General features: G+C 39.1%; 2 protein-coding genes across 5 annotated transcripts in view; one reads left to right on the top strand and one right to left on the bottom strand.

Moving 5' to 3' along the window:
* The first annotated feature begins 14,376 nt into the window (after positions 1-14,376).
* b3gat2 (beta-1,3-glucuronyltransferase 2 (glucuronosyltransferase S)) lies at positions 14,377-59,965 on the top strand. The gene is made up of 4 exons (XM_040139635.1): positions 14,377-14,907; positions 37,546-37,690; positions 49,515-49,663; positions 59,879-59,965. Exons 1-4 carry the CDS (start codon positions 14,377-14,379, stop codon positions 59,963-59,965), a joined length of 912 nt encoding a protein of 303 aa, XP_039995569.1.
* Positions 59,966-61,708: 1,743 nt separating this feature from the next.
* Positions 61,709-72,089, bottom strand: part of smap1 (small ArfGAP 1) — a 117,674-nt gene continuing 107,293 nt past the window's right edge. For 3 of the 4 annotated variants that reach the window (XM_040139655.1, XM_040139656.1, XM_040139658.1), the window contains 4 exons: positions 70,130-70,353; positions 65,147-65,289; positions 62,460-62,516; positions 61,709-62,316 (listed from right to left, as the gene is read on the bottom strand). In XM_040139655.1, coding sequence (XP_039995589.1) covers positions 62,486-62,516; positions 65,147-65,289; positions 70,130-70,353 — 398 coding nt within the window. In that variant the 3' untranslated portion in view covers positions 61,709-62,316; positions 62,460-62,485. The remainder of the gene's footprint in view (positions 62,317-62,459; positions 62,517-65,146; positions 65,290-70,129; positions 70,354-72,089) is intronic. The other variant, XM_040139657.1, reaches the window with a different exon arrangement.

The raw sequence follows: 72,089 nt of genomic DNA, 5'->3' as shown, positions 1-72,089 counted from the left end.
TGGTGCTGCAGTGCTGCTGTTTGTCTTGCTGGCAGAGATAAAACCTGGGGATTCACCCAGAGAGGGGACTAAGTCGTTGCCAGCACGGGGGACTCCTGTGACATTGCTGCCCGCTGTGTGCAGCTACCTCGGACAGGGCTGCTGTTATCTAAGGAGGAAGTTTAGAGAGGGACTGAGGCTGTAACATCAACCCTCGATATAGAACGCTAGCAACTTTGACATTATCCTAACTGCCCCATTCTTTTTACATTATTCCAAGCAATCTGAAAGCCAGTATTTGTCCACTAATGGCGTATGAGACATCAGGACATCAGACAAGGTGTTTACACAGGTGTTCAGCAGATCACATTAGTTCTGGGTCAAAAAGATCAAACAGCACACTCATTCTCCAGACTCCACAGTCTGCAAGTGTGCGTACTGTTTCAAATAAACCAGCCTCCCACTCTGGGTGGACAGCAGCTCTTCTACAGCCCAGCTAGTTGCGTTGTTCATCCGCCCACGCATCCACAGGCAAAACACATGTAAGCTTATGCAACTCGAAAAACGGCTTCTGTCATACATTAACCTATGGGCACACCCTGTGACACATGCATCATTTGTTTCAAGAGCTATTGTAAATTCCATTCTATCTTCTAATCAAGAAGAAAATCTAGTTGTAGTCCTTTTAGTTAAAGGAGAGAGACTGACACTGTAGAATACAGTGTTAAAGTAAATCACACACTGATTAAACTAAATGTCCCCTTGAGAGTGTCTCAGGGATGAGGACAAATGCAGAGAAGGTGATAATTTAAGGGTCTTAATTATGGAACCCCAAAGTGTTCATTATTCAATAAATAAAAAAAAACATAAATGTATCAATAAATAGTGTAAATATCAACTAACAAGAAGAAATTATTAAAACTCAAGTCATTATGATGAAATGTCAGTTTCTTATTGTAACAGTGTCAGTTTCATTGGATATTTTATTTCACTGGGAATCATTTTTTTTTTCATTTTAGAAATACTCTTATTCAAAAGTTTTGATTTCAACACACTTTTATTACCTGTGAAGTTGACATATTTTATTTCTTAGTTTTTCATGACAGTTGTGTTGTCAACACCTTCTCTCCTTTAAGTCAATCACACACACCCTTTCTTTTTTAAGATAAGAAGTTCAAGTTCAAGAAGTTTAAGATAAGAAGCTTCTATAAACAAACACAGTACATAGAACCAATAATTATACACCTATAGATTTTAGAAATTATTTTAAAAATGTTCTCCCTCTTACTGGCTGAGCCAATTTTTCGAGCTTTAATTATAGAAAGCCGCAGATCTGATGCCAAATCTGGGCTAGCCTCCATTCCATTAGCTTCCATAACTCAACGCAAACTCTCATTCAGCATTTATTTTATTGGTCTTTGTGAAAAACACAAAACATGTATCTTGGGACTTCTTTCCATAACCTAAGACAAATTGCCAACCATCAGAGCACAGGCTACGAAACGTTCTTGTGCACAGATAACAATCTGAGGACGTGGTTTATAAACCATGCGCACGGATTTGTAAACCAAGAGTACAGATGTACCCACGGCTTTTTTTTTTTCAGCTGACCGTAAGGGGGCTCTATAAATTAGCACCTGTTAGCTAAGGCAACCGCAACGTCAAAATAATTCTGTATCAACCCCAAAGTGTTCATTATTCAATAAATAAAAAAAGACATAAATGTATCAATAAATAGTGTAAATATCAACTAACAAGAAGAAATTATTAAAACTCAAGTCATTATGATGAAATGTCAGTTTCTTATTGTAACAGTGTCAGTTTCATTGGATATTTTATTTCACTGGGAATCATTTTTTTTTCATTTTAGAAATACTCTTATTCAAAAGTTTTGATTTCAACACACTTTTATTACCTGTGAAGTTGACATATTTTATTTCTTAGTTTTTCATGACAGTTGTGTTGTCAACACCTTCTCTCCTTTAAGTCAATCACACACACCCTTTCTTTTTTAAGATAAGAAGTTCAAGTTCAAGAAGTTTAAGATAAGAAGCTTCTATAAACAAACACAGTACATAGAACCAATAATTATACACCTATAGCTTTTAGAAATTATTTTAAAAATGTTCTCCCTCTTACTGGCTGAGCCAATTTTTCGAGCTTTAATTATAGAAAGCCGCAGATCTGATGCCAAATCTGGGCTAGCCTCCATTCCATTAGCTTCCATAACTCAACGCAAACTCTCATTCAGCATTTATTTTATTGGTCTTTGTGAAAAACACAAAACATGTTTCTTGGGACTTCTTTCCATAATCTAAGACAAATTGCCAACCATCAGAGCACAGGCTACGAAACGTTCTTGTGCACAGATAACAATCTGAGGACGTGGTTTATAAACCATGCGCACGGATTTGTAAACCAAGAGTACAGATGTACCCACGGCTTTTTTTTTTTTCAGCTGACCGTAAGGGGGCTCTATAAATTAGCACCTGTTAGCTAAGGCAACCGCAACGTCAAAATAATTCTGTATCAACTCTCTAGCTGCCACTGTGAATAAACACAGTACACAGACACAGAAACTAACATCTCCTTTTATTTATTCATCCTAACAAGGCTGCACAAGCTACAAGGACAAAGTTGCTAATTAGCTAGGTGGGTTTGTGAGCATGGTTTGCAAATCTGTGAGCACGGATTACAAACTCTACAATAGTAAATCTCTTCTCTACAAATCCGAGAGCACAGTTCGTAGAGTAGAGATGTACACATGGCTCTTTTTTTTTTCTAAGCTGACCCCAGAGGGGCTCCGCACTAACTGGCTATTGCCGGTAGCATTTACTGTATATTGAACACTTTGGGACTCCATACTTAAATTAAGGTATTAAATTAAATAAACTGAACTTTGGGCAAGGAAATAATAATACAAATAAAAATTACAAATACTATATACTCAAGGTCCATTTTCAGGTCCTTGATTTTTCCTTTTTTAACTGTATCACATAGTCCTCATTAGTGGATGGGCTTGGCTCAGTTGTCATGGAGGTGAATCTGTTAACATGTGAGTTCAGTAGCTGTTTTGATTTCATCCATATCACTTTGAGGACTTCTCGTCAGTGTTAGTTTCAAAGTTAAAGCTGTTCTAATCAGTATTTTTATTATTAACAAGGGATCAAATGACTATGAGGAATGTGAAAAGGTTTGTTTTATGCAACTATAGAATTGTATCACTCAACTCTGCAGTGCCCCTCAGCTCTGCTGAGCATTTCAGCTCATTGTTTTGATATTACAGCCAATAAAACCTTATTGTTTTGGTTCAATGTACGTAACAAAATACGTATATATGTTAGTATGGAGTGTAAATGGCAGCCTCTCCTTGATGAAATAGGTTAAATAAGTAAGCATGAGTTGTTCTTATTGTAAAATTACATTTTCATGGTCCAGATCATACTGTACTTTTACATAGGTTTAACTCGTAACTATTTGACGCTGACGACCACAGGATTGATGTCTTTGGGACTACAGTGTAAGTAGCGAAAGAGAAAGCTTGAGAGTTTGCTCTAGTGGAAAACACCTGAACCATTATCATGATGCAGAAATCACAATCTGATTGTCACAATCTGAGAGTGGTGCGTGAAGTCATTTAGGATTAACAAATAAGCAATCAGCGAAGATTACAGCTCATGAAAAAAAATCACTCTGCTTCGGCAAATTACGATATGTAGCTGATCTCAAGTCAGCTGTGTGTGTGAAGCACTGCTGAAAAACTGTGTCCCTCCCAATGAATAATGGTTTTAAAATCTTTCAACATCCATTTGAGATTCACTTCTAACTCTTTGATGTCGCACCCAAACACATTTTGTCGAAATTTAACTTCTATTTTCTAATACCCTGGAGCTTTTAAGTAGCAGTGCACTAGCAGCTAATCACTCGCCGGCAGTCTGGCTCATGGCTAATGACTAAGCTAAGTGTCAGTGCAACAGATGCAGCTGCTGTCTATAATGACCTGTTTACACACACTAAAGGCTACAGGCATGAATGTTGCCCATGATAAATCCTAAATCCACAATGGCTAGAAAATAATCTGGTGGCAAATGAACCCCAGCCAAAAGCCCAAAAATCAACCTAATAATCGATCAAGTACCACAAGTAAAAAGACTAAGGGTTCCAGTTTAAAAATAACAATCACAGCAGTTTTTAAAAAGTAGCAAGGTGATGAAACTGATCATTTATATTTCCCATGCCAATCATCACATAGTGTGCAGCTGAAACAGAAGGTACTGATGGTGCTTGACAAATTTTTCAATATTTTTGCAAATGGAAGAAAACAACCTTTTGGTTTCATATTTGAATTAGACTATAGATCTGGTGACGTTTTTCAGCTCAGGCAGAATGTCAGTCGTCAGAGTGAAGGTGGCTGTAAGCTCTCAGTGCTCTGGTAGACAGTGAAACATACGATGTAATGTAATGTATGCAGCGGTGTGCACTGACTTTTTCAGGGCTAGAAAACCAAAAAGGGGAACCAGATGACTGTCTGGAGGAATTCCACTTCCTCTCTAATATCTTCTTAGGTAAACACAGTATCATTTATAGCCTTCTTCTTGGCCAGGTACATTTCAAAAGGGAACTTTTGCAATAAGTAGCCACCACCATGGCCAAAAGTTTTAGAGAATGTGGAGACTGTCCTCCCAAGAAAAAAACACAGCATCAGTTATTTCAGCAAATGCCCAAAAACATCAACGCCAAAAACCAAATGTTTTTTATTATTATTATTACTATATTATTACCATGGCGATGAAGGTCCCCTCACCATAACAAAGTAGTAATGTAATTTTAACCAGCACCCTGATGTTTTCCTAAACCTAACCAAGTTGTTTTTGTGTCTAAACCAGGTTTGTGTCTGTCTCAGTCAGTCATGATTGTTGCTGCTTTGTTTGTGTCAAAAAGGCTTGCTTCTCTTTGCCCTAATTCGTATTTTCTGGCACGAATAATGGACGAAACTATTATGCAGTCTCTTCAGTTATTGAGTCATTTAGTGTGACTCAATAACTGACACAAGTAATGATTACTTAAGACTTGACCTGGAAAGAACAAAAAAGACGTGGAACTTGACATTGACGTTAACACCATTGATTCAGACCTTAACTCAGACTTTAGCCATCGGACCTGGAATGACTTGTTATCCAACCAAATTATTCTTATATTATGAAACAATGTACAATGAATAAACTATTCCTTTTGCATACAACAGATAAACTTTGAATCTAACCCACAGCAGACAAGGATATCGCACAAGCAATAGAGTAATGTGTTCGACAGTAACTACAAATTTTAGAAAGCATTCCCTATCACTTTAAATTTACCATACTAACTGTTTCCCTGTTTAACAATAAATCGCCATTAAATTTAGTGAAAGGTGTGTGATGACTTGTCTAGGACTCATATTGCAAAGTTTAGGACTTGGTATTGACTTGGGAGTGGACTCGGGACTTAATAGCCTACACTTACTTGTGACTTGCAAACCACTGACTTTGTCCCGCCTCTGCCATTACCTGATATAGTGGTGAGTGAGTAACCCAGCTTTAGGACTGTTTTTTTGATACTACCACTAGGAGTTGTTAAAGTCAGAAATGTTCAAATCCTATAAATTGGGGATTTAAATAATTTTGTTTTTTGGATCAACTAATAGTACCTACAGTGTATGTCAGTTCTATTATTTATAACAATACAACCACACAGCCCCATAACATACACAGTGTTTTTTTGTCTCGTATGCAAAAAAAAAAACCACAGCCAAATGCATCACACTGAATGTGTGACTAAAAAATTTTTTAAAATATTCCTGTATAACTCATCATTCACTTGTCAAACTCCAACATGTAATTAATATTGTATGTATTCACTTGTCTCTTGTCACGCTAAAGAGACTTTCCTGTCCTGTGTCGACAACACGCTGACAGAGTTATAGCCATCAAAGTCACTACAAAGTACAGCGCGAGATAGAACATCTTTTTCCGATTCCGGTCCTGTGTTAGACACACACACAAAAAGCTAGGAGTAGGATGTGTAGGATGGTACAGGGTGTATAGTGTTTCTCGATTTGTACTTCATGCACACTACTGTGTAGTCTGTGAGATAAAATCAAGAAGGGGTGAGATTTGGTCACCCTCATATGCATATGCAAGGCCTAGATACTGTATGTACACTATAAAGGCTCCTGACGCACATTCTGTCAATGTCAGTCACGCACACTGATGTCCTCACAGCTGCTGATGAAGTCTTTCAGCATGGGTATTAACTGACTGCTGTGTGTGTCTGTTTTCCCAACCTCTGCACTGTAATGTCTCCTCAGACTGCTCTGTTTTCTCAAACAAATCAGCTTAGATTGCTTCAGCGCTCTCAGAGAGCGAGAACAAGAAAGGGAGATTAATACCAAATGAAATAAGAAAAGAGAGGGAGTGAGGTGGATGGGAGGAGGGGGAAAAGACGAGCCAAAAAAGGCACAAGGAGGAGGAGGAAAAAAAGGGACAAAGAGAGAGAAAGAGAGACACTGGGAAGACAGAGAGAGAAAGTCTTTATTGCATTTTCATCCAGTCAGTCTGACTGGATGGAAGCACAAAAACACAGTTATTTGGAGATTTGATTTTAGAAGCAGAGAATAAATTCAGTACACTGCCAGCATCTGCCATTCTACAGAAGAAGCAATTTTACCCTTTGTGGCCTTTCTCACAGTCTAATATTGTTCATCTTTCACTCAAATGGGCAAAGGTATTATTATAACCAGAAACTCATCTATGTCAAACCCGTCAATGTATTTTGTTGAGTGACAATCATTAAAATCTACACTGATTCAGTGTGATGAAACCTCAAAAAAGGCTCAAAAGAGTCAACGTTATGACATAATTGAATTGCACTGTTAGAAACTGTTCTAGTTTGATTTTCATATATAGAACTATGTTCTAAATACTTCCGAAGCAGCTGATGAACTATAACACCAACAGTAGGTCAACAGATATTTTAATGAGGGTTCGATGTTTAGTAGTGTCCATGAAGCAGTGTGACAGATAACATATTAACTGTATCGGTAATAATAATCCTTGCTGCATCACACTGCTTCCCCCGTCTGTCTCCTATAACTCTGTCTTTTGTTTGTCTTCGTAGTCTCAATGGCATAAATGTGGCATGCGGATAATGGCGCACTCATGTTGTTGTGCTCAGTTTAGTTAAACACACTAAAGCTATTTTATATCAAGTGTTATAAGAAATATCTACTGTTTATTTTAATTCATTAAACAAAAACACTAATAGTTTGTACAGTAATTTACTAAACTACAAAACAAGTATGAATGGCACATTCATTACATTACATTTATTAACCAGCATTAAGTTTCAGTATTACTTCTCATTTTCTGTCTGTATGTTCTGTCTTACTGGTTCTTTCTTGAGACTGTTTACTGCACGGCTTCAGCACCTCAATGCGAAGGTGGGGTGGTTGAGCAACATTTTTGTCATTTCTAAGCTTTTTAAGCCTCAATAGTAAATAAAATGTAGCGATGTAGCATTTGAGTACACTAGCCTGCAACTTAGTGAGGCTCCCTACCATACATGTTACTTGATTTTGAAAGTAGCTTCACTACCTGACCGCTACTGGGAAATTGCATGTAGCACCTACAGTGCATCCCAACACTGATAATGGTGGTGTTATAGCTGCACAACTAGGCATGTTCTCTCTCACTGCCATTATCAGCTTGGCAAAAAAAATGTTAAAAGTGTTCCTGCCCCACAGAGATTACAGATGAACACATCATAGGCTGTAGCTCATGCCCTTTTTGTAATACATATGAGAATTGGATTTGGCATTAAAAAGGATCTCAATAAATACCTGGCAATGACTAAAATCAAATGGCTGCCACATGAATGTGAAAAAGTGCTCAGACTCCACACACCTGACAATACATGGAAAGTGTTATACACAAGTCATGTCACCTCGTCTAGCTGACACATTACCACATTTTAAATAATTTTGTTTTTTGGATCAACTAATAGTACCTACAGTGTATGTCAGTTCTATTATTTATAACAATACAACCACACAGCCCCATAACATACACAGTGTTTTTTTGTCTCGTATGCAAAAAAAAACTCATCATTCACTTGTCAAACTCCAACATGTAATTAATATTGTATGTATTCACTTGTCTCTTGTCACGCTAAAGAGACTTTCCTGTCCTGTGTCGACAACATGCTGACAGAGTTATAGCCATCAAAGTCACTACAAAGTACAGCGCGAGATAGAACATCTTTTTCCGATTCCGGTCCTGTGTTCATACTGTAACATTATTGTGATACAAGATAGATATTGCCTGAACTGCTGCAGCCTTTCTTGTACTGTAGAGTGACATTTGCTCATTCATGCGGAATAGGTGGCTACCAGAAGCTTTGCGGCAGTGACCGCTCGCCAGGCTTTTGGTGAACTGCTGCACCTGGCAAGCTAACCATTTGCTCAGTAGCAATAGCTCCTTGAACTCCTCTCTTTTTTCTTTCAACTGTTATGTTTGCTTTCCCCTAGTATTTCGTTCGCCATTGCACACCATTTTGTTCCATAAAAAAGTTATTAAAAGAGGGAAATAAAGCTCTCTGAGCTAACAAGCTTGCTAATTGTCAGTTAGCAAACTCATTATCTCTTTAAACTAGCTGGATCACTAATGGAACTTTAAGTTCACACAGTTTATTAACAAGAGTATTTGTACCATTGACTTCTACTATAGCTTCCTCCATTTTGAACTCTCCGTTTCTCCATCCGCTCAAAAGGTCACTGTTTGTGATTGATTAATGGTGCCAATTCATGTCAAAGTTCACCAAAGATGGATATTGTCCAAATTATTTCTGTCTCCTCCAGCAGATCCTCTGGTCGTGGCAATTTCTTTAAAATGAATTGACTTTACTGTGAAATTTTGCCATTTTTGGTGTGTCAAAGTCTTTAAAGGAAAACTATGTAGAATTACAAATTTGTTTTTCTTTTTTCGTAGCTCTGGCCATCATTTCTGTTGGTTAGCATATAATAGTGTAATTTTTGAGATCTCAGAAAGGATACTTATTGCTAAACACAGGTTCAACGGGGCAATAAATAAGAAGTCAGACAATCATACGTGATGTTAACAAGCCAAGAGTTTAGCCAGATATTCTGCCACTCTATTGGGAGGTAAAACTGTGAGTATACCTGTGTCGCAGCTAATAATCAAAACATGTTGCTTTGCTTTGCTTTGCATCTTTGTGAAATAAATCTTGATAGCCTTGCTTGTGTGATTTTTTTTTTTTTAAATTGTTTCCAAATTACACATATTTAAGTTTTTCCTGACTTTTCTCTTGAGTTATGCATACTCCCCCTGCAAAATGTCTTTATGCCCCCTAAGATTGTCCAGCCTAATAATTTGATTGAGTTATTTAGTCAGTTTGGCAATTCTATGTACCTGTAGAATCTGCAAATGATGCCAAGGAACAAACATAAGTTTGCTGCGGAAAAACAGGGTAAGATGATATATTTCTCCATTATTGTTTTATTATTTCATTAGATACAGTAAACACAGGGCCCGTTGTTTCTTGTAGTACACATGGTCCAATGTAAAGAAATTAAATATTAGAGTCAGTTATAGCACTTTTATGTATGACATTCGAAAGTGATTTTGATGCAAACCATTTATCTTTCAGTATTGGGAGCTAAGAATTTAGTCAAATACATTTTAAATCTAGTCTTATTGTTTTCTTCTGTATTTAAAAGAATGTAAGGAATCAGGAGTCTGACCAATTTAACATCTAACAGTTTTATACTCGTGACGTTTTAGTGCTGATACCATTAAATATCAAGCGGCATCTTTGACTTTTCATCCCAGTGCAGAATGTATCAAGTCACCTACCGAACTGCAAAAATGCTGGACAGAAACTTATTTCTATGCTAATGGTGTTGACAAATGTGTTGTGATCAGGTTGCCATTTTTGAATTGCACCCCCTGAATTGAATTGTACTGTGAATTATCATATAATTGCATTTTCAGCTATGATTTATATGCGCATCAGGGCCAGTGTACTCCAGTTAGTTGGTCATGGCATTTCTGTAGCAGGCCTGACTCCAAACACTACTGGACGTTTTTCCACCGGGAAAACATCAGTCTTTACCCTGCCCCCTTTCCTCCTCCCTCTTTCTGCTTTTTTTCTTCCATCATTCGTTTCTTTCTCTCTCATCCCATCTTACTTGTTTTCATTCATTCATTCTTTGCCTTTTTCTTCAGTTTCCCTGTGGGCGGTACTTTTACTCGCTCCTTTGTCCTTTCCGTCCTCCATCATCTAGCTCTGCTATATTTGAAGGGATGACAGTGAGGTACCCTCAGGGTTATACGGTAGTTCTGCCTCCTTTTAGCACTCATGCTCATACACACAGGCACATACATACACATGTGAACACTCACATCTTCCCTGTCATTGGTTTCTCTTCTTCCCAGCACTTGGCATTGACACATTCTCTCTCCATCTCTTTGTCTATATGCTTCAGTGTATCACCCAGCCTGCTTACAGTTATTAAATTGTATTGGTACTGCACTGTATGTGCCAAAGCCTATATCTACATGTTTCAATTTCACAATTTTTATACCAACTTCCCTATCACAAAGCAAAAGGGTAATTGATTAAAAAGAAAAGAAAAAAAAAAAAAAAAAAACATCCACACACTTTTCTCCATAAGGGTGTAATGATTGTGCATCTGTTTTGATATTTTTTCATTTACCAAACAGCTTAAAATGATTCAGTGTTTCTCCAAGAATTACATTCATAACGAGATGAAACGCCACTGAAAAGTCTCCATCGAAAATTAGGGTAAAAATTGTCATTTCAATGATACATAACACAGCCCTTTCACTGACATTCATAGCTCAACTGTATTTTAATTAGTTCCGGGTGAGGGCATCCCAAAGACAATGTGGTATTGACGAGTTGTTAAATAAATATATCAAATTGCATTGTATACCAATGTGAGAGGTTCGAGGATTCCTGTGGCTGTACAGTCCCTCAGTGTGCCTGAGTCTGATAGCAGTGTGGATTCTCCTCTGTAGACCTGGTTTTACGTCTCTCCATCCTCAAGCACCACTCTGCCACTAGCAGGCAAGGCCTCAGTCATCTTCGTCATTGTGCGTCACCGCACTGCCTTTCCCTCCATCTCCAGATCCAACCTTACACTGGTGACAGGCAGCTGACTCAAGTCTGCGTCAAGGGTAATTTTGCGGATAATCATCCAGGTTAACTTGACCAGCCTGTTTACTGGCAATGCTTTTAATACCTGCGAAGCAGAGAGCTGGACCAGGACTTGTGAATGTCTTGAATGGGTGAAAGAATGATTGACTGGATTTACCTGAAAATGAATTTGAATTTTTTTTTCTTTTTAACTGCATCTACTCTTATCAAACCCAGAAAAAGTGCTCAGATATTGCTGAGAAAAAAGTGGAGTTTAGCTGTACAAACATTTCTAAGAGCTGCTCTGGAGGCAGAAATGGAAAAACACTTGGCTGATAAACCTCCACAGCTTTTTCAGAGCACAGGACAGAGGCATAAGTTTGCAAACAGTCAGACATAAATTGCAAATGAATTTACAGCAAGTTTGAACTGCATTGATCCACATTTTCAATGTTAGGATAGAGTGTGTTGTACATTGTACAGATTGTAAAGCCCTTTAAGGCAGTTTTGTAATAGGGACAGAGTGAAGCATTTCAAAGCTACAGAACAGGATGCACTTAAAAATACTTGTTTGTGTGTGAGTGTTGGTGATTTCTTGTCGCCCCAGTTTTCCCAGTGTTACTGTTATTATTTTATTTGTTACATGTTCTTGTGCTGTGTTTTTTGGTGATCTAAAGACAATATTCTACATTTAATCAGCTAGCTCTTTCATCTTTTGCTTTGCATTGGGCTATATATATATATGCATATATCACCTGACAAAACTTTTGTTATTGTAACTTATCATTTAATTTAGAAAATCATTCCTTATCTGTGAGAATTAAAGACACTCACTAACGGAGATTAAAACAACAATAATGATGTTGAGACAGGTGACTGAAAACGCCGTTTGACAGGAGAATTAATGGTATGTACTTGTTAAAGAGGGAGGCGATGTGGAAAGATTTTTACAAAACTTGCTAGATAAGGAAAGGTGTCATGACCTGACTGACATGATGAAGGCAAACTTTTACAGCAGAATTTAAAGGAGCAATACGTATGATTTTTATTGTACTAAGAAAATGGTAGGATTTTATAGAGTTGTTGATCGATTCCAGTGACTTAACCTTTACATGACTGGGACATCTTACTCTAAACCTGCTCCATTCAGGCAAATTTAGAAAAAGAAGCACATCTCGTCTTAATACTAGTCATAGACAAGATGATCCAGCATTTACATTTCCCTTTCTTAGTACAAGTCCCTTCAGATGATTTTTTTGAAAATTAAAGAAAACCTCCTTCCTCTGTGTAAGTTACTAATAATATCCAAAGCAATTTTAGTCGAAATGATCACATTTAAAATGACATTTTTCTTGGCGTTTCATCTTATTTTTAAAATTGCTCATTGTGTATGAACAGATGGAAGAACACGCAATCAAGGCTGATAAAGCATGACAATTTAATATTGGAATAGAGCCTTTTAAACAGTTTGCTATCATCACATCAGTCTCTTAAAAGTGATTTATCATTAAGTAAGACCATTACTTGTTTTTCACCCAAATCTGTGAGCATGAGATGGATTAAGCCTTCAAAAGTCATTTTGTTTGAGGACAATGTAATACCCAGTAACTCTCAAAGTATCAAATACAGTGCTAAACAGTACTGTTTAATAAAGTACAACTCTCCCATCCTCCCTATACATCAGCGTTCCCAGGCCACTACCTAATCCGGACAATCAAAGGTGCTTTCATCCTGTGAAATTATGAGCTTGTTTGCCTGCAATTAGTTTGGTGTGAACCAACTCTATTAGTGTTGATCAGTGATTTCCTATTCCTCCCAACAGATCTTTTGATCCGTGTTGTGTGCATAATTAACCATCATTGATTAGCTTCTCGGCTCAAGACGAGAACGCCAGTAAGCCAGGAAGCTCCTGCACTTATCTGTTTCAAGGACCCTTAAATGGATCCATGGTAGACCAGTGAACTCTGTTTGATACAGTACTTTTCAGAACCCCATCCAAGGAGTCAGCTGTGGTTAGATATGACCTTGGTCAATCAGTCATATCTTTCTTTCGAAAAGAAAATTCTAATTGGTTAATTGCCTTAAAAATAGATGTTCCTCAAGCTGTGACCTGTGGAACTCATGTATACCGTATGAAGTCACCCAGAATAGCCCATACCGATTCCTTACCATTTCATCCTGACATATTTAAAAGGTATTGTTTTGAGGTGTTTATTGTCTTTAGTTTGGAACAACCTACACAGTATTAGGAAAGATAACAGTGGTGAGCGTGTGAAGCCTGTTTGCAGTAGGTCTCTTCCTGAAATTACATTTCTTCTAGTGTTACCATCATAGGGGACCCTTGGAACTCCCTCAAGGACCCCTTGCGATATCCACCTCCCTTAGTTCTCATGTCGAGTCCTCCTATTTTTTTACGTCATCATTTATTCTTGACAAACCCAACATGGGCAGCATGTTGGGCCCCATCTCTCTCTCCCTCTCTCTCTCCCTGTCTCTCTCTCTATTCGTGCCGCTATGCCTCTCTATCAGCTGGGTTTATTCTCAGCGGGCACCGATGCGGACAAAATAACAAGGCCTTTCTCCCTTTCCCCCTTTCTCTCTCCTCTCCGCCTCTCTCTTTCTTATCACTCTCTATACATCTCTCTCCCTCCCCAGGTTCTCTCTATCCAGCCTCCCATCCTCTGCTCTGCACCTGCTCCTCCCCTCCTGCCTTATTATCCTCAGACTCAGAGCAGCGCTCCGTCTTCGCCAAGTGATGCTCCTCGGCGGGGCGGCGCACATCACTGGGTTATCACCACCCGCTGCAAGGAGGACAGCTCCAGCTTGTTTTTCCACTCTTGAAACGCGCACTGGAGGATGGGTGAACGCGAGAATTTAACTGGGCTTGTGCTAGGGTGAGCTGGAGGAGGGTAGAACGACGAAGAAGCACTCAAGTCCCATCCGAGGGAAGAGAGAGAGAAGGGGGCGCTCGGGGAAACGGTCCCGTTGGGACGGGGGACGCAGCGGAGGGTTTTGTGCTTTACATAGTTTGAAATAGACTCAAGATACTAGTTTTTGCTGCTTAGCTGTGAGGAATAAAATCACTGGCTTTGAAAGACGGGGGTCTGGGGGTTGCGCTTGGTTGGCTCTCTGTTTGTGTTGGAGTGAGTGAAAGAGAGGGTGCAAGGTAACTTCAGCACCGCCATGAAATCACTGGTTTTCAGCCGCTTCTTCATTCTGCTGCCCTGGGTCCTCATCGTCATCATCGTGATCGATATTGACAGTAAGAGGACGATCCCCCCAGCAGCCGGTCAGAGCGGCCAGGCGCAATTGGCGGCCCAGACCGGCGCACCGGGGGTCGGCGACACCCAGAATCTGTCTGCCCTGCCTCTTATCTACGCCATCACTCCGACCTACAGCCGCCCGCTGCAGAAAGCGGAGCTGACCCGGCTGGCCCACGCCTTCCGCCAGGTGCCCCGGTTCCACTGGGTCGTCGTGGAGGACTCCACAGCGCACACGGAGCTGGTGACGCGCTTCCTGGCCCAGTGCGGCGTGCAGTACACGCACCTGAATTTCTACACTCCCCGCAGGTTCAAGCGGATCGGGATGCCTCGCGCCACCGAGCAGAGGAACGTTGCCCTCACCTGGCTCCGGCGGAATCGGACCAAGACGGAAGCCGCGGTGGTTTTTTTCGCAGATGACGACAACACGTACAGCCTGGAGCTGTTCGCAGAGGTAACATCTGGTTGTTTTCACCTGCCCTGTTCGGTCGGCGTTCCATCATATCACATGTTTTGTATGTCAAATGTTAAACTGTAAAGTAGCAGTCAGATAAATTAAAAAGTACTTGAAATTGTACTTGAATTGACCAAATCCCAGAAATATCCTGATTTTGTCCCACAGATTCAGATATTGATGTCATATAATAACAAAATAAGCTAATAGCGCTACGAGTTTTATAGCTTGCACTGTTTTGGAACCTTTATGCACAGCATCAGCACTATGGGCTTAAAGGGTCTCTTTCCCCCATTTCTAACTCTTTTTTTTTTTTACCGTGCTCTAACCATTATGCTGTACAGGAAAGGTAACTATTAGGCATTCCCCAAATGGGATCCTTTCAAAGGAACTGAAACACTGAAATTCCCCGGTTCTTCATATTGATGGGATCCCACTGGAACCCTACTAAGCACCCCGGGGAGGCTCCCAACCTTGCTTTGAGAACCTGTCGTGTATAAAAACCAATGTGTTCTAGTAGTCCATCTGGTAAAACAGGATTGCGGTATTGGGCGTTGAGTTAAGAGTAAAATGAGTGAGAGCCAAACAGTAAGAGGGAGTACTGACTGACAGAGAGAGCGACAACAGGGATGGAATTTTGGCCGTGTTGGTGCTGGTGCATCTCACCAGCATTGCTTTTGCAATTGCACTTACTGATCCACTTGCCAGCACAGAATTAATAAGCAGGAATGCGTGTGTCTGTGTGAGTGTAAGTCTATACCAGTGTGAGGTTGATTGTTAGGGGTTGATAGCAATGCAGGTCTTTTTGAATGAAATGAAATGATAGATTTTTATTTTTATATTTTCACTATTTTCACTGTTTTTGCCATTTTTATGCTCTTAAATTCTCATACTTATCTGAACGTAGAAGCCTCTGAAGTTGCATTTAGACTAATATTAGACACTGAAAGTCTTGTGATCTATAAATTCTGACAAAAACATATTGACTATCTGCAGTCTGCAAATCTGAGTTGGACAACAGGCTGGATGATATGCCAGTGTCGACCCAGTATATTGGCAAACGGATCGGTATATGGGTATCTCTTTTCACATCACTGTTACTGATCAGTTCTCATTCATATGAAAGCTACACTGCAGTCCTCCATTACATTGTGCTGTAGACATCCAGATAGTGAAGAGAGAAGTGCCAATAGCAGCCGCAGAGGCAACAAAACAATCCCCCCAGTCTTATACATTCACAAACACTCTCAAAGAATGCTTCTCTGATTGCTGATTGCTGCCTGTGATTGTTGCCATTCAAAGATTCCTGGCCCCAAATTATAACATTATAACAAAACATTTTTTAATAAATGGGCTGAGAACTCTGCATTGAATAATATAGTAATTTATATGATTGTAAAACTAAATTCAACTTCGGGGTGAGTGATTTCGTGATAGATAAGAAGACTGGCGGTCTTAAATGGGGGTATTTGATGATGAGCACATTTAAAAATGTTGTGCTCTCCTCTACCTGAGAATCTTATCAGCCCTCTGCACAGTAAAAAGTTAGCAAACATGTTGATTTGTGAAGGCTTTTTTCTTCTACTTTTGAAAGCAATCTCCACTTGCGATCTAAAAACTGTAAGAGGTAAGCCAAGAGGACATTTGCATTAAGCTTTATGCAGTTTCTTCTTTTCATCTGGTTCTCAGGCAGTGGGAGAACAAAGCCATATGACTGAGAAGTCTGGTTCATCAGGAGAGACATATAAGGGTTTTAGTGCTGCAAGTACTGATTATTGTTATGCTCACTTGATCGGAAAATTAATTTCTTAATCAATGAATTATTTGTTTTTATTTCTAAAATGTCAGAAAATAGCTGAAAATGCCCTCCACACTTTCCTAAAGCCCATTGTGAAGTCTTAAACTTGCTTGTTTTGTCCAGCCAACAGTCAAAAACCCAAGAGTAGTCTGTTTACAATGAAAAACAGTGAATTCTCACATTTGAGATGCTGGAAACAGATAATGATTTGCAGTTTTGCTTTATAAATGACTTAAATGATCAATCCGATACCAAAAAACTTGCAGAATCCTTTTCTTTCATTATACAAATTGATAAATCAGTTAAACCAATTTTAGCTCTAAAGGATTTAACACAAAAATGAACTGAAAACAAACCACAGTCTGGGTTGGGGCTATTGCCTAAAAACAACACAACATTATTTATGAGAAGTACTAAAATCCATGATGCGTGGCTGAAATTCCAGTTGTGCCAAAATGTGGTCAAAAATGACCAAATGTTTGTCCAATCATTCAAAATGCAGCAAAGTTAAATTTTCACATCGGTTTAGGCTAAAGAAATCCAACTTTAACTAGAATCGTATGCTAACCTTAGATTCGGTTTCCCTCCGTTACATTGGGTAAAACACCTCCCACAGCGAACCCAGTGTACTGGAGCTGAGTCTACTCTGACACAGAGTCTCAGTGTTCGATTCCTTCGGCTCAGTGTGAAGAGCAACTGTTTGATTTGTTGATAGCACACTGTCTTCTCTCTGTCCTCCTGCCTATTTCATTACCCAGCTCCTCTTTGGAGGTAATGGCCTGTCATAGAGAGATAATAGGCTGTCATAGGCAGTAATAACCTGCAGAAGCTGTCTGCAGGCTTCAGACTGGTGGCAGTAACTGTACTTGTAGTGGGGGGTAGCTTCATATTAGAAGCCCTTATGTCATTTCAGGAAATAAAGATGATTGAGGTAACATTCAAGTAGCTAAGTTATTATTATTTCACCTTGACCCCTTGGGAAGATATTTCTTACAGTAATCCATTGTGAGTTCCCCTCCCTGCTGGAGTTGTCCATAGTAAAACTGTACAGCTTATGTGAAACTGAGGGCCTTGATCAATAGTTATAAAAAAATAATAATATAGACATAGAATATCTGTGTAATTCAAACATCTGCTTGTGGAGATTATGCTTCTGTAAGCACAGCAGGGGCAAAAAATAGACTTCAAGCATTAAAATCAGGACCTACAGCACTGCAGGTCACATGCATTTTGGCAGCACTCAGAGCCTAATACACAATTACTGCAGTTGCACATGTGGAAGGAAGAAAAATAGACTTAATGAAAATGTAAAAATACTTGTCATGTCACAGCTTTACATGTGCTGTATAGCATGAGCAAAATGTAAGTCGTTATGCGACTTGTGAGGACAGCTGTACTGATTACAATAAAAAGGCATTTGTTCCATCAGACCGGAATAAGCTGAATAACTAAAAAAGCAGCTGAACCACCCCTGTAAAGACAAGTTATGGAACTCAAAGACTCAACATAAAGAGCAGACAATGTGCTAATTACGTCAGCCAAATCAAGTTTTTCTTGTTTGTCCTGGCCTATGTGTAGGCTGGTTGACGCTGATGCGTCGGGGTAACAAGTGTACATCTCTCTGACACGGCTCAGCAAGTAAGTGCTGTTTGTTTAAAAGCTATGGAATGAAAAATACAGTAGATTTTCATCGTATGATTATGCTTCTTAACTCAGCAGAGTAGAAGTAATTGTAACATGGAGAAGTGTAAACAGAGAGTCTTAGCCCACCTTCCCATTCACTTGAATGGAGCAAAAAGCAAGGTATTTCTGACCTCCAGTTGCCCAGTTAACAAATTAGGAACTCCAGCTGAAACAGAAATCATCTCCATTTTTGACTCTTAGTTGTTGATTACATGAGAGTAGCTGCCCAGGCTGTTTTGCTCCAAGAGTGAGCTACAAACTACTGCAGAGTAATGAGCAAAATGTGTTACAATCACCCCCTGCTTCCTCCCCTTATGAAAAAAACATTGGTACGTAGCAAATGTTTAACAAGCCTCCCTGTGTTCCCCTCCCTCTCGGGCAGCCGAGTTAGACTGAGAAATCAGGTGGAAAGGCATTTAGCATTAAGACAAGAATTAAGGGGAGTATTCTCCGTTTCCGCACATTAGTCAGATCTCAGTTTGGCATGGTTTATTATGCACACGACACATTATAGCTGAGTCACCTCCTAGCAGTCAATAGCAGTGTCAGAAAACGCAAGACTACTCATTTAATGCCCTCCGTGCAATGCTGCCATGATTGGCCCTTAACACACACTGCTTCCTGTTGGTTTCTGAAGGTGATTTTGCATTTTTGCCTTAAAGAGTCAATGTGCTGCCATCACGGGGAGCTCCTTCACACAAGGTCAGAGATGTTATAAGAGAGGAGACAAACCAGTTAAAGCATTTTGGATAGAAAAGTCCGTAGCACCAAAGATGGCGGTTGTGTGACACATATCCTGCCTCTTCCCCCCAAAAGCCAATCATCTGCTGTAAAACAGCTGAATGGGAAACAAATTCAGCTAGTCGTGTTGTTGCATTGATACAAGCAAAAACCTTGGTAGAGGTATAACCCATGGAAAAAGAAGCAGTTTAAACCTTATTTTGGGGCAAAAGTCACCAAACTTTTTAAGTGTTTTTTATCAGATTTGACTGGCTATTCTATACATGCAGTTTTAAAGTCTGGGTGACCATGGATATTGCAAATATGGCTCTCTCCCCATTCATTTAGATAGGGGTCTGATCTTTTTAGCCAGAAATGACTGCCCAGAGGCATTGCCAAGATGGCTGCCCAGTGGCGAGACTTGCCAATAAGAACAATGTCAACGTCGCTTTAACATGGTGTTTATGTAGTTTGAATGATACAGGTTTTTGTACCATCTTTAAATTGTACTATTTTCATTCAAAAAAATCTCTTTTTTCCAGAGATGTGTTCTTGTTAGGACAAACAAGCTCGTTAAACAGGATTTAACATCATCCGGACAGTAAAACTCAATTTAAGAGATTGTTATAGAGTAAGACATTCTCTAAGCCACAGTGAATGAGGCACCGTTGATGGCTTTTGGGTTATTCTAGTAAAGTATTTCAGCACAGTGAAAGGATTTCTCTGGTTGAGGGAAAATCAAGGTTGAACAATTAGATTTTACTTTGGCAGTCCAGTAACAAACAAGAATAGTTCAAAACCTTGTATAGGGGCTGGACCACGTATGGTCACTGTGCGAAAATTGAGGGTGTAGTTGTGGAACCTGGAAACGGATGTGGAACCACTGTAAAGTGTTACTTTCGATGGAAAGTAGCTAAAGCCAGTCGGGAAAAACCCAAACCTTCCGCCGGCAAACCAGTGGTGTAACTTCATCTCTGAATCCATCAGTCACGCAAATGTCGCAAATGTCGCGAATGCCGCGAATGCCTCTGTTGCAGTTCAGCCAAAAGGAATTTCCTGATTCTCAGTAATGCAGATTCGTGCTTGCTTCAGTTTATTCATAGTTCAAGGTAGAGTAAAACTTGTAAGAAACACATTTTTATTAGTACTTAATTAATAGTTTTAGGTTTATTACAACTTGGTTCTTAATCTTGTTTTAGTTATGCTTCCTCCCAGTCGTGTTGACATAACCAAGTTAATTTCTGAGATCTGGGAACACAGATACCTGGCTCTGTGCTGTTTGTCGTGATTGACAGACAAAGACATTGTGATGAAAAGTTGCATTATGAATTGAAATAGTCTTTGGGGAAAATGGTGTTATGAAATAAAAACAGACTTTAGAAAATGGAGAGTATGGAATGAAAACTGCTACAGTTAAATAAACTGGCCTTCAATGTGAAAAGAAGCAATGCGTTTAAAAAGGGGGATTATGTTACAGTTTCAGTTAAATTAAGTTATATATTTTGTCTGAATTTATTAATATGATTATATATTCAATAATGTGTAAACCTGAGTTATCATGTAAAATTACTCTTGGATGATCTAAGAGTATTCATCAGTAAGTCCATTATCGGGATCCTAACTCTATCTGTTTTGGGTCAGTTGCATAGTGGAGGAACCAGTTAAGAGTTAGTTGCATAACAGACAATTAATAAAATTAAGTAGTGCTTTTTTACCCTCTACATTCCTGAAAAGCTGACTCTGGGGATTGAGGGGTTTTCAGCTGACGGCAGCATGGCAGAGCTGTTTGATTCAGCTGCAGCAGCCTGTCAGACGTGCAAGCGTTTCGTCAGACCTTTTTTGAATAATTGAACTCCCCCAGCCCTGTGAGCTCCACAGCAGTCACAGCGACTATTTTAGGGAGCAGGTACTGTGGCAAATGCTCTTTGCTGAAGTGTGACTCAGGCACACCTCGCTCGCATGGTGCCATACCAGGTCTAGTGTTCATTTATTAGTTCTGATGTGGTGTGATGGCGTCTCAGATTGTGTGCTAGCAGTGGAAATTCACCGATCTTTTAAATTCTTTGATAATTTGTGTTGGAAATAAATTTGACTTTTTAATTATACTTTCATAGTGTTATTATTTCCTTCTTTTATATATTATACATCCAATTGGGGATTCAGCTGGTATTAGGGAATTACTTAACGGATGTTCTATTTTTAGAGGAAACGGTCCGTAGACACACACATTCAAATATTAAGGACATATTTGATCAAGTGTCCAAGCAGCAGACTCCATGCCCGCAGTGAATCGTGGGGAGATGAGGAGGTGGCACAATGAGAAACTGGTGGGATAAAGGAACCAGAGCGAAAAAAGCAATTCAATTTCCTCAAACCCCTATGAGCAATTATCATAATTACATAGTGTAGTGGGAAATGAGGGGGGGGGGGGTCAGTGAGGCAAAGCAGAAAGGGGACAAACTTTGCTGAGAGAAAATGTCCGTGTTCGGGTTGGTGGGAGGATAAAAATGGAGGAGAGAGGAAGGTGACGGAAAGGTTGAAGGCTTTTAAGGGCCAATGTAAATGTAAAAGGGGTGTTATGCACCAGCTCTCTGCTTATTTCTCTGCTTTTTTTCCCCTGAATTGGCAAGTTGACTGCACACCCTCCCTACGCTCTCTGCTCCCTCATCAAATCTCCTTTTTTCCCCTTGTTCACCACTGTGTGTAACAGTGGCTGGGACACATTTCTGTTAAACTGAAGCTGACATTAATTTAAGCTGTTTTATTGAAATAAAATAGACACATTCAGTCTTCAGGGCTTGTGACAGGCTTGCAGAGACCATGAGCTAAAACGTGTCCCCTAAACCTGTGTTCTCAGTCTATGGAGGACATTCGATATCATCTCAGAAATTTTTAAATCTGAAAACTTAACCTTTTTCCATTTTTTTTGGTGGGCAGATGAGAGAGGATGAAATCTTTTTTCCAACATGTAACTGGCCTTTCTGTCATGGAGTGATTATTGATGATGTTGTAGCAATAGTGGAGGTTTGTGATCTCCTTTTAGTTGGTGAATATTGTCTACGATTTCAACATATTGATTACTGGCTATTATCCATGACTTAGGGTGTGTGCAAACTTAAAAGGTGCGCTTAAAAATAACAGTTTAACATTTGGGGAAATGTATTTATTTGCTTTCTTTCCAAGAGTGAGATGACACAAGCTTTATGAATCTCATGTCTTTGCGTTAATATGGAGCTGGAGCAGTGTTTCCTGGATTCGGTTGCACCAGCTATTCATAAATCCTAGTTTCAAACTAGTGATTTACTGAATCAGTTTGTGCCATTAAAACTTCAGACATGTCTTCACTAGTAAAGACTATAGTAATGTGTAAATCAGTTGCTAGGAAACAACAATCCAATAGAAAGTAATCAGCTATGGAAGTCACTATAGTACCACAAACTAGAATAACTAACTAGTATAATTCTAGGCTCAAAAGATACTGTATAATTTTGGTATCAGTTTGTTTTATTTTTATTTTTTCTACATACATGGAGAAATATAATGCATGTGTTTCAGAGTTATTAGTATTCACACAGTTTACGAGGACTGAGAAATATCTGAACATGGTAAGTTAACCTCACTGATGTTATCTAATCATTTAGTCAAATTTCATTTTAAATGTTCAAGTTTTACATTATTAACCAACGAGTCACAGGTCAAAAATGTCGACCTGGCAGTTAGTGGGTGTAAATATTTAACTAATTTCTACGTAAGAACTAGTTTGTGAGATGCAACCTGTTTTTACCCTGTTTGACGTCCATAATAGTGGAATGGAATGGAACTGATGTCAAACCAGTCTAATAGTAATGATACATGTCAGTTATGTTTTAGGGAAAAATTACCCTGCATTTGTCATTAATGATCCAATCACGTCGTCCTTTAGTATGGTGGCATTTTTGTTACAAAAAAATACAAAAATGCCACCAGTAGTCCACAGTATGAGTTTACAACAAGGATTCATAGTGTGTCCTATAGCCTGCATAACAAATGCTGGCCTGTAGTAGTAGTACCCATTGCAGAACCTTGGTGAACCCATAGATGTACTATGAACTGCGGGATTTACACTAAGTTGCCAATTCATTGGGTACACCTAGCTAAAAATAATGTAGTGTAATATAACAACCTCCCAATAAATCCTGCCATCCTGGAGGTTATAATGTTCAGATTGTTGAAACTGTTTTAAAGAGGTGTTGATTCAGCATTATGATAATTGTCCGGCTTGCAGTTTGTGGTGCTGCTGAATTGTATAGGTTTATAATTAGGGATAGGCACAATTAGTCGACTAAACGATTAAACATTGCTACCCTCACCAGTCGGCACCAGAAATACTGGTCAAATACTGGTATTAACGTACAAAGCACGTTAACTGTTGCGTCTAAGATGTTATGCAGTCGCCCTCCAGTAGCCGGGGCTGTAGCCCTGGCAGACGTTAGCCACCTTCTCCCCGCGCTAATGTTCGGACGTTATAAACCAGGAAGGTGGAAAGTGGGACAGATGACATCTCAATTTGGCAGTATTTTGATTTGGAAAAGTAAAAGATGGTTGTATGTAGGCTGTGTCAGAATAAAGTGGCATAAAACCACTTGACTGGAGCAATGCAGAACCACATTCAGAGCAAGCATGTGGACTAAGCCTGCAAGGAAAAAGAACTGCTGGTGCTAGCACTGCTAACGTTAGCCATACTCGGCAAACCAATATGAAATAGTTTACCCTCTGATGATCCGGCTTAATTCTCGATTAACCTGTGATCAATTTGGACTGTTTTCATACTTTTACACCAGTCCACTAGTTTAAATTTAAATTTCTGTTTAATCGACAGAGAAACTAGTTGTTAGGAACATCCCTTGTTGTAATGAGAGGTGTTTCTAATATTAAGTCTTTACTCACTGCTATAAACATGGTGGTCAAAATATTAGAAACATCTGTCCATATAACCCAAGAGACAGAACTCCTTCCATCAGCACTAAAGCTGTATTTGTACAATGTACTTTCTATGTTGCACAAAACAGAAATGTAAAAATGACAAGTTTTGCTTAAACGGATGAGTTACATTTTAAAACTATTTCTAGACAAACAACAGTTTATCCATCCACCCAGTAGTTCAATGCAGCATGTATGCGGTTTGTGAGCACAGGTTTTGGTCTCTATACCGGCACAATGGTACCTCCCCTGGCAAGACTTTGGGAAGCTGCATGCAGTCATTTCACCAGGCAGTTGTTTGCCAAGAAATAGTTCCAGCATGTAACTGACTTTAAAACCGCAAATTGTAATTTTTACATTTCTGTATATGTAGGCGTTAAGTTAGTCAGTGTACTCTGTCGTTTTGGATAGAGCCAAGCTAGCTGTTTGTCCTTCCGCTAGTTCATATGCTAAGCTAAGCTTGCATGTCCGGATTCCAGCGTTGTACTACACACACAGACATGAGATTTATATGTTCTTCTTGTTTCAGTTTTGGTAAGACCGCAAATAAATGTATTTCCCAAAATGCCTATATCACTCGCTTTGTGATTTAGACTTACAAAACTGCGGGATATTACCATAAATATTTTGGTTTGTGTACAAAATTGTATTGCATTTATAGTATGCATGCACATGCACGTACAGTAAATGCACACAGATAGCTAAATACCGTGGGTCATTACAGTATTTTTGCAGGTTTGTAGATATTCTCACAGAAATCACATACTCAAGCAGACTACCACACACACATATACATATACCCACTACACATACACCTTGATCTCTTTAATATTTTTTTCACATAAAGCCATAAAGCATTCAACCTGCACACATATCATGCACCATTGAATCATAGTTTCATAGCCCATCCCCAGCCTCTCTAATTTGATTCATTCATTTTCTCCCAGCTCATTTCTTCCCTCCCTCTCTCCGATTGCCTCTGCCATGCATATTAATAACACAGATAAAAATACGCTTGATTAAAATCACACCCGGCCCAGCCACTTGAACACTCATGCTAGAGCGCAAACAACACAATGAAGGCTCTTTCTCTAGGGTAGGAGGCAGGAAACAAGAACATCCATAATGGGTTTCATATACTTCATCATCAAGAGTCTTTGTGTGTACACACAATTCAGTTCTCACCTATTTGTTTGCAGGGAAGAGAGTCAGAGTTGATTACCCAACTGAGCTGCAGTGCTCCTAGACCGAATGTCCTGGCTGTGAGTCAAATGAAATGTGATTCCTCCCAGCACTGCATTTTTCACCCCCAGCTTTTCTTTTGTTTACTTGTAAATAGCATGTGTTTAGTGACTGAGCTGCTGGTGCTGTAATTCGTCAGGACTTTCCAGTTGCCATCACTCAGCTGCAACTGAAATTATTTTTCATTTGCGGCAATGATGAATGATTTGTTATCTCAATGCAGTTTCAACCGCCGGTGAAGATATCCATACTGATAATGAGACAAGAGCGTTCTTAACACATGACAGTGTCTGACGTTGGCTCCCAAATATACAACCTAAACTAATATACAGTAGAGAACAAAAGCCTTTACAGATTCAGCAGAGAGGCAAAGAGATTGTGGAGAGTCAGAGCAGAGTTTAGAATATTTTTATGCATGAGTTTAAAATCCATTTCGCCGCCTTAACACAAGTGTACTACATTGCAGACCAGTGGACTGGAGTCACATCACTTGGACTCTCGTCAGTCTCAAGTCACTAATCTGGTGTTTGTAGACTCGACAAAAGCAAAGGAGATTTGCAACTTATCTTCAACATCAGTGACTTGTGACTTCACTTGACTTTGAATGACATGATATCATGCCCATGCCTAAAGACTAGAACTTATTTTTAAAAAGTGTACATTGAATCACTTCAATTTTCCTGACAACAGATATATTTTGAATCAATTTAACAAGCAACCAATCAAATTGCACAAAAAGGAGAGAAAGGTGTATTTGGCAGTGCACATCAGCATGACTTGTTTAGGACTTACAACAAAAAATTTAGGACTTGGACATGACTTAGGACTTGTTAATCTTGACTATAGACTTGACTTCATAGCCATATCATCATAGCTCTTAAATTTACTGAGAGATTTGAAAAGGGTTTTCTTTTCTTTCTTTTTTTTTAGATTTTATGGTTTTATTGACATAGTTTGGCATGGCAAATTATACAGGGCAGACATCATTGTTTGTATAGGCTAATAATCTGTTGTCTAGTATCTCCGTGATTATCATGTCCCCTTGATCCCCTCACAGATCACGTTGCCTAAGCAAGAAGTTTCTTTTATTTCTTTTTATTCTCTTTTGGGTCTTCTTTTACCACTACTGACACTGCAAAAGTAGTTTGCTCCTGCTAAAGTTGTTTCCATTTGCTGCTTTTCAACAGCAAGATTTGAAGCACCGCAGTTTGAAAGTCTTCTTTTTAATTCATAACATTTTTTGAATGAAACCTGCCCACACATGGAGCAGAACAGGTGGCCTTTTATAGCAGTTTGGGTGCCTCGATTATGTTGGTGATCATATCTCATGGACAGACACTTACACATGGAAAGATGGTATTCAAAGATGGTATATGTGCAGTACAGAGAACTTGCTTTACTTGGAACAAGTCGAGCAAACCTCACAGAAAAAAGTAAAAGAGAATAAGGATGAAAATGTAAAAATGTTGTTGCATGAGCTCTTGTGAAAATTGTGTCACTGTCCAAATACTTATGTACTTAACTCTGTATATGTGTGTATATATGTATATATATATATATCACAAATAGTCACAACATTAAAACCGGTAAGTGGTTTTAATTATGTGCTGATCAGGTATATTTGTGTTCAGGGGCACACCAGGTGGCACCTGGTAGTTACTTGACATCTTCTCTGAGCCAAACCATATAGCATTTCTCCATATTGTGACATCAAAATTGTCATTTCTGTCTGCTCCATCACAGAAGAGAGATTTCTCCCGCTGCTCCTCTGAGATTTCTGCAATTACTTTTCCATATTGAAGGGGTTTTGGGAATTTTGCCTATTCAAACTGCGGCATGATATTGAGTTTTGAATGCACACAGATTATAAAGCAATTTGTATGGAACCCCAATCACCATTAATTTTTATGTATTTTATTGTGTGCAGTCTTTTGGGTTCTCAAGGGCTTTGTAGATTTGTGATTTAGGAGTATATAAATAAAACGGACTCCTATGAAATCTGGAATGTCTGGCAAAAATGCTTTTGTGTAACATTTGGCAAAAAAATGTAGCAAAATGGAACTATGTATAGAAGAAATCTATGAATATTGTGTAGATTGTTACTATTTAGACCTATAGAACAGGTCTGAAGTGCCCACTGCTGGTGTGCAATTTTGCACTGGCCTTAGAGAAATCTCCAATAAAGCTCAATTCATATGCTATACTCTGATCCCCAGTCAGTATTTAACACACAGTATATTCAAGTTAAATTGTATTGATCTCCAATAAGGAAAATATTTCTTTTGCAACAGTAACCAATGAACTAAGATTAAAATGTGCTGGTGCCTTATAGACGACAAAAAGCAGAGTAAATGTGTTGACCCATAGAATTTGTAGAATCTTTACATCCCAAAGAGAGGTGTATTTTTCTGGTATTGTGGCAGCTCTCAACTAGAAAAATACTTTATCGACACAAAGTCCCACTGTGTGCTCCCGCAGCAACATTTACTATTTTCCTTCCCCAATTCAGTCTTTGAGAGGAAGATGTAGAGTTTGTTCATGATGACAAACCTGATCATAAGGGGGAGTTCTGTTGTTATCGGCTTTTTGAGAGAGTGGTTTGTGTTCTGAGATATAGACTGGATTGCTGTGTACAGTGGGAATAACATGAAGATCCCAGAGTTTCTCTGGTACCATGTTCCTCCTCTTTAGTGTCACAGCACAAAACTGAGGTCAGGTGTTGCTGCCGGCCCATATTACAGAAATATTACCAGAAAGTGTATTCCTGTAAATAATCGCAAATATAACCAAAAAAAAACGAATGTATTTTCAGAAGAGTTATCATTTTTTGTTTGTATATGTGTGTTCTTCCTTTTAAAACTTTTTCTTTTTATCAGTTTGTTACACACACACACACACACACACACACACACACACACACACACACACACACACACACACACACACACACACACACACACATTTCCCAAAATAGAAGACTTTCTGTGCAGTATATTTGCTGTACATTCAAGGTTGAACTGATTTATTTTCTGACTCCAGATTTCCCCAAAATTGTTGTAGTGTTGGTGAGTGTTTGAAACTCTGTTGTTCAGATTGTGTAAACTTTAATAGGACTTCAACTCAATACCATTTCTTTCTCAGATAAAGGTACAATATCTCCAACAATAAGAACTCAAAGTAGGGCTAACTCTTTGAAATAGCAGGAAATGTTTTGAATTGGTTTTGTTGGCAGTAAATAGCATGGGATGATTGTAAAATCAATGAATAAAAGTTAGAGTTAGCTCCTGGTTTACCCCAGAAATGGCAGTTAAGAAAGCCTGGATAACAGCCAGGAGCAGAGAAGCCAAACCACTGGTTAGCAATTGGGTTTTAAAGACTGAATGCACAGCTACAGTCAGAGCTGCCAAGTCAGGATACTACCAAGCTTATTCACACATTTCTACTCAGAGCATCTAAATTCTGGTAGGCAAATTCAATCAATCTTAACTTCCCTCTATGAAATCTGATAGCTGTTTATCATTAATTCGGGATGATCTGTGATCAGCTTCCAATCTACATTTTACTCCCACTGGCCAATTGGTTGATAACACAGGAAGTCTCCTGAATATAGCTCTGTTCAGTCTTTCAGTTGATGTTGTACTGAAGGCACAAGGAGCCATCGATGAATTTTTTTCATTCTGCACCAATCATTAAGAAAAATATTACATTTACTTTCAACCTCTCTGTAACATCTTGCATAGTGGCTCTTCTGCAGAAAGATATGGAGATGTCTGTGAGCTAAATAAAAATCATCCATTTTCTAAGTTGTCCTGTCTTTCAGGAATCAAGTTTCCATCCAACTGTAGTGCAAATTTACACTACCATTATGCAAATATTAGGAGTTTTTTTTCATCAAGATAAACAGCTGTTGGCACTAGTTTCTCCAGTTGGGTACCATTAAACCACTGCAGAAGAGGAGGGTACAACAAGACAACATGATGGAAAACGTAGAAGATGATATTTATGTTCGATTCATGTACTAAGGAATGTTACAGTCTCAGATCTGATGCTTTCATCTGCAGCAATTTTCCGTCTCTTCAGTGGAGTGGAAGCTTCAGTTGACATTTAACACTGGAACTGCCACCTGGTAAAACTGGCCTGTAGCTGTCTAAATTGTACATTTCTATTATTCACCATTTGTACTGTTTATTGGGCCCCGGATTCGAAGAGGGTACTCTAATCTTAAGGAAGTATTTTAACCATGATCTTTAAGCATGATCTTTTCATAAATCTAACCAAGTAGTCTTTGGGCCTAAACCTAACTAAAGCTAACGTACTGTGACTGTTCCACAATCTTATGTTTGTTTAGTGTTACCGTACCATGACAATAAAAGGTCCAGTATGCCTGCTACTGGTACGCTCCGAGGGCAGGCACAAGTGACCTACAGTATATGGTCATTTAAGTCTGAGAACTTGGTGAAATTACTGCTTTAGGCAACATTTACCACTCAATTTGTGGACAAGTTTAATTTACAACAATGTTACCAAAGAGTAAAAAGAAGAATTTCATGCTGCAAAACTTCAAGTCCCACTGTCAAAAACCTCAAGCGAAAACATATCAAATTGCATAATTAGTAGTCGTATTAGGAGACCCTGAACAATTTCATCACAGCAGCACCTTACTTTGACAGAAATGAAGAGGTTATAGTTCAGGTAGACTCTAAAAAATGTTTAAGCTAAAGTCCATGACTTGAATAGGAAGTGGTCAAGGAGAGGTGACAGTCATGGAGATGGAGACGTTGTTGAAACTCTCAGTAAATTAGCAAACCATGATGATACTATGAACTGATTATGAATGTTGAATTCAGATTTTTTTTCCTCCTGTGAAGAAAAGACTGACTCGTAGCACAGACCAGGACCACCTCAGAAACAGATTTGCTTGTATGACTGGTTCTTGCATGTGTCCCGATGTCAAATTCATAGAATGATACTATTTTGTACTGTGTGGTTGTGTCAATTGAATTAGCAACAGTAAATCAAAAGTATCCTTTAATGCAATGCAGTACACTCTTATTAACTTCAAATTGGTGCTTAATGTAAATAAACTAAACTTCATGCTATTTTTCACGTTCAGAGATATAGATTATGGTAATTTGAATATCTACTGTGGCAGGGTCGAATAACATAAATATCCCGGCATATTGCTCTGTGAGAAGTGCACATTTAAACATCTTCTAACAACCAGCAACAGAAAACTTGTCTGTTTTCAGTGAGATGTTAAAAAAGAAAAGGATTATTGAAACAGTTTTACTCCGAGTCTGCATTGTTTGAATGTCATTTATAGACGAGGTGCTGCCTCCACTTTTACCATTCAGCTGTTCGTTACTGGTTCATTACTTGAGATAATTACAATACCCGTCGCTGCATGCAGATGTAATACCACTAGTATTGATTTAGATAAAAAGCCCTTGTCCGAAAATTGCCATCTAATTTCTCTTTTATGCTATGCTGGAACTTTGGTGTATAGTGAACTTAACCCCATACTGAACTCATTGATGCTTCATAACCCCATGCCAAACCCGATTAAGGAAATACTGTTTTTACCATCAATAAACTGGTGTCATTGAACAATCTAAAAAATCCACATAAAAATCAGAGCGCTTAAAACTTATGTAAAGCTCCAAACCTGTACCTGGCTTTAACCAAGCCTTTTTGTACCGTATGCTCAGCCAACACTCTCTGTATAAATAAAGGTATAACTAGAAGTTTGTCCTGCAAACTTTTCCAGTGCCAGCAGTAATCTGCAGATGGTGGCATGAAAATCAGCATGTGCTAAAGCAGTCGCCACCTAACAGAATAATGTACCATCTGTTGAAACACTGTCACCCCACAGCTTTGTTTGGCTCCCAGCAAACATTTTGACATTGAGTTGTTGTTGATAAGACAGCCTGCACCGACTTTGAAGATGAAAATTTAGACAACATCTGTAGTCAGTGACTCCCTGCAACAGGACATAAATACAGTATCTTCCTGACTTTAGCTTCAAACTGTCTACAAAGCTGTTTTAATAGAGCTTTTTTTTATCCTCCTGTAATATCATGTTGTTAAAAGTGTGCTTGATGAAAATGTTTCTGACCATGAACACCTCCTGATCATGACTGTCTGTCAAATGCTTGCTCTATAAGCTTAGGCAAACTTAACTTTTTATCCTCAGACCATTCCTATAACAGGAAGATCTAACTGCTTCTGAGATTGATATTGAATCTAATGACACCTTAAATGGACTGACTAACATTATACACAGATAACTACATAGCCTGGACACAGCCCATTTATAAATGATAAATGAAAGCTATAAACACAACAAGAGGGAAAGTAGTAAAACGGAAGCTGTTGCTATAGCTTTGTACTGCCAGCCCACAGTTTTTATCTCACTCATTTAATGCAATCTGGAAAAACACAACACAGATTTGTTTGAGGTCATTTTAGATAGGCTGTAGAATGGATTATTGGCCTCTTACTCCTTTCATCAGATATCAGAACAATAGATAAAGATCGACAGATTTTCAATAGGAAAAACAGCAGCAGTGAAAATAATTTTTAAACTGGTTTTAAACCACCAGTTTTTGAATCAATTTGAAGTAAAAATGACAATGTAATAGCAGAATCCTAATTGGTGGGATTTCACAACTTTTGCATGCATTTTTCACCTCCTTCTACTCATTCATAATTTCAGTAAAAACTCCATTCAAACATAAAAATGTTCAGAAACTTTCCTATATTTTTGGTTGTATTCAACTTTTAAATCTCATTCATGCTTTTGAAAATATCCAGCTTTGTCTGAACCTTGGTTAAAATAGGAGCGGATGAGAGAAAATTCGGAGGAAAACAGAAAGAGGGGCATTTTTAAATGCCGTATCTCCCACATTTTTGACTCCACAAAGAAATACTTTATATCAATGCGTTCAGCAGTTTCTCCTCTCTCACGCAATATAAAATATAAATAATAAATGGCATTTGAGTGACAGGCCAGAGTTTGAGAGGTGTCTGCCAGCCTAATCCCTGTTTGAACCTGCTGTAACTGAGGAGTCACCATCGCTAGGGAACCACAGCTGGGCACATACACTGGATTCAGATCAGCTGATTACACTGCACACACACATAAATGGACACATGTACAGAATCGCACAAAGACACGCAAACATACAAGTAAACGTGTACCGTCATAACGACAGCCCAGAGCAAGAGTCTGAATTGTTCAGCCGCTTCCTACGCATTCTTGCATTTTGTAGAAACTCCATTCAAACTTATTCAGGTCTTTCAACCTTGACTTCCATTCGAACTCGTTTCATTTCTAACACTAAAGTTTGCATCCATCATTTCTGTCTCCCTTTCTCTGTCTCCATTGTCCTTCAGTTCTGCATACAAAGTTAACACTTTAATGGACTTAACCTTCCACTAATTCCCATATTTACCAGCTATTCAGCTAGGCTTTTTCTTTTATTTTTTCTTCTATTTTTAATTTAGCGGCAGTTAAGCTGAAGTTCAGTCCTTCTCCTGCTACTTTAGCTCACTTGGACAATATGACTGCCTTTTAAACTTCTTTCAGTGCTTACACTACAGTTTACATTCTTCAGCCCTTTTTTACATTTCCAACTCTTCATACTACTTCCAACTGCTTCTTCATAGAAATTCAAGCCAGTAATTCAGTTGCATTTGGACTGCTGTTGCATTCATTTGCAAAAAAAAGCTCTGATAAACCTACTGTACCTACCTCCTCCTCAAACAACAGACATACAAAGACATACTTAGCAAGTGTAGCATTTAGGAGTGAAAGAAAGAAAGATAGACAGATACATAGATAGATAGATAATTCTACAGCTGCAGAATTGCAAGCCTGCAGACACTGAATAAAAATACCCAATATATACATCAGAAACAGCATTAATCAGAAAAATGGGGTTAAATTTAATAAATGTTGGAGTGCTATAAGAACTGCGCAAAATAGCAGTGTATAATAAATGCAGTAAAAGTATGATAGAGACAGTATGTACAGCAGTGTGTTCACCTGTCACACAGAGGTGAGCTGCTGTACAGTGCTATGGTAACGGTATGAATGATTTCCTGAAACGTTCTTTGTCACAGTGGAGCTGAATGAGTCTATTAGAAAGCAAGCTCCGCTATCTCTGTAGTGCATCATGGAGGGGTGGGATGAATTGTCTAATGGGATGGATTGTCCACGAGCCAGACATTAAAGAGCCAGACATTTCCTTCGGTAGTAGGTGGAGACAAAAACAGAGCTAAAAGGAGAGTGAATATTTGGCACACATTTGTCACAGCACCAGGAATATGACTCCGAACGAAAGCTAATGTTGCTCTGTGTCTGCTGGATTTGTTAATAGACAGTTTGCTAACATGTTAAGCATATCAGCTTTTTTCCATATGTCAAATGTGTGTGATTGTTAGCTTCTTGTGAAGCACCCCCCATGTATGTAATCAGTGTAACTTTAATTAGTTGTTTCATGACACTCAGAAGTTTTGAGAAGCAAGGAGTCATTACATCATCTTAACATTATCCATAGCTCTCTGATTGATCCAGTGCAATTGCGTGCAGTTTTCTGATACTTCAGAAAAGATGCTTTAAGAAAAAGTGATAATGCACTTTGACAGTGCTTGAAAATTACTTCAATTTACTTTAAACTTTGTTACAGCCTCTGTGAATTCAGAACACTGAAATCCTAAAGACAGCAAATTGATAAAGACTGGGCTCCCTGTAAGTCCAGCCAGAGTTTCTGAATATGTTTGCATATCCATAGACTCTGTTTCCTTTCTAACTCTCTCTAATAATGTGTCAAACTGTAATCTCTGACAGTTTGATATAAATAAAAGTCAATTTCCTGTTCTTTATCTCTTTGCTGTAACACAACAGTGATTCAGCCAAATTCAAGCTCAGGAAAGCTTTTACATATGCTGGTCAAAACTCCTCTTTGCTCTAGTACATAGAAAGTGACGTGTTTTACATTTATAGTTTGCACTTTACAAGAGGCAGTGGCTAGTTAGCCCGAGCAGTAAGCAGTTAGCGTAAAGGAATCACTAACATTTTGGCAAACACCAGTCTCATGTCTATGTGTTAACTATGGAGCTGGAGCTAGGATGTGATTATCCTAGCTTAGCATAAAGATTTACGAATAGGTTGTGCAACATTGCTCTGGCTCCATATTAACATAAAGACACGAGATTGATATTGTTCTTGTCATCTCAACTTCAGAAAGAAAGAAAATAAACATATTTCCTACAATGTTGAACAATTCCTTTTCAAGTTCTTTCTAACATTGCACACATCCTCAATCATGGATAACAGCCAGTAAGTATTATGTTGGACAAAATTTGCCAGCTGAAAAGAGATCACAAGGCTCCATCATTGCTACAACATCCATAATCACTCTCATGACAGAAAGCCCAGATACTCGTTCTAAAAAAGATCTCATCAGTAGTTCCTGCCCACCAAACATGGGAAAAATTGAATTAGCAAATGTCAGAGATATCGTGGATTTTCAATTAAAATCCCGTTCAGTTTAACATAAATGTAATTTGAAGTCAAACTGCCAATTCGGGGAAAAAAATCCATGGAGATAAGCAGAGAGCCACAGTCCATCTGTGGATTTAGGCTACCCCAGTGTCTTCTGTCTCTTCATGTAGTCCCAGAATGACTCCATGATGTTCAGATCAGGTCTCTGTGGGGGCCAAACCAGCTGTTGCAGGACTCCTTGTTCTTCTTGTCTCTGAAGGTAGTTCTTTATGACTCTGGCTGAATGTTTGGGCTCCTTGTCCTGCTGCAGAATGAATTTGGGACTGATCAGACGCCTCCCTGATGGTATAAGAGCACAAATAAGAATCGAAAAACATCTAAAGTGATTAATGCTTAATGCACAGCACTTTATGTCTTCCTGTAATATAATTAATATTAATTTGACTGAATATTAATTAAGACTGTAAATAAAATGTAGTTGACTTGAATTGACCCGTGTCACCTGGGTTTAGCTCTGCTGGTGAGTGATGTTCAACAAGTAAGAGAAACCAGAAATCTGATCTGAGATCTGATATTTGGTCAGATGTAGCATTCTATAACATGAACCTCCAGTCATGCCCTTTGGCAGCAATGTTGGAATATCTTGGGTCACAGTAGTTGTAAGAAGCTAATTACGTCTTTGAAAGTGGGACTTCGCTATATAACTAGAAATAGATAAATATGTTTAGTGTCTTCACTGAATTTGACCAAAAAAATTTTCCACTGAAATATAATATTGTTTAGGATTGGATAATTTCACCAAACCTGGTGGACAGGTGCTAAGGAAAATAAAATCATGAAAAAAGGATAGAAATCCTGCGTTTGTCAGAAAATACTCTGTTTTGGTCATGGACCTTCATCATACTTTAAATTCACAATGTGAAACAACATTGACATGTTGCTGTCGTAATAATTGTGTCAGGTGTTAGCGATTTGGCTTGGGTGTTTTGGAGATTTGGAACTGCTTTTTGATTGGTTGTCACAGACTGTGGCTAAGGCACAAAGATGTATTGTTTTCACCTTGTGATTCCCTGTTGAAGGTCCATGACTGAAATCCTTGTGTCTCCAATAAAAGAAGTGCTGACAATGTGTGGGATTTTTCACGTCACCTATTTAGTTTTGGTAACTGTCTTCTTCATTTGCATATGAGTTACCATATCTACTAGAGGCTAGTGCTACAATCAGTAGTCACTTGCAGCCTGCTCATTTCTACAGTGTTTTACATTTGCTTTCCTTGCAAATCCATCTACAGAGTTGCTTCTGTTATTGTGTTCTGGCAAGGCTCCACACACATTTTGTTACAGGCAGACACGATTTAATTAAGTCAATGTCACTGGCAGATTGACAGTTCTACCCATCACTAATATATATCAACATTTACCTCTCCTACATCTTATTGGACATACACACCACTCGCTGGGCTCCCATTGGTTTTCATTCTATTTATCAAGCTTGAAAAACATGCCAGAAATGTCTCAAAATTATTCAGTAATAAATACATAATAATTAAGACATAAGGTCTTTGTGGTAATTTCATTTTTCTTCCAGCCATGTCATGCACTCAGCTATTCAGCCAGGTCCTTAACATTTTTCCATGGTTGCTAGGACAATTGGAACAGAACTGTAAATCCTCTTCATATAAAGTGCTATGTATACACTTTTTTTCATGTGGCTTAAAAAGCGAGAACTCAGTGTGATGTCTGGGTTCAATAATGCAGAGCTGCTTACTGATTTGGTTTTCTTCTGTTGTTTTGTCATGAGCGACTGGCTGGAGGCTGTTTGGGTGAGCGATGAGGAGCAGTGTCTGAATGAAGGGACTTCAGGGTGGCCAGCGTTGGACAATAAAATCAAATGCACACACATGTGCATCCACGCACAACGTCAAGATATAGATGTCTCATACTCCAACACAACAACTCGGCTGTCCTCACACAGTCCACTCCCCCCACCCCCGAGTCTTTTATCCTGCTCTCTCTGTCTTATTTCTCCTTGCACTGCTTCTGGCTGTGTGCAAATTCATTCACTGTTAAAATGGAAAGGAGCTCCGCGGCGCACGGTTTCATTCAGCCAGCCACAGAGTCCGCATGCAGCTCTCACCCACATTTCAGATGAAATTAGAGATCTCCAATCACTAATGCAAACTGACACACAAGTAATTCATTTGAGAATCAATCAATGTCCCAAGTCTGGTCACTGACTTTTGGGGTCTTCACCTTTATTGTGCCCACTCAGGGTGGATGTCTCCCTTAGGCTCAGACATCATGTGGGATTTGATACAGAAACTGCGTTGTGACTGGCAGGAAAATTGAATGTGGATCAGCAAGCAGCGTGGCCTTAGATGGCTGTCGTTACTACACCGACACATACAGTACATTTAACCAGCCCCACAGAGTATGATAGTAGAGCATCTCTTACTCCTGCTGTTTTTAAATAACACGACTATCAAATGGCATTGGTCAGGTTTCAGTTCATCACAGAGGAGACTATGTTCAAAAATCCCCAGGCTGCCGGACACCAAAAACTACTAAATTCATTTCTCTAACATGTCAGAGGACTTAGGACAGCTTTTTGCTCAATTTGGCTGTTGCATGTGGGTCTATTAGCCATCTTTAATTTTGAAACTTAAGCTTCTACTGTACATGAGCTCTGGTGATCTGAACAAACTTTTTTTCCTTCCTCCTCTTTGCAGATGCGTAGCACTCGAGCTGTGTCTGTTTGGCCTGTGGGATTTGTGGGTGGCAGAAGTTATGAGCGCCCCCTGGTGTCTAGGGGAAAAGTTGTGGGCTGGTACAGTGGCTGGAGACCGGACAGACCCTTCGCCATCGACATGGCAGGTATGGAGCAGTTTGTAGATCTACTAAAGTAGAGAGATTACTCAGACACAAGCCAAAATAATGATCAAAATCACTTTTGTACTTGTTCAGAATGTGATTGCCATCCATCCTCTGCACAACACTTTGGTCCAGAGTCACATACTATATCTCAACATGTACGTTGGTTCAGATACAGTATTCATGTTCCCCAAAGGATGATTCCTTGTAGTGGTACATGGTCATTTGGAGGATAAAAACTTGGTGAGTCAAACAGTAAAAAATGTTTCTAGAAAGCTCATGACACTTGCTAATGGTTATGTGGGTTTTCTGTAGACTTTGCACATCTTAGGAAATAGGGTTGAAAATGAAAATTTGATTTTCTTGTCAGTAGTCAATGCTGTTGTGGAAACATTTAATGGTTTTAACGGTCAGTACATTGATTACAGAACAGTTAAAGTCAGCTAGACTGTTTTGGCCCGCTGGCTTTCATCAGTGCACTTTCTTTCAGTGACTTTACCCGCAGAGATCACACAGTTTTCTATAACTTTTTTCTTTTTTCTTTTTCTTTTTCATGGATTTATTTGCCATAAAATGAGATCTGATCTTTCCAATTTAATGTTCTGACTGTTACTCCTCCACACATGAGCTCCTGTACTACTTTTCTTGATTGTTTATTTCTGAGATAAATCACAAAGCAGGATTGCAGAGTCTTGTTGAATAAAACTGTTTTGAAAAGCATCAGACTGGATGGAAACTGAACAGGAGCCCAGTGGAGTGAAAATGAAAGTGTAAAGCATCAGGAACTCACCTGTTTATGTGTTTTGCATTCTTAGTGTTAAGCACATAAAACATAATAATATAACATATAACAGTGACTCATCTATATTACGTGGATTAGACACTTATCATCTTTTAAATAATTTCTAAAAACTCAAAAGACTTTGTTTATTAATGATTTAACCTCCTGTAATGATTTCACTGTTTTCTTCTCTTTCTGGTATTGTTTTTCCCCTCTAAAATAAAAAATGAGGTTCTCTCCAACAGGCAAATGTCACAATGTTACAGCTTATATAATAAAAAAGAATTTCAATTTATCTACTTTCATAATGTCTTGAAGCGCAAATGCTTTTATAGTGTGTGATTGGACCATTTGACCTTAAGAAGTATAGTTTTTATACTTGCTTATTTTTTCCAGCATTTCCTCCAATTCACTTGGAAAGTACATTATTCCTCTTATCAATAATGGATTTACATTCTCCATTTCATGCACATTTTGAATTGACACGTGATTCGAACACCAGACACTAAAAACCTAAACATTTTAGAATGATTCATCATCTTGGCTAAGGTGAAGACTAAGAGGAGTCAATAAAGATGCGGCTAAGAAAGAATCGATCGGATTTTTTAAAATAAGTGATATTTTGCTGGGTGCAGATCACAATAACAAATAGGGAATCACAACAACAACTCACAAAACACAACGGCAAAGGACAGAACACAACAGCAAATTGTGATGTTGTGACAGGTTGACAGCATATCACATATCACCTCATATGTATGCCCTGCATCAAAATAATCTGATAATTGCAAACATGGAATTGTCGGTAGTGCTCATGTTTACATGTGAAAGCAGCCTTTCCTTCCCATTAAACAGACGGACAGCACGTCCGTCCAATCAGCAAGATCCTTGTCAATAGGGTACCTACCTTTTCCGGTAGAAGTTAATGCAGTTTTGATTTCTGCTATGTGGTTGTGTTTTCTGTTTTGCCATTGTTTTTTATGATTTGTTGTTGTGTTTTGCACTTCACAGCCACTGTAGGGCATGCTCCTCTTTTATTTGCTGCTGGGTAGATTCAGCATACCGAACCCTTGTTGGTGTCATCCATCGTGGCATGCCCTCTTTCCACCAGATAGGAAATAAACACATAACGTAAATAAGAAAATCCAAATGGTGCGTTTGGACCGGGGAAATAATTTCATTTATGAAACTAATCAAAATGCCAGATTAGATGAGAAGCTATAATAACATCCACAATAATAATGACATTTAAATTAATACATTTTATTTATATAGTGTTTTCGATAACAAAGTTACAAAGTGCTTTACCATAAAACCATAAAATTTATAGTAAAAACAAAGAACCAGAATTTAAGATATAGACAAGATAAGATATTTTAAACAATCACAACAAATACCATCAGTTAAGAAAAGCCATATGACAAGTGAGTCTATTTAAAGGAGGATACTGAGTTTGCCTGCCTGAGATCTCCAGGCAGGGAGTTCCACAGCTGAGGGGCCAAACAGCAAAGGCCCAGTCACCTTTACTGACAAATCGGGATTTAGGAACTATAAGTAGGGGGGCCCTGCTGGAGGATCTAAGGCAGCAATCAGGCTCATAGCAGACTGCAGATGTAGGCAGTAGCTTGACCATTCAAGGCTTTAAAAACAAGCAGTAAAATCTTAAAATCAATTCTAAAACTCACAGGAAGCCCGTGAAGGGCAGCAAGAATTGGTGTAATTGTTGGTTGTTTCTCTTAGTACAGGATAATGGCCTGGCAGCAGCGCTTTGTATCAACTGCAGTCTTTCAACTTAATGTGCCAGAGTTACGGGTACTCTGTTGAAACGGTCCTCAGCAGATGTATGGCAGTACTGTTTTTTGTGATAAGGCGCATCTTGTGATAGTGGAAGTAGTGTGAACTTGTTATAGTGCTACCAGTTCTTTGTGAAACAGGTAACGGTGGATGGTTGGACCTACAAAGTGTCCAACTTTGACAGTGGGGACAGCTTTTTGCATCCCATCTCCTCCGAACAGCTGACATTGACCAAGTAGGCTTAGTTGTATAAACTTGACCAAATGTTAAAGGAACAGTTCAACGCTTATGCACTCAGTTTTTGAAAGTGAAGTGAAGACCGATCGCAGTCTCATGTCTGTAGGCTAAGTATGGAGCTGGAGTCAGGACAAGATTAGTTTAGCTTAGCATAAATACCAGAAGCTGGGGGAAATTGCTAGCCTAGCTATTTCCAAAGTGAAAAAATACACCTTCCAACGCCTCTTAACCTCACTAATTAAAAATGTTAATCTCATTTGTTTAATTTGTGGTTTCAAAGGGAGTTTATGTGCCGGAACTAGTTTTGTATACTTGTGAAAAGAAGACGGACACTGTGACTTCAAGGCGTGAGGTTGAAACGAGTGAAGTTTCGATGCAGACGTAGGTTACCGGGCAGATGGATAATGTAGTTATTCATCAAGAAATAGTTACAGCACCCCCGTTTAAAACCACAAATTGTCACTTTTATATTATTGCTTTGGTACGGATTAATCTAAGCTAACCACCTCTCAGTTCCAGCTCCAGACTTCTCTACTCGTCGCTCTCTCAGTAAGAAAGAGAAAAAGTGAATTTGATAAAATTGCAAACTGTTCCTTTAAATCTGGAAAACAAGTTTGAGTAAACATGGACATGGTTTCTGGCAGTTTGAATGGGGAAGAATCTAAAGTCTTGGATGTTGGAGCTTCGACTAATACCTGAATACACTAGAGGCTTTTTAAACGAGTGTATTTCCCAGAATCCTGAACTATTCGCTGGTGGCAGATCAGAGAGTGCTCATGTGAATAACTTCTGGAACATTCTTATGCATTTTGGAATGTACTGACAAACAAGAAAATGTCCTCCGGATGATTGGAGCACTGAATCAGAAGGCTCTAATGGGTTGTCTTGGACAAAGATGACAAACGACCTGTTTTTATCATTTAGTTTGTGTGCTCCATTGATTACATCATTTTGTTAATACAGACACACACTAACTTTCAAATGGAATACCTGTTGTCTCCATGCTGGTCATGAAGAAAAAAAAACAGAACGCCAAATCCATTACGGAATAATACTACTCTATGCAATACAACTGCAGTGGCATGCATGTATCTGGTTGAATAACTGATGGAGTTTTTAGACGAAAACACCATATCCAAATATGTATTGTAGCTATTATCATCCTAATTGAGACTAAAGACTGGGCAAACATCTCCATAAATCCATTTCCATTTTCATATCTCTCTTCATAAAAGCCAATCAGAGGAATGATCAGCACTAAAGTTCCCTCTGACCTGAGAGAGAATAAATTCATCACACCGACCAAATAATAACACCCCGTTAGGCACCAGGCATTATTCGACTATACCCACATATCCGTTATATTTAGAATATGCTGAAGTATTTGTTAGTAAGTAATATTGAATGTAGAAGAGTTGCCCTAGCAGAGGGGTTTTACTGTAGATACAAATGATGATAGCATGCTTAGATAATTCCAAACACATATATGGACACAACTGAGGGCAGTGCCGCAGAGCACACAGGCACTCATATTCTCACCCACACACGCACATGCACAGGTCTGCCCTTGAGATTAGTGTTAATTAAACCACAATAACGAGAGCGAGCCTCTCTTTTTCTCTCCTCCACCTTTCCAGCTCCACCACAGCCAAGATCTCATCCCTCCATCCTCCTCCCAACCATCTCGTTCCACCTAATCTCACTCTCTCACACACACACACACACACACACACACACACACACACACACACACACACACATGCACACTGTAATTATCAGCCTTACTTTTACACAGCTCTATATACACTGTCAATTTGCAAATCTAAGATTTACAACCATGGCTGTATTATGAAGCATTTTTTGTTTCATATTCTCCAAAAAAAAACAATGACTGCGCCAAGCAAACGCCCCAAACTTTATTCATTCTTAAATTATTATTCATAGGATTTACAATAGGGTGTGTGCAGAGCACTGAGTGAGTGCTAGTGTGTGTCCCAATAGTATTGTGTTATACAGCGCTGTATTGTTAGCAGACCACTAAAGCCTCCCATCTACTGCTCTGTCTCATTTAGCCAGACACAAAGGAGCCTGGGCTATGATGGTATAGAGTACTATTCACCTCACTGTGTGTGTCTGTAATTATGCACATGTGCAAACACCCCCCCCCACACATACACACACACACACACACACACACACACACAATTACATCAAGCATCTATTGGAAACACATGCAAGCACTCATCTGCCTATACATGAATTGATATGAGAAGACAAGATTTCAGGACGGACACACGTTTACACACATGCAACTTTCCAAAAGCACATTAGACAGATCTTTGCAAAGCAGCGCAACTCAATGTATTTGTACACAAAGCAAACACAAAAATACAAGGTGCATGCAGATACAGACACACTAACACAAAGACGGTTTTACCTTTGTTGAAGTGGTACTTGTGCCTTGGGAGTGTTCCCTGAGATGGGGCCATGAAAGTGTTTAACCCCCTTGTAACCTGGTCGTTTATACCCAGCTCCTGAGATGGTTGAGATGAGAGGAGCAGAGAGGAGGATAGAGACAATGTGAAGGAGCAGTTAAAAAGAAAGCCGAGACCCTTCCTTCTGCACTGGAGTATTGTAGTAAGAGCTGAACTGAACAGAAACAGCTGAATAACATATGAGAAAATTTTTGGGAAAATATAAATCGAACAGCAAGAGGCTAACTGTTGCAGATCACAAGTCCTTGGACACAATTGTAAATTTCAGTGAAGTTTTGGCTGTTTATTGTAACAATAATATGCATTTATTTTGGTGGTTTGGCTCATCTCGTGTGTTGTTCTGGAAGAAATTTAGAATGAGCAACAAATGTTGATATGGACCTCTGACAAGTACGTCCTCACTCAAGATGTTCTTACTACATTTCCTCCGGAGCTTAAATTCACATCTTATGGCCTTACTCAGCAGATGGAGTTTGGTCAGTTTTCATGGAGAAGGTTCAGTTGTTTCTATGTGAACTAAGTGTGGAACTACGGTCAGGTGATAACAGGGGGTCATACAGTATATCACAAAAGGCAGTTTTTGTCCAACTCCTGTTTCCAGGTTCAAGACTCAACGTTGAAACTCAAATTTTTGTAACAAGAACAAGAACCACAGACATCTGTATCTAAACTGTAATAACCTGTGCTGCCCTCATTTTATTTTATTTTGCTCATAGGCTGTAGGACGACAAAGAGGTAGTTAACGATTAATGTGGATAAAGTAGGATAAAGCAGGAATGTATATTGTATAAAAGGCTTCTCTTCAGTTCATTAAATCCCTGCAGCCATCTGAAGGCAGCAGGACAGATATGCTGATAAATCTGCAGCCTACGTGTAAATGACACCACACACGCCACAACTTGCTATTCTGTCTGTTTCTGCAGTACATATCGGAATACGGTGGTTTATCAATCCCATCAATCACTGCCTCCTTTCCTTTTTAAACTAATGTTGCATGTCATGTTTTATTCTTGAAAATGGAAAATTGTGTAAATAGTGCTGTGTCACAAGATACAATGTAACAAGTTATCATGTAAGAGTAGAATTAAAACAGAAATGTTTTCAGACTGATGCCTTAATAACTGCCTCATCCACATTTTTTTTATTATTATTTTTGTCTGTCATTATTACAGCAGCTAATCTGTCTCTGACAGCAGATTTGAGGTGCTGTGTGTTCAGGTTGTATAACTCAGCCTTTTTCCATTTATTGAGCTGTTGCTGTCACTTTGATTGGCACAGGTGTTTCCGAGCAATGATATAGTGACGAAACCTACTGAGAAGGTGTTTATTAATCACCACACCCTCCAATTCACATTCCACCTCACCCAGCCCTTCGGGGCTTTGCACTGCTGCATTCATATGAACCATAATAGCGGGTGTGCCTGGAAAAACCCTCGCAGTCCATGGGCCACTGACCTTCCACTTTGCTCTCATCGTTGCATAGCGCGATTAAATTAGCACCATCTGTGTTAGGAAGAGCAGATACACAAGTTCCCTGAAGGCAATCTAAGTGGTATCGTTGCTATGTTATTTTCATGATTTGGCTTATGATTCTGATGCCACAGAGTTGTGGTTCCAGATTGTGCTTGTACCTGTTTTTGCCCTGGAGGTAAACGCTTTTGTATTTCATAAAAGCCATGGGCCATGGGCAGGAGCAGAGAGAGTGGACAAAGAATGAATAAAGAAAGCAAAAAAATAAATAAAAATTGGCTGCTTGTTTGCATGTAAACCTAGTGGACAACAATGTGATCACATGGATTCCCTCAGGTTACCACAACTTCAAGTCACACTAGAATAAGGTAAATCAATGAAGCACAAGAGGCTGTGCCAACCATTGTTTTCTTACATATTTATTCTTCTTTTAGCCTCTTTTCTACCACATCTGTTTTCTATTTATTGTTCTATGTTTAATAGAGATTTTTGATAGCTGTAATCTAAAGTTAAATAGTATTCTAATTCAACGCTTCTCTGACATTTAACATTTTTCTGGGTGTTGCAGGTTCATTCAAATTAAAAGGATTTATCTCCTCTCTTTTTCTTCCTTTAGCTCAGAACATATATGGGTAATTTCCCATGTGTACATTAAATTTCATGATAATTGACCCATTATTATTTATATATTCATGATGACTAGAAATTCTGGCCTAACCCAAAAAACAGGAAACCTTTTTGAAATAGTAGCAATAACTTTTGGAAATAATGTTCTGACATACATTGCCATGGATCAAAGTGCTGATCAGTGGGAAAGTTTCAAGCTCTGTTCCCAGGTGTTGGAGATTACTACTGCATATGTGAAAAAAAAAATGTATAAATTATTTTGCATGAAGTCTGAAAAATGTCCTCAAGTGAAGATGAAGACTGCAAGTTTGAAAATAAAAAAAATCTGGGGGTGTGGAGTTAGCAAGAGTTGAGTTTACCAGACCTCTTTAGCCCGCTCATCATCTCTGCTTGAGGCTAGAGACTCGAGGCTACATTAGCTGGTGTCCAGTTTGAGTCTGACAGTGTTATGGGAATACAATGCTAAATTGTTGAAGGACTCTTTTAAATGGGACTATTTAAATTGGCTATTTCGGGAATTCAGCTGTATTGAAATACCGTATATGTGAGCAGAGAGAGTAGGAGAGAAGCGGACAGATAAAGGGGCTGAAACCGGTGGACACTAGGAAGAATGCAAATACAACACAATGATGTCATGAATACACTAATGAGCGTATTAAGTCATCTGGCGGCATTTAACGATTTCTAGAGCAGACTTTGGCTGTTTTCTATTGAAAGTAGTAAAGTTGAACCTACTCTTGTTCTGGATGGTTCTTAACAATAACCACCAGTATCAATATTAACAATATTGATACTGGCAACCTCTACAAAGTAGCAATAACAGATTTGGTCAGAATATGCAGTAAAATTTTCCTGTTAGTGCATGAGCTGCGAAAAACACTGTGGTGACATTAACCCCTCAACTGTGGATCCTCACACTGTGGATAGACAAAAACAGCCTTTGAATGATTGTGGAACTGCAACTGTTAAAGTATAGATTCACAATTATTCAAGTCTGTCTTAAAAAAATAGTCAGGTGTCCATATGAACATTAAAACAGGTTTGTTTTGTTTTACTTGCTCCTCCTGTACTGGCCTCTGTACTCCTCCAAATTGGCCATTAAAAGCCTGAGTTAATCAAATGAAGTGGGGATATCTTCCAAAGTTACTCCCTCGTTTTGTTGCCCCCCCCCCCACTGCAGCTCACCATGGAAACACCATCTAGGGAAACCCAAAGAGGAAGTATAGTATCAAAGACAGTGCAACTTTGGAAGTTATCCACTTGATTTCACTATCTGAAACTGGTGAATTCTCATATAATCTGCAGATAAACCTACATTTTGCACACTGTTGAATTGTTCATATTGGTACCTGACTGTTGTTTGAAGACAGACAAACTGTGAATCTATCCTTTAAGTCAGCAAGTCTGCAAGTGCAATAAGGACCAGACATTTGGATTCAGCCAGTACTACCACAGGGCACGGACATTTTTGCCACCAGGAAGTATGGCTGAGGAACTAAGTTTAGACTCTGGTTCCTCCTCTTGTAAGTAAATTTCCTGAGTTCCTGAAATTGTTATGGGCCCCTGGAAACACGCAATAAACAGGCAATAAGCTCACACAATAAGCCCACACCTGTCTTGATCTGCATGCCAAAATTCTTGGCATGCAGATCAAGACAGCTGTAAAACATTCACTTTCACTTGTTGCTAACTTTACTGCATGTTAAGGGCCGACGTAATGATGAACCACAGGGAAATATTTGCTCTCCAAAAAGGGTACTGTAGTACTCAATAGAGAGAAAGTTAGTGCAGAGTCCGGACAATAGCCTCTTGGGCAAACATGGCTCAGAGAAGCTGTGATCTCCATAACACAGAGGATGGCTGCAGTGTAGGAGATGTCTATCTTGTAATTGCTCTCATATCTATCTGCTCCACCTGAGCTGCATTTATCTCTGTGATTAGCCTGCAGGGATGCACACAGAGCAGTAATACACCTGATAGCAGTGTAACCTAACAGCTGTATAGGTATTATATCAGGGTTTTGTGTAGGTATAAGTCAGTATGCGGTGGTAAACGCTATCTTATAGTCTTTGAGTAAACTCTTAATGTTTTAATGTCTCGGAGGCTTTTTTTTCTTTTTTTTTTTTACCTTAAAATGCCATTGAAAATTGTCAAATTGAAATATATAATGTTTGCGACAGCTGACCTGGCCTGAAATCCGGCAAACTTAAACCTATAGAAGAGCGATAAGCCGAATCCATTTGCGTGTCTACAGTTTCTCTCTCTGTGTGTGACCCACGCTGGCACCCACATTACTCAGAGGACTGCTGTCTGCCGGCCCTGCGTTAGTACGCCAGGAGGGCTGCAGCCTAGAAAATGCCGTTCAGTCAGGGGGAGAGGGAAAAGAGAGGAGGCAAGGATGGTGAATTACTGGGGTGAAGTCCCACACTAATGCACTGATTGCCAAGGCGTGCCACCTACAAACAGTTTGCATAAATAAATATTCATTAATTATGGCGAGACCTTGAGGGTAGAGGAGGACAGCAATTACTGAGAATATCCTCCTGTCATGCTCAAAACTAAAAAACTTCAGCATCCCTCAGAGAACTAGCTATTCTTCTTAAAACAACTACACATACTCTTCATTTTAACTGCTTCGATTGGGGATTTAAGGACTTTACCAATGTTTTAGCCCATTAGCGACAAATACGTACATTTTAAGTTACAGCTTAGAGTGGAGTTTTTTCAATGTGTTTTTCCCACCTCTCAGGCAGCCACTGATTTCAGGTTGTGTATATATTAACTAGCAGAGACTTGACATGTAATTGAGATAAGATCACCGAGTAACTTAGATTTTCTTGATCAATTTACATAATACTGGGGAAAAGTAAAAGCATAGATCATTTTAAAAGGCTGCTGGTTTGGTGCATTCAGGTGTTAGTGTGAAGCTCCAACATCTGAGACCTTACCAGCCACTAACAAAAGTTACAGTCGAGCAAGGAAATGCAGAGAAAAAATGTTGGATCAATGTTAAGACACATCACCTACTGTAATAAAAACTGGTTCTCTTATGTTTTATTTATTCGATTGACTGATATTAAAAATATGAATACAAACTATTTTAGATGAGTATGTATTCATAATGTTGGAACTTGTAAGAATTTTAAAAAGGACATTAAAGTGTTATAATGTTCCAAACTTGGTCGCCCACATAATTAACTTCCACTTAAATTTATGTGAATGTAGGTCTCTACCTCTTCCTCTATTCCTATTTCTGTCCGCTGACTCAGCAGGAAGGCTGAGAGAGTTACTCAGCAGGCAGAATGAGGGGGAGAAGGTGCTGATGGGATTTGTTTTCAGCCCAATGGGGGTGTCCTGAAGCTGCAGTGTGGGGTCTTAAAGGGAAATCACACAGAGACGAAGAACTCATACATACCCTTTGTAAAAGTCCAGCTAACATTTGTCAACAGAAAGAGGAATGTTCAATTTAGGACATCACAGCTTGCTTATAAGCTCACCACTGTCACTACAGTAGAAGTTTTCCTCTGAGAAGAAATGTATTTTACAACACCTTAGACTGGTCTCTGTGTTATGTGTGCTGCCACAGTAGCAATATAGCTCCATGCAGTGTTGGTTAGTTGGTCAGTCGGTCCACCACCTTGGTCCAGGCTGAAATGTTGGATGAAATTATTGAGCGTTTCTCCAGCTTTAGCCACAGCTCCATCTCTGAGTAGTTTGTTCTGTTGGCAAAGGATGAGCTAGAGGTGGAGGCAAAGAGATGTAAAAGGGACTCATCGTGTGTCACCTCCAGACCTCTTGCCTTGGGGTCATACAACACATCCGATGTGTGAATGACGTGCTCTCCACACACATGTTGATGGATACGAGGTTAAGTAGCTTTAGCTTTTGTTTTTAGTTTGTTGCCTTTGCTTTGCATCTCAACTATATAAAGTGAGCTTGTAGATCATTTGAGTCATTAATTGCAACCATAGAAGTTATGGAAAATGTTTGTATCACCTGTCTCATAATCAGAATTACTTTTCAACCCTCAAGAATATGTGTGGTTGTAAGACGGTATCTTTTGCTTTCGACGTAATTATGTAGTGTCAGATAGCCATTTTTTTCCCCGGTTACCGAACTTTCTATTCAGATTGATTCAATCTGGTTGCAGGCCGACCATTAATCCCCACTTTTGCTACACTGCAATCGTGAACTTCCGCCTGACTTTCTCACGCTTTCCATTCTCATCTATAGTACAATTATCACAGGAAAATGGCAGACCCCTGTGTGGCAAATGAATTTCATATCAGCAATATTATAGTCATTAGATACACCATCATTTTCTGCTGTGATTATAATAGACTCATAATTTTGGCTAACCTTGTCACCCTTTCTCTGTCTTTGTTCTACCACTTCCTCGTCTTCCTCCGTGTCTCTTCCTCAGGTTTTGCGGTGAACCTCCAGGTGATTCTGGCGAAACCGAAGGTGCTGTTCAAGCGGCTTGGCGCCCAGCCCGGGATGCAGGAGTCCGACTTCCTCAATCAGATTGTCAAGCTCACCGAGTTGGAGCCCAAGGCCGACAATTGCACTAAGGTAGGTGGCCTGGCAGTGCTGTTACCGTGGCAACGAATGAATAGTCAATGAAAGTCCTTTTGACTGTGTAGAAATGCTGGTCAAGGACTTCATTTGCTACTTGTGGCTTCATGCACAAGTCAAGGACATTTACCATTCATGCTTTATAATGCAGAGTTATCATTTCTATTAGGCATATTAAAAAAATGCATTATTCTGATATGAACACATAACATCAACAAAATAAAATGTGAATGTCTTTAAATGTAAAAAAAAATACACACAATACAAGTCCTGTTTTGGGCAAATTATATAAGTAGAGTCATACTGCAAAAAGCAACTGTTCTGCAGATTGTCCTTGTGTGTGCACGTACAATATGTGTGTGTAAATGTGCGCTCACACAAACGTGCGTTTTGGTCGAACGACAAAGTACGTCCCGCAACACCAAACCTATGCCTTAGGTGCCTTTGAGTTCAATACCCGGATTGTTATCATTTTTAACCAGGTTAGTTGTACAGTGCAGGTTGCAGCTTGACTGATGCCGCACAGGTGTTATTTTTACCCGGTTGTGAAGCTCGGCATTATGTGCGGCTTGAAAGTAGACGGGAGACTTTTGAACTGAACTTAGAGACAGTCTTCAATTTGCATGCATAACAGCCAAGAGAGCTTTTCGGATTTTTAATCATTAGCTTTCCTTTCCTTTTTCTACACAAAGATGACCTTCATTTTCACCTGGACCCCTGCAGGCAAGACCTTAATTTAAAAAATAATAATAATAATTAATTAATATTGTCCAATGAGCAATGGCCCATTTTTTGGCAATAGCTTTACACTCATTCGAACCTCCTGGCCCAATTTAGACACACCCCAGCCACTGGTACCACTGATACTCCACCACCCCTGTCACAGCTCTGCCAGATTGCATATTTTGTGAGCAGCTAAACATACGAGGAGTATAAACGGCAGCAGAAAAGGAATTTGAACTGACAATGAAGCAGTCTAGACGATTTCTAACAACTTTCATTTTAAACCTCATCAGAAATCCAAATACAGATATTTTTGTGAAAAAAACCGATGCAAACACAGATAGTAGCTTTGCTTTACACTTCTAACTTCTGTGCAATCCCCTGCCCTCATGCTTGTGTTGTAAGGGTCACTGGTCACACAAAGGCAATATGTGGTTTGTTTTCCCTATAAAATGGAAGTAATTTTTGTCTTTTTCACTTCTCACAGTCATTGTTGCTTGAATGTGCAGGACGCAATCGATTGGTTAGATAATAAGTATATTATCACACTGCACTGACCTGCATATTGGAGCTGAATGACATACACTGGGGATTAATAAAAACCCAATTTATCAATCTTAATCTGGCATTCGGCTGTTTGTTTGTGTGTCTGGGGTAGATATTAAACTACAGTCATAATAGTGGCCACTGTCACAACAGTAGCTAAACATGGGGCATCTCTCCCCACTATCGACAGCATGAGTCATGCAAGCCGGTGGCATGGTCCAAACTTAGACACACACAGCTTGAATTGGATAGAAATGGCGTTATAGCGCTATCAATTCTAGTTTTGTTCTTAGACAGTTTAGATCGATACAGCTCATCTCAAATTACCACAGTCCCTGTTGGCACTTGGTTTTATGAAGCCACTCATCCTCTTGACAACCATCACGGGGCAGACTTAAAGGACTTTTTGTGAGAAATGGATTCTATTAGGTTTTTACTTTACAAGGAATGCGTGAGCTGATTGTGTCACCAGCCCAGTTGTTCCAAACAAAAACCAAGTCTGCAAGTGGAATTCATTTATGGGCTTTCTGTTGTTTGTTCGTTTTGTTATTTTCAAACTGTTTCAAATTTCTAATTGCTTTTTAGTCACTGTTTTAGGGGATATTGGTGATGGTGATGCTTTTCTGTCCTAGCCTGATAATCAGACTGTATTGTCATTTCATCTCATGTCATTATCTAGTGTGACATCAGGTTCATGTCCTAACCAATCAGCAGTGACCAGCGTATCCATCCCACCATCATTATCAGTGGACATGGACACATTTCCATTTCAATCTAAGAAATATGCAGATTCAAGTTTTTCTTTTTGTGGCCATTTTTTCTGTCACGATTTTTCTGGTTCTGGCCAAGTAATGTATGGCACCCATTACTGGCCACATTGCTCTTAAATTTGGTACAGGTATTGTTGATTGATAGAGGATTATCCTGAATGATTTTGTTGACCATATGACCTTTTTCATAGCACCACCTTCAAGTCAAAACTTTAGGATGCAGAATTTGCCATTAAATGTAATGAGAACGTTTATGCTTCCAAGGAGATGAGGCCCACTGATGATCGGGGGTGTCACAGTGTGAGGAATAGTTGAATGAACTACCCAGGGCTCCAAAATTGGCAAAGCCATTAAGACACCTTGAATTAAAAGTTTGTCTTGATCTGCCATTTTAAAGGTAAAGTATCATAAGTAGATTTTTATTGTTGCGAGACTATTTTTGTGCCAGCAGGGGAGCCTCTCAGGTACCCTCTGCCCTCCGACAAAAACAGTTTTTGAGAATTTCGCTGATGTTGATGCTGGGATCTTCCAGACAATCATGGCTGTCTGAGAAAAGGGAAGTCAGGCAATTGAAGGTAGCTAGCTGACATTCTGATAAATGAGGCAGCATTGCCCTCAGCTTCAGAACCTGCAACAGAAAGTGGATCAGCTGCACATCTGAGTTAATCAGGTGCCCAAGTTATATCAAGCAATCCTTTGCAGGAGTTTACGCTGAAAGGAAATTTACCATTTTTACAGTAAGCAGTTCATTTTATGTATTATATTACAAGTATTATACAGTATTGCTTGCGATATACAATATTAAGAGGCTAATTTCAACTACAGGCCAAAAAAGAGGCATGGCTTATTCTACTTTTGCTTTTGACATTACATGAAGGGAACACTGTTCTTTCTCCAAGCTCAACCCCATAGTCATAGTGTCACACAGCAGTTGTACAACATGTGTGAGATTTCAGCACATACATTATCACAGTAATGTATTCTGTAATATTTGCTTAAATGTATGTTTTGCTTAAAACGTCCATTACCATAATAACCACCACAGATGCATGTGTTAAGTCACTGAATTAGTTATTTGTACTTTATAAAGAAGGGTAAGGGAGTGTGTTGGGCAGAATATTGTCAGGGCCCAGTTTTTCATGCTAGATCCCAGCTGATGATAAGGCCCAAGCAACACCAAAATTGCCAGTTCAGTCCAGTAAATTTGTGCTGTGAGTGTGACAGACATAGCAGCATCTGGATGCACCAGCAGGGCTTTGGTGTTTGGGTTTTGGTGATAATTATTTAGGCCCGAAGAGTGAGCAAACTGAATCGTCATTTATTCTGGTACTTGCTTCCGTTGCACCGCAAACTGCATTTGCATCTTCTGTGGAGACTCAACTTGGAATCAACATGTGTAAAGTCTAAATGTACTGGTTCACCATATATGGACAGGTCACATCATTGCACTGTAAGTCCCCAGTGGCTTATGGGCAAACGTTTCCCACTGGGAATAGGATAAAGACCCCCCTGAGCTGCTGGATCATCATTTACAGCTGGCTGCCGCCGCCACTGCAGACGGCTCTGTGTTGAAACTATCATCATCATTATCAGCCCCATTACACTAATGGAGGTGCCCTGCCGCTGATATTAATACGGGCCATTAGCAGGCCATGACATCATCAGTCATCACCCAGCACGGCACAGACAAGAGGATGTGATATCACCATTCATCACGTCACGGTTACAAAAGCAGCGGGATGTGACATCATCACTCATAGAGCCTGCGTTGCGCAGTGCGAAGATGTGGCGCGATTCGTGAAGCCCTTCTTACGCAGTTACTTATGGCACCACTGATCATAATTGAGGTAGTTACAACGAGAAAGAGCGAGATTTGACATCTTGACTCTTAACCAGTCACCTCAGACAACATAACACACCGGAGTTTGCTCAGCCTGTTGCTGTACAGACAGAAAACGTGATGTCATCGTGTGATGAGTTGGACAAGTAAAGATGACATCATCACTGACTGATGTGGCTGCAAAGAAAGTGACATCATTAATCCGATTATTCTTCTTTCCAATGAACAAATAACGATACAGGCAAAAAATTATATTATAAATTGAATACGCTATTACACAGAAGATCTATTAATATTGATAATACTAATAACAATAAATATGTAAAAAAGTAATAAGAATAAATGAATAAATATACAAAATATAAATCCATAATAGATCCTATAGATTGTATTTGAGGTTTACTAGGACTAAATAAAGCTTCAGTTCTGGAATTTTTGCTTGTAAAAAAAGAATGACAACCATCACGGGGCAGACTTAAAGGACTTTTTGTGAGAAATGGATTCTATTATTATTCTATTATATTGTGTCACCAGCCCAACACCAACAAACAAACAAAAAACCAAGTCTGCAAGTGGAATTCATTTATGGGCTTTCTGTTGTTTGTTCGCTTTGTTATTTTCAAACTGTTTCAAATTTCTAATTGCTTTTTAGTCACTGTTTTAGGGGATATTGGTGATGGTGATGCTTTTCTGTCCTAGCCTGATAATCAGACTGTATTGTCATTTCATCTCATGTCATTATCTAGTGTGACATCAGGTTCATGTCCTAACCAATCAGCAGTGACCAGCGTATCCATCCCACCATCATTATCAGTGAACATGGACACATTTCCATTTCAATCTAAGAAATATGCAGATTCAAGTTTTTCTTTTTGTGGCCATTTTTTCTGTCACGATTTGTCTGGTTCTGGCCAAGTAATGTATGGCACCGATTACTGGCCACATTGCTCTTAAATTTGGTACAGATATTGTTGATTGATAGAGGATTATCCTGAATGATTTTGTTGACCATATGACCTTTTTCATAGCACCACCTTCAAGTCAAAACTTTAGGATGCAAGGATAAAAAAAGAATTTTGCAAAAACCATTTAATCATTCTAAAAAACTTTCACACTGCTGCATTCATTAATAAAGATGAATATCAGTCTCTCTTTTCTTTAAGCAAAGCACACAAATATCAGACAAGTCAGTAAATGCTTTTAATTGGGAGTTGAAAGCATAGTACAGTATATTCTGAAAAATCTTAAAAGAATAGCTTGACATTTTGGGAAGTATATGCTTATTCACGTTCATGTTACATAAACAATTGAGATGCAGCACATTGATCCGTGAGCTTTAGAGGTGGCGGTAGGTGAATTTTGGAGCTTTTGACAGAGCCAGGCTAGCGGTTTCCCTCTGCTACCAGTCTTTATGCTAAGCTAGGCTAGTGTCCCCTGGCTCTAGTCTCATATAGAATGGAAAGATTTGAGAGAAGTATTTGATTTCCTCAAGAAAGCAAATAAGTTCTCAAAATGTTGAAATACTTTATTCCCTTAAAGTGGACTTATACCTATTAGGGATTTTATTATTTGCAGGGAATAAATCAGACGTTTCTTCAAAGTCAAACTAAACAGCCTGACAACTCCCTGAAAACCCCTTTAACTTCCGCTGTAGAACTAGGGTGACATTTCATTAACTGAGAAAGTCCAGGAACTGATTTAACCAGAGAAGTTATTTGCTTGTGGCAAACCGGAAATTGGAACTGGAATCATATGATAAGAAATGTCAAACAGATCGGATAGGAATAAAACATTATTGTCATTATTACTCACAAGTTATTTTCAACAATCTAGCAACTATGTTCTTGTAATCACATCATCACGATCTATTAATGTAAAAACAGAAGCTCCCTCCATTACCTAATTAAACTGACATCATCACTGATTGCACAAATCCTAAATCTTGACAGAACTCTGCCCATTGTGCCTGACAGATATCAGTTCTTAAGCTTTAGTAATGATCGTGACCACCTCTGGCCGGGCTTGGCTGGTCTAAGCAGTCGTGATTGAAAGGATGTGATATTGATGGCCGCTCCGACAGCTGTGACACGCCCTAACTTCAGGCTCTATCCAGTTTTAAGGAAGGTATCCAGGATCAGATCACAGAACCTGAATCCCGACATAAATGCTCATCTGATGGCCAGGTCAGTATCTGGAGACGACTGACAGGAGCTGTAATGTAGTTAGAGCCGGAGAGTAATGGCAACAGACAGCAGTGACAGGGCAAGAAAGGAGGTGGGAGGCAGGAACAGATGGAGACAGATGATAGCACAGGAGGAAAAGGAGATAAGGAAGAGAGGGGGAGAGAGTAAAACCTGTATTGGGGAAAAGGGGATAGGTAGATGGATTGATTAAAGGTCAAGATTAAAAAAGAAGGCAGACAGAATGACACAGAGGAAAGAGAAGGGACACAGGGAGGTCTGCTGCCATGGACTGAAAGATTATACCCCCGTCTTTTTCATTTGCATTGGCTCTCAGGTTTCTACAATACTTAATTTTTATTTTATTAATGTGGCTAAATACATTTCTGACCACTATTAGTTACAGTTATTAGGTCTGATTTGGGTGATCTGATCCTCAATGCATCTTGAGCGCATTTACAAATCAATCTGAGGCATTTTGTTCTGTCTGTCCCATTATGGGATCATTCTGGTGTGTTACAAGACTGGAGGTTCATACTTGACCACGGGCACAGTTTCGCGACCGTAAAGTGCTCAGAAAAACAAAAATCTAGAATTCCGCAACAACTGGGAAAACACCATCTGCTGCGGAGGCTTTAGTGATACGATCAAAAGCTCGACAACTGCTACTAATGGACCTAGTGGTGTGATCGGTTTTGTTTCACTGGGTCTCAGTTTTGTAGTTTTGGAAATCATTTCTATCAGGCGCTGTCACTTTTTCACAGAAATCAAGTTTGAACGAATAATAACTACCACATAATTTGTTAGGTTTTATTCAAAAATAACCAACATAGCCTGATGCTAAACTAAGTTGCAGAAGTGACATGGTTCTGTTCATTCACGGAGCTTCTGTGTCAGTACCTAACAGGTGACTTCCAACTTTTAGTGACATTTTTAAAAGGTAAAAGTCTCAGTTTTAATTTTCTCATCTGTGGTGTTGGATGTAAAATGGCTTGGTGTCCTGATAGTTAGTTCAGCATGACATACTAGTTTCCTCCATCCTGTGTTAGCAAGGAGAACAGTTGGCCAGTTTACTGAGGACTTGGCATAGGTCAGCAAAAACAACATTTATAGCTTATTTTACAAATGTTGAATACTTTTTCCCAAGTTTGAATGGCCGTTTGAATTTTGAATAAAAAAATGACAAGTCCTTTTCCCATTGGTAATAAGATTCTACTCGCCAAGTCCCTTGCGGATCTTTGACATTTCTCAAAAGGTCAGAAACACAAGTGGTCAGATGTCGGCTAAACATCACCATCACAGTTTGCAGACTGACTAATTGGTTCAACTCTGACTCACTGCACTTGCTGTAGTTTTGCTCAATTTTCTTGTTCAATGAGGGATCATTAAAAAAATCTAACAATATATTGTTCATGGCTTTTTCTAACATCTCATATATACAGTAGTAAGCACGTTTTAGTAACTGACAGAAATGATGGCCAAAGCTACAAACATAAGACCCAAGTTGCAACTACACAGGAATTTAAGTGCAGCTCTCTAAGATCCAGGTTATTTGAAGGAAAAACTGTAAACTGTTGCTACCCAGTCGTCCTTCCACTGATTCTCTATAAATTTCTCCTACTGATGTGAAGAAAGAAGGCTGCCCTCCCCTCATGTTATAAAGGAAAAAAAGCTCTAACCTGGTAAAGCTTTTTGTCTCCAAGTTGCCTGAGGGAGGAAGAGAAAGCGAGAGCAGGAAAGACAACTGAGCGGTAAAAACAAGTGCAAAGAGAAAAAGTGGACGTGATGAGTGAAGAAAATAGAGAGAACTGGGGGAAAGAGAAAGAGGTGTGCGAGTCCAGGGGAACTGTGGGGGTACTCTGACTGCATAATTATTGCGTGCACACACACATGCATAGACACGCACATGTGCAGTAGCATTTTCCCCACAGCTCTAGAGTGATGCTTTAGTGGCTGCTACATTAGCCTCGTTAGATATGCAAAGCAGGCCAATTAGCAGAACAGTGTGCAGGAAGTGACATGTTCCACCTGAAGAAGCCCAGAAACATCAGCAGTGCTCACAGCCAGAAATAAATCATGCCGCCCTGAGTCTGTGTTGCTGTGTGTTGCTTTGGACACGAAAATATCACATACCTGCATTATAGGCTCATTAGCTATGGGCTAAAAAAATAAAATAAATAATTCTTACTCCAAATAACCTCACTTGAATCTCTGAGGAATGAAAGCCGTCCCTCTCTCCAGGAAAATATCAGTCTTGGATCCACTGCAGTGTTTTCTCACCAAAATATTGCTGTGAAATTGGCTGCAAACACAGGACAAACAGCTGCAATGAGTTGCGTGCTGCTTTTGATTTGATCCATTTCAGGGGGTGTCGGGCTGTTTCTTGTGTGTGGAATCCCTCCTGGCAGACTGGGGAGCATCAAATTCAGCAGCAGGTGGACACATGACAATCTGTTTCAAAGAATATATAAGTGTCTTTTATTTGGCAGATATTTCAGAGCATCATCAAGGAATGAAGCCCTTACTTCAAAAAGTAAAGTGTTTCCAATTAGGGAAATAGAATCGCCCACCAGCTTCAGACAAGCATAATGACATTTTATTAAAAACCAGACAGTGGCCAGTCAGTGTTGTTGAGGCTTGCCTTAAAGGATCATTCAACTTGTATAGGGCCCAGCTCTATTGTGGCAGGTCTCAGATCTGTGTGTCTAATACCCGGATGAAGCTGAACGGAGTCGTTTGAGTGAGATCTGTGAAGTGCAGGTAGAATTACATATATTTCTTCTCTTTGCTCTCTAACTGGTGCCGCATCATCATGGTGGTGCTGTTCTCTGTAATTGGACTAGTTAATGTCGGCCACGTTTTTGGGGTTGGATCTGATTACTTTCTGGTCAGTTTGGATCAGGTCACTGTGTCTCTGTCAGATCCCTTTTGTTTTGAAAATCATTTTAAAGACGGTCTCCAGTTGGTCTGTTTTGGGTCCAAAACTTTGTCTCTGTGAAGACCCCTACTGGTAACCAGTGGTCCAACGAGGCAAGAAACACAAGCAGTCAGATCAGACGTGTTGTAAGGAAGTGAACAGTTTAGAGAGTATCAAAAACCACTTTATTTAGAAAGCCAAGGCCCCCAGGGTCTTGGTTAGAATCCCTCATAGTACAGGTAAACTCTTTGTGCTCGCTGATGGCAAGCACAGTAGGTCAAAGCGGAACCAGGAAGTCAGTCTGTAAACTGTGGGGGACATTTTGGGTGATAATTTTACTCTGTGTTTTCTCATTGAAATAAATTTGGCTAATCTGGGGGCTTGTTTAAAATTGTCTAATCATTTGACTGCGTGTGTCCTTTTCACCATTGGACAATGGCCTCAGCAATAAAGGTAGCCCATGGAGTTGTGTTTATATTCACTCTCTTTCACCAAAATGTATTATGTCTCGAGTTCTAGCATATGAGTTCAAACCATTTCCTTCTCTATAAAACATTCGCAAAGCCCAGTTTTGAAAAAACATAAATATTTTGTTTACATCCATGTTCTCTAGCTAGCAGTCTTCCTTGCCATTTGCTAGCTAATCGATAGGTTTCTCGACATGTTTCCAGCACCAACTGTCAGTCAACTGAATAGTGTGAAACCATGTGCAGGACTGTGGGATGGCATGTGAGATTAGATACAAACAAGATGGGGATGTGTACCTAAAAAACATTGCTCCACAGTCCTACTAGTGTTCAGAAACCTGCACTGGGTACCTTTAACTAGATTGTTTGAGCACAATCTCATCATTACTGGAAGGACAGACGGCCAGTACTATTAAAAAATAATAATAATAATTTGACGCAAGTTGTAATTAAGAAGAATTTTCCATTATCCAACTGTTTTCAGTCTCACTTTCAGAGTGCCATGAGTTTCTAAAAGCTTCTCCAGATGTTTTTCTACGGTGACACACACAAAAAAATTCTTGGCCACAAAATATCAGGTATCAGCAGCTTAATACAAAAAAATCCCACCTTAAGTCTTAGGTCTTACATGGTATCAGTGAAGCTCTGCCATCCACCTGCATCTGTGCTGTTTTTATCCAGGCATAACAGCATTTCCTTCTCATTTTTTTTGGTGATTAGCTTTTCCACTGTCAGCAGATTTTGTCATTCTTTTTCCTGTCTTTTTCAGGTGCTGGTTTGGCACACTCGCACAGAGAAGCCAATCCTTATGAATGAGCCAAAACCTCGAAAGGACACTATGGTCATTGAGGTGTGAGAGCGAGAGCTGAGCAGAAGCTGATTGTGGCTGCCCATTATCTCTTGGCTGGGACCAAAGACAGCACCCTGCTTTCCTCCTTATCGTGTTAATACAATCTGTTCATGACAGACAAACTCTGAGGAGCTGCATGAATCAAGACTTCTGGCTGTCTGTCAAACATGTTTTGTGAGAACTGGACGCCACTGAATACGTTATATTTTACAAACTAGGATGACGTGGACTGTTCATTTTTTCTATCCATAGCTTGCTGATTTAAAAAAAAACCCAAATCGAAGTAGAAATGAAAAAAAAAAAAAAAGCCATGTGAATCATTAATACATCATTTTCAAATTAATTGTGTTGCTGTGATATAATAGGGTTTTGGTCCAGCATATATTTTATGACGGTGGTATTGTAACACTGGTGTTGCTCCAAGTTAAAGGGATTTCTAACATTTTGGGACATATATTTGTTTTTGTTTTTCATTATGGGACATATATATATATTTGGGTTTTTTTTTCATTTTGGGAATTATATTTGTTTTTTTTTTCATTTTGGAAAATATATATTTGGGGTTTTTTTTCAATTTGGGACATATATTTGTTTTTTTCATTTTGGGACATATATATATATTTTGTTTTTTTCATTTTGGGACATATATTTGTTTTGTTTTTTTCATTTTGGGAGATATATTTGGTTTTTTTTTTCATTTTGGGACATATATTTGTTTTTTCTGTTTCCCCCTGCTTCCAAAAGACTGGAAGCAGGGGGAAACAGATAGTCCAGACTGCTCTAAAGTTCAAAAACATGTTTATCAACACCTCTAAAACTGATTTTATATTACAATTGGTTAATATCTCGAACATACTAGGTACAATGTGGTTATTAGCTTCAGAGGTGTTTTTTAACTTCCGAGAGCCAAGCTAGCTGTTTTCCCCTGCTAAATTGATTCCAGCTCTGTTTCTGACGTACGCAAAATTGTCATTGTTTTTCTCATCTCACTTCGGATGAAGGAAAGTAAATGTCTTTTCAAAAGTATTTTTCTATTTGTTTCAAAGCAGAATTCGCAAAACCCTCCACACCTCTCCCTCTGAGCAAATTAAAATTTTGAAAGGGAATTTTTAAAATCAGCTTTTCACTCCATTTTTCACTTGCCAAATGTTTAGCTCCATTTGTTCTAGAACCTTCTTCATGTCTTCATGGTGGCACATACCTGTAAAACACGAATCAGATGCCAACAGACACAGCATCATTTCCCAGCTCTGGTCTTCTCTGTTGACATTAATTACACTGACGTCTCAAAGTTAATGTAGTCAAAATTTTTTGATGCCTAAATGCTATGTAATTTTCCTTTAAATCACCCTGAACTCATTATATGCATTGAACTGGAGTAACCTTTGTCATCCTCTCATCCTGTATGTATGTGAGGTATGTGATCAGGATTGGAAATGGCACATGTGAAGTTACAAGCAACATCTCTCCTGACAAACTGCCATCAATAATGTAGAGTCTGTGGGCTGACAACAAAGAAAACTTGCCTACAAGAAAATGCACCTGCCAGCAGAGGAATAAAAAGGAATGGGTTGAACAGATGGGATATAAACAGCACATCAGATAGGCTGCAGATTTCACAGCTCAAGTGTATAAAGAACCGTTTTCTTCAGTGTATTTTAACAACAGTATTGCCTTAACACTGAAGTTTCGACGGGACTGAACATGTGTTGGTGTTTGATGTACACAGGAAATAAAAACAGGATTAAATCCAGGATTCAACAGCCTTTATTCCAAATGACCCTCCTATAAAACCTGGAAGAGCAAAAAAGGAGCAAACAAAATTCCGAGAAGATAAAACGGTACTTTTACAGTTAAAAGAGTCATTGGACAAAGATGAACACAGAAAAAAATTCTTGTTGTTTATTTTTTTTAATGCAAGGAAGCCACTTTTTTTTTTCTGTATTAGGCACCAGAAAATGTAAACATATTGGAAATAAACCTGGAGGAATTGATTTATGAGTATGTCTGTGTGTTGTTCACACTAACCATGTGTGTAACAGAGTGCTACAGTTATTGCATGGCAGAGGGACCCTTTTTATACAGACATGAATCTCTGCATTGGCGCTCGGCAGTGTGATCGTAGCTTTGTGTGCATATGTTTGTTTTCTTTATTTCTTCTCTTGCTCCTGTGTTCTTACTCCCAATAAACAAGGACTGGACAGTGAAGATGGGACCCATCCAGAGTTTTCATACAGGTCCCTTTTTCTGCAGCACTGTCCAGTCCGGTTCCTCCTCATTGTCCTCGTCCTGCCAGTCTAGCCCTCTGATTGGTCGTCCAGGTTTATTTGCTCATGACTAACTGTGCTTCTCTTGTACTGCACACAACAAAACACCATAATAAAGATGGCGGATGGCAGAACATACGGTGATAGCATCATATATGGAAGGAGAAAAATTTGGGGTATCACACTGGTCCAGTTTTGACAAGAATAAAAAAAAAGTTCAATGGATTTCCTACCCTGTAGTTGGAAGTGAAATGTTAGTTCACTTATCTCTGCTGTTCCCCGACAATGATCTGAGAGGCAAAACCACAACACAGTGAGAGATACAGTACCTGCTCTGCTATTTAGAGTGTAGAAAAGAGAAACCGCTGTGATTCCAGCAGTGCTTTAATTTGCCTCAGGGAGTGCTGGGGGAAACGGCTCATTTCAGCAACAAGGAACTGTCTTAACTGAGTCAGAGCCGGTGTCCGCTGAACCCAGATCGTTTGCTTTTAAAACACTTCAGAACATCACAGCAGGACTACCAAAGACAGCCAGGGGAGCTTTGGGTTGTTTTTAAGCAGCTAGCAGTTTGAAAACCAGGGTTGGTTATATTCATCTACTGATAAAAGTACTGATACTGGGTAACTGGCCATATACATATGTGTAAATATACGTATACACATACACATACACACACACACACACACACATATATATATATATATATATACATATATATGTATGTCTTAAATATCCATATCGAGAAAACTGAGTTATTACAAATTCATAATGACAGCATGACAGATAGCTGGCTGCATTAGCTGTCTTGAGTTATGACAGTCCTTGAAATTGTGATGTGATTACTGCAGTTTACAGGACTGCTGTGACCTTTGGGGGGCTAGCTAGCGCTAGTTATCCTGTACTGAATATAGCAGTCGCATTTATAAAAGGGTTAGTACGAAAAAGAGCTCTAAACACTGATCTGTGCTTTTGAAGCTATGGGAGTGGAGTGATATGAGGCTAATGTCAAGAAAAGCAAAGAGTGAAAGTGGATAAATTAGTGAGTTGACTTTTACTTTCTGCTAAGTCTGAGCTGAAACTGATTACTGAACTGAATGTGTATGCTCATGACATTTTGGGATATATGCTTATTAGTTTTCTTGCAGAGCAAGATGAAAAGATCAATACCGCTCTCATGTCTGTGTGTTAAGTATTGAGCTAGAGTCAGGAGGCGGTTAACTTAGCTTGGCAAAAAAGACTGCAAGCAGGGGGAAACAGTTAATCAGGTACTGTCCAGAATGTCTTTGTGTACAGATGTTTGATTGTACAAGCAAGAAATTGTGTGAAATAGTCAGCTTAAGAGGTGCTGGTAAGCATGTTTTTAAACTTTGAAGAGAGCTAGGCTGGCTGTTACCCCGTTTCCACTCTGTATGCTAAGCTAGGCTAATCACTTTTTGGCTCCAATTAGTTACCTAGCAGACAGAAATGAGAGTGGTATCGATCTTCCGACTCTCAGTAAGAAAGTGAACAAAGGTCTTTCCAAACAATGGCAGTTCTGTAGGTAGTGCAGTTATTTAGTATATTTTGGCTCAACTGTTTTGCACATGCAAGTCCTCAAATATAGATGTTTCAGTGTTTTAGTCTTTTTTGCGTTTGTGGAAGAAACAATGATTCTGATGATGTGGTGAAATTAAAAAGATATATATATTTGACCCTACTTTTGAACCCTTGTCACAGTGTGGATATGTCTATGAGTTGGGAAAAGTTAAAAGAGTTATGTTCCCTTCTCTAAAGATTGTTGAAGCTGAATAGTTTTTAGAGTTTTAGGAGGCAATGATTAGGAAATAATTGAAGGAAAAACAAGAAATGTCATTTTTTTCTCATTTCCTTTTTTCAAAGATCTTGCAGCCCCTCAGGTGTACAGTATCTTGTGACCCAGCCCTAGGGTTAGGAACTGCTGGTGTCAATGATTTTTACTGTGGAGCTGATCATAGCTGATGTATGAAAGAACCTGAAGTGATTGTAAAGAGACACTGTTGACTTAATACTCAGAATGTTTTAGAATTCTTTGTGACATTTCAAATTGTGACAATGACTCAGTGAATCAGTGCAATGCAAAATAATATCAACTGTATAAGCAGCTTTAAACCCATGTCAGTCAAACCCTAAGGTATTGAGCAATGCTGAACCTCACAGGATGCTTTTAAGTAAAGGGAGAACCCCATCTCCAGATCATTTCCCCCCACAGAGTGCCATGTGATGAATAAAGAGTCAAAGCATCATCGTCTCTCCTATGGCTCTGAAAAAGTGGGGGTTTCACATCATATTCATATAGATACAGTACTGCTCAGACAATTATCTGCTACAAAGCTCTGTTCCCCCTACAGAGAGGGGGAGGGAGAAGGAGAGGAGGGGGAGGGTTACAATTTACACAGCAGAGAGAGGGGTGAGGACAGGCTAGCATAAACCAACCACAAGATAGCCATATCTACTGTACGTATTGAGAGACTATTCACAAACTATCCATTTTGGTGATGACATAATATTACTATAATAGGACTTGGAGTTATTGGTCCAGCAGCTTTCTTTTTTGTTATGCTGTTTTCATCTCTTTCTTCAGACATCAACAAGAAAAAGAAATGAAAAAAAAAGAGGAGAATTCAATAAAGACAGGACACAACAGCTGCCAGTCTTTTTTTTTCCACTTCATCTAGTGTGATGTCATCTCGGCTTTTTTAAGTAACGAAGGTGAAGGAGTGTAGGGTCTGGCGGGGGAATTTATGGCAATCAAACTGCCCCCGCTGTGCGTTTTTTTTTTTTTTTTTTTTTAAATCAGAGCTGTTAGGGGATGGATGGGTATGGGGCATATTTGGCTGTTTTTTTGCCATGTGACTGCCCTTTGTTTTCCCCCCGCTCAACCTGTGGACCCCTTCCTCCTTACTTCCACAGCTGAGTGCTGAGGGTCTGGCCAGAAGCTGTCGGTGGAGCCGTGGGCCAACCGGCTGCAGGGGCGCCTGACTGGCCGAAAGTGCCTGATGTCTGCCCTCCACCGCTCATAGCCATACCTGACATCTGCTGGGTCACCTGAGCGAGAAAAGGAAGGGAAAGAGAGGAGGGGAGACGGTGTTAGTGAAAAGAGGCAGCGGCGTACTCCCTCATCCCAGAAGTGAGAGGGGAGGGCTGGGGGAGGGGGGATGACTCTCCATCCTTTAGCTCTGCTCCCATACCTCCATCACTCACTTTTTACCTTCACTCCTGCTCTTAAAGGCTTCCGACCTACCCTGCTACCTGCCTTCTCTCCCCCCCTATACCCCCAACTCCACTGCTCCCCCCCGCGCCCCCCTCCTCCTTCCATTCTGTCTTATCTATTATGAATGTGCTTTGGTGCAGCGCTGCTCACTTATCTGGTCATCTGAGAGCTGTGGGTGAGTTTGTGCGCAGGTGTGTGTGTGTGTGTGTGTGTGTGTGTGTGTGTGTGTGTGTGTGTGTGTGCGTGTGTTTAGTTATGAATGTGTGTTGGCCAGGCTGACATGAAGTATGTGCAACCAAGTGCTCATTCATCAACTCGCAATTCCATTACATCTTGCTCTACAATATGCACACACATATCTCGTCATCCACCCCCCACCTTGACTGCTCAAAGGTGGTGCTGTGTGTGTGTGTGTGTGTGTGTGTGTGTGTGTGTGTGTGTGTGTGTGTGTTTGCACTCAGCACTCAAAACTGTTGTCAGCATCTTGACAACTGGGGAGGTTAACGAGAGATTATAAATTACCACTGAGAAACACACACACACACACACACACACACACACACACACACACACACACACACACACACACACACACACACACACACACACACACACACACACACACACACACACACTAACTGTCTGATAGGGAATGGATATAAGCTGCGTGTGTTTCAGTAGCAGTAACAGTCTTATCAAGGGGAAGCTCATAGACAGATGTGTTTACAGGTCTCCTAGTACTGATCCAGTACAGATATAGGTCGGAGCTGCTCTTGTCAGTGGGTTTGGACATTTAACCTTCTTTTCACATGATGAGATCAAATCTGTTTCTTAAACAGGAAATTAATTTTAAACCAAAAATCTGTGTTGTCATTTTGATCATGTACTTGAAGACAAAACATCCTATTTCACGGCTGGACTGCCCAGGTGTGAACTTTCTTTCAAGTGAATACGAATATATATGAGGTAATGTTAGGTATCAAATACAGTGTCCATTTCCCTGTTTTGACTAATGTTTCTTTCACAGTTATCACGTAATTACTTGACGCTAATGAATACAAAAATTTCCCCCTAGGCACCAAACCTACTGTACAAGATCTGATTTTATTCGTCCCTCTGTGTTGACCGACAGACTACTTAAATATCCAGTAAACTTTAACTTAACTTCGCTCATGTTTTTAACAGTGTCATGATTGCACCTGGGCTTGATAATTAATGTCTGGTTTAATTAAATCCGTAACTGGCAGCTTAGCTCAATTTAAGCCCTTTGAGGCAAATAAGCTTACTCTCTAAATATTAGCGAGGTTGGTTCGCTTACTGGGATATAATAAAAAGTACAAATTGTAAGACCCATTTTCCACCTGGTGTTAGGACGTGATCTGTATCTGGATACTTTATCTGAATGAGGAAACACGCATATTGATGCAGGAGTAAATACATGCAACACATTGCAATCAGAATTCTATTTGATCAGACAGACCACATCTGCACTGGAGGGGCTCTTGTTCACACTGCGATCTCATCCAGCCAGGTGTAAATGACTTCTCTACAGTTGGGATACATTCCTGAACATCCTGAAAACCTCTTTTTCTTGATCAGCTCCTTACTATGAGTAACAACGGTGTCCTACATGAACGCTAAATAGTCAGCCAAAGTTAGAAGTGTTGGTTATTTCACATGAGAGATTTATGCAATTGTGTGTTTTCTATGTGCTCCTCTCATTGGTTTTAAGGGAGTGAACCCATTACTTTTATATTGTCCTCCTAAGTTGGATTATTGAGACATCTGGACATTTTTTGACCTGCTCCAAAGGGTCTTCATGGTGTCTCTCATGGTGTCAAAAACACACGTAAATGCACAGAAATGTTGCTGTATTGTCTGAGGTTTTTTCTAATGTTCAGTGATTGCTTGTAAATTGTTGATGATATGTGGATTGCCACCAGGTGTGGGATGTAAATATATTTATAAGGCTGCACCTGATACTGATAAGCTTAGAACTTGCCTTGAGAAACATAAAGAGTGGTTAAAATGTCTGTAATAAAATAATTGCAGCTTCAACATATGTAACTGGTATGACCAGTGCCTAGTCTTCGGCATGCATTCACCAGTAGACTCATACTAAGTTTGCTTATGTATCGAAGTCACTGCTAGTCCATACAGTTCTGATGAGTTTTTGTCTTAAACTCTTACTTAACAATAACTGATGATGTTTTCAACACGTTAACTTTGATTGTTACTTATTTATACCCAATTTTTTGTTATTGAGAAGAACCTATCACCATATTTGTGATCACCTAAATTTGCCGCTTCCTGCTATATACAGATGAAGCCTTCCTTTGCAAAGGAAAAATCAGTAAGTCACATACAAATGAGGCATAAAAGATGATTCATAAAGGTAAAACAAGGACAGAGCAGACTGATCTGTTGTCAGAGCTGTTGGTTTACTCTGTAAACACACTCTGAAAGTACTGTTGCTTGTTGCTGCTGAGAGTCGAACGAGGAATAAGGGGGGTGGGTAATAAGGAGCCAGCCTCCAGTCCTGGGTGTTGTTTGTTTCAAATCATTCAAACTCATCACATTTGTCATATCAGAGCTGGTTAACACTGAATGGAGCACATTGCATTTTAACTTCAGGGCCAATATTAGTTCCATACTGTGTATTGACCCAATCTTATGAGCTTTTTTCTCAAATATTTAATCACTGGTTACCAATGAAGAACAGGTGAATACAGTTTTGAATAATAACTGACTAAATCACATGAAAATGATCTAATTTCTTGTTAACTACACTAAAAGTATAATGTATCCCTGCTGTTATTTCACTCTAGCTGGTTATGTGCCACCCCAATCTCTCTGCAAGTTTTTAAATGACTCTGCCACAACTCCCTGTGATTCCCACCTAATGTTGGTCAATTCATTATATAGTAGCTTATCATTTAACGGCCAGAGGGAAAAAAGAGAGTAACTTGACAGAAGTTAAAAAAATTTTAAATAAACTATATTATTAAAATTGACCCTGGTTCTATGACTGAATAGTTGTTTGAAGATACTCCTCCTGGGGTTTTAGAGGCTGAAAGGGTGAGATGAGTACTGCACTTAGCTTTGCACAGAATTAGAGTGTAGAACATTACGTAAGACCATATATTAACTTTAAGGACCTGGATAATGGAACTCATTCACAGGGAAGAAAAAAGACACTATCATTATATACTCATAACATTATATGCAGACAATGCAAATTTTGATGAATGCACTATTATGAGAATAGGACTATTGAGAGGTACAGATTTCCACCTAGGTGCCCTGCTCCAGTCAAGTGGAGTAGATGTTTTTTGGAATTCATATTCTAGCTCATCTAAAAAAATCTATTTAAGATAAATTACGAAAGGAGTTTTACAACCTTGGAGAGAAAAAAATTCAGTCATTACAAGGAAAGATGACATTGCATCCTTCTTTAAATGTTTTATATAAAAACAATAATAATAAGATTAAAAGGCAATACATATATAATCCACATGAAAATGGGGGACTAAATTAAAAAAATATTGCAGCAATGAACTTAACCCTAAAAGCATCTTGGATTAATAACAGTGGCCATAACAGTCTCTAGAGAACAAGTCAAAACATATCTTCTGTGTACTTAATCTTTGACAGCAAATTGTTCCCCATTTTTCAGTTAAAATCTCACCACTTTGAATGGCTCTTTAAAGGAATATTAGTGAGAATCTTTAAATTGAAGATATTCCACAAAATGACTGCTAATAAAACACAACTTAACATGTTTAACTTTGAAAAATCATCATTATGTAGATACTGTAATGAGGAAGAGGAAGATAAGTTGCATTTGTTTTTCTGTCATCCATATGCTGGAAGTTTGTGGAGCAATATTCAAGATTGACTTACACCTTTAAACATTATGTTGGGGGTTCTGAATGAAAACTGTCTCCAAATAATGAATACATTTATTCTGATAGGTAAAACATTTATATTTAAAGCTCAATCAAGAACTAATCGAATGTAAGTTTTTTTTTAAAAAACACATTGCTAAGGAAGTTCTTTGGAAAAAAATCATTTCTACAAACCGTTACAAAGTAGCACAACACAACATGAAATGGGAAGAAATTTGCTCTAGTTAAGAGTGGGATTACATTTAACTCTCAATATGCCCGACCTGTCATTGTACTGTGAATCTAACTTTTTGAATTACCAAAGGGATCCTATTAATTTATTTGTCCTTTTTATTTTTATTCCAATTTGTTTTTATTCATTTTGTGATGTTATGTTGTCATTACTTCATATTATCGTGTGTGTTATGTGTAGTATTTGCCCGTATTAAAAAAAAACTGGTGATAGCTTGTATATGTTGTTTTCACAGCTTGTTTCTTCAGGATTAATTAAAAACATATAAAAATTATATAAATCCAATGTAAAATAAACAAAAATACTGACTCCAAAAGAAAAAAAACACCAAAAAAGACAATTTTATTTAGGTCAATAAAAATACAGTAAGCATTTAAGTGTGCTTCCTAAAAGATTAATGACCAGAGAAACTGGAGTGGAACTACAATGAGCTAAATGTTAAAATGAGTTAATCATCACCAACAAATGAATTAATCACCATTTTTCTGAGTGTGTTTTAGACACATATATATTTATATCTGTCCTGTGTGTTACCTGGTTCATATTCCACTGTCCTTGCTGCTGTCCCTGCTGCATATTGTACATGTTCTGTCCTTGGTTGGCTGCCATCATGCCCTGCTGCTGTATGCCCATGTAGCCCCCATTGGGCAGAGCCATCCCGGACATCATGGCCCCTCCACCCATCAAGGTGGTGGGTGGGACGGCTCCGCCCATTCCAGGGGTGAACTGCATTTGAGGCTGGCCCATGTACATACCTGCTGGAATAAAGAACATTATACACACATGGAATTAGGCTTGTACGGGACAACTGCTGTTACTCCAGTTTTCTTATTACTCTGCTATTACTCCAGTTTTGGTTTGATTTGCTGCAAAAAACTACAACAAATGTGGGAAAATAGGCAATTCAACATCTAAACATAAAAAATCTGGGTGTGTTGTGTGTCACACTTCCACACAACCCACTTATAACAAAACACTTTAAGAAACTAAGTATATCCGCTATAGCCACAATATATTTTATATAAGGATTGTATTTAAGGATTTTAACTTTAAACTCACTTTATATAAAAAAGAGACCAATTTATAACTAACATCAATATAAAAATGAAAAAATTAGCCCAACCAGATTTGAAGATTGCATGTAGGATGATTTTAACATACCAAGAAGCAGCAACGCTTCGTATTACTGCCTCTAAAGATTAATCTAAAGATGAAAAATGTCATATTTTCATGAAAACATATCATCCATCAGCCCTGCATGTGACCACCATGGGAGATGATAAGTGGCAAAATTTAAAACACAGATTTATCAGTATTTTACTGAATGGAAAGACCTCAAGGAGCAATGAGGGGATAACGTATTTAAAATAGGCAAAAACAAACTCTGATATTAGTCAATTATGCACGCAGAGGATGTTAGAGACTACCTCCCCATATTGAAATATAATGTAGTCTCTTTTAGCTCATCATGCCATGTACAGTACAGTACACACAAGATGGATGTGAGTGATTTGGGGCATTAGCCTGGCAAGATCCTTTTGGCTTTGATCTCCATCAGCATTTATTTTGATTCAGAAAGGACAATAAAGCAGCAGAAAGCCCTTCATTCCGATTTCCATTCCCAATCCTCTGTACACATCACTTTTATCATGCAGAAATATAATCAATATGCACATGTGCTTGCTGTTATCCACCATTCAGAAAACATGTAATACTAATGCTTTCCCACACACTCCAAACATGCTCAGGTTGATGTATGCGTATGTTTTAACATCCGCCTACATGCACACATAAACACACATTGACAGTCTTGGCAGTTCTATCTTTACTCATAACAACTGTGAGATGAGTGTGATTCTGCAGACACTGGGACTAAATGCAGCGTGGAGTGGGCCTGCCTGCTTTTCAGCACACTGACCTTTCATCTGCCTCACTCTCCTCCATCTTTATGATGTTTCTTTCCTCTCCTGTGTGTCTGTGAAAGTGTGTGGGTGTGTGTCTCTGTTTGTGTACAAACACCTATGTCTGAGTGTGCGCTCTTGTGCTTATACAGTATACTGCATATTTTTCCCCACTTATGAGACACTATATATATTTTACATTGAAATGACATGTCATCCCCATAATTGGCCCCAAAGAGGTCATAAGGTAAATCTGAAGTATCACTAGATGATTCCAGGGATAGGAAAGAAGAAAAACATACTGTATACCTTCTATACAAACTATGTTTATTCAGATTTTTCTCGAGTCTTTGTTTTTGGAAAAAAAACAGTTTTATCTATTACCTAATAACATAAAAATTATAATTTATTCAAACTAATCAACATGGGAAGGGAAAATCCCTCTGGTTTACCTCCTAACAACTCATAAACATAATGCAATCTGTGACAATGGGGGCCGCTCGTAGACATTGCTTTATTTTTCCAAGAAGGTTGGGGCCCAAGCCAAAAAAATTGGGACCTAGTCTTCTACATTTCCTTTCTGGTTGTGTCTG

This window comes from Xiphias gladius, chromosome 11 (genome assembly GCF_016859285.1).
Source record: "Xiphias gladius isolate SHS-SW01 ecotype Sanya breed wild chromosome 11, ASM1685928v1, whole genome shotgun sequence".
Classification (NCBI taxonomy): domain Eukaryota; kingdom Metazoa; phylum Chordata; class Actinopteri; order Istiophoriformes; family Xiphiidae; genus Xiphias; species Xiphias gladius.
Note: the sequence above shows the minus strand (reverse complement) of the source record. Positions and strands in the feature narration are given on the sequence as shown.

Excerpts from the sequence above, each read along its gene's own strand:
- b3gat2 (XM_040139635.1), top strand. The coding sequence starts at position 14,377 with ATGAAATCACTGGTTTTCAGCCGCTTCTTCATTCTGCTGCCCTGGGTC. Across the intron at positions 14,908-37,545 it reads GCCTGGAGCTGTTCGCAGAG|ATGCGTAGCACTCGAGCTGT; the intron begins GTAACATCTGGT and ends TCCTCTTTGCAG. Across the intron at positions 37,691-49,514 it reads CTTCGCCATCGACATGGCAG|GTTTTGCGGTGAACCTCCAG; the intron begins GTATGGAGCAGT and ends TCTCTTCCTCAG.